The sequence below is a fragment of the Canis aureus genome, chromosome 1 (assembly GCF_053574225.1).
Source record: "Canis aureus isolate CA01 chromosome 1, VMU_Caureus_v.1.0, whole genome shotgun sequence".
Lineage (NCBI taxonomy): Eukaryota > Metazoa > Chordata > Mammalia > Carnivora > Canidae > Canis > Canis aureus.
In genome coordinates this window covers 40,804,429-40,858,722 of record NC_135611.1, presented here as the reverse complement: position 1 = coordinate 40,858,722, position 54,294 = coordinate 40,804,429, and the positions used below count along the sequence as shown (strand labels likewise).

General features: G+C 37.8%; 1 protein-coding gene and 1 pseudogene across 1 annotated transcript; one reads left to right on the top strand and one right to left on the bottom strand.

Annotated features, from left to right (window-relative positions):
• The first annotated feature begins 1,224 nt into the window (after positions 1 to 1,224).
• Positions 1,225 to 48,394, top strand: PPIL4 (peptidylprolyl isomerase like 4). Its single transcript, XM_077896476.1, has 13 exons — positions 1,225 to 1,383; positions 7,999 to 8,066; positions 8,153 to 8,217; positions 8,484 to 8,601; positions 9,771 to 9,913; positions 10,863 to 10,959; positions 11,702 to 11,818; positions 20,589 to 20,713; positions 23,243 to 23,309; positions 27,608 to 27,719; positions 31,469 to 31,565; positions 36,642 to 36,789; positions 44,741 to 48,394. Exons 1-13 carry the CDS (start codon positions 1,314 to 1,316, stop codon positions 44,990 to 44,992), a joined length of 1,479 nt encoding a protein of 492 aa, XP_077752602.1. The 5' UTR covers positions 1,225 to 1,313; the 3' UTR covers positions 44,993 to 48,394.
• LOC144294292 (large ribosomal subunit protein eL29-like) lies at positions 15,035 to 15,491 on the bottom strand (annotated as a pseudogene).
• Positions 48,395 to 54,294: the final 5,900 nt, after the last annotated feature.

Sequence of the window (54,294 nt, the reverse complement as noted above, 5' to 3'; positions counted from 1 at the left end):
ATATAAACATAAATTCATATTTATCGTAAACAAATTCATAAATAGCATGTTAGACAGTGAAAAAGCGCCATAGGGAAAAAGCCTTATGGAGAAAAACAAGTGTATGTCTGTGGGCTTAATTATGGCAGGCTTCACTCAGAGGTGACAAGTGAGCAGGAGGCCTGAAGGAGGTGAAGGAGAACCATGCAAGTGGAGGCGGGTTCTAACCAGCGTGGGCAGCAAGCCTAAAGACCCAGAGGCAGTAAGGCCAACAGTGTCCAGAGAGTCTTGCAAAAGTCTAGTGTGGCTTCAGAATAAGAGAGGAGACAGGCACGGCAGCAGAGTATCACGGAAGGCCTTGAGGGCCGTTAGGAAAACGTTGGCTTTGACTTAAATGTTCAACCAGAAGCTCTGAGTATGTATAAAATGGTATAAAAGTGGCCGATCTGTTTGGTCAGGAGGCTTTGGGGCATAAACTTGGCATGGAAACCCTCAACGGAGGCCAAAAGTCATTTTCTAAGTCTCCAAAGTAAAATATTATTGATAAAACCAGTAGTGATCTGGTCTGGGGCTGAGGCGACTGTTTCTCAGCTTGTCGCCCTAAGGACCAGTCACGGTTAACACAGCTTCCGTCCTAGGCACGATGAGCCAAGGAAGAACTCCTCGGTAACCACCTTTCGGGGTAACAAGCTGTACATTGGAGGATTCAGGACAACGAGGAGACACTGATTAGGAACCCCCCAGGAGGGCAGCCCGGGTGGCGCAGCGGTTTAGCGCCGCCTTCAGCCCAGGGCGTGATCCTGGAGACCCGGGATCGAGTCTCACGCCGGCCTCCCGGCATGGAGCCTGCTTCTCCCTCTGCCTGTGTCTCTGCCTCTTTCTGTGTCTCACATAAATAAATAAAAATCTTTAAAAAAAAAAAAAAAAGGAAACCCCCCAACAAGAAAGATTGTGGGAGAAGCTGGCGCGGTAGTCACTCTCGATGCGTCCGGAGGAACAGAGAAGAAAGGGGCCCCTCGAAGGCCCGCCCCGTTGTTGCGATGGACACAAAGGAGGCACAAAAACCTTTACCAAAGTCCTCTTATGAGGGACAGGCTTCAGCGCCGGGCGCCCTGGAAGAAACAGGATTTCCAAAACGGCGGCGGGAACCCCCGGCTGCATCACCGCTCTGTGGGCGGGCCGGGCACTGACCAGGCGGGCCGCGCCGAGGGGAGGGGGGCGTCGCCGGAGCGATGACGTACAGAGGCGTCGCGCCGAGAGTGACGCGTGGCGTAGACCACGACGGGCTGCGCCTGTCACACCCCGCGGCTTGTTGCGGAGGAGGAGCGGGCGCCATGGCGGTTCTGCTGGAAACCACTTTGGGCGACGTCGTCATCGATCTGTACACCGAGGAGCGGCCGCGCGGTGAGCCCCTGGCCCGGCTCGCACCTCGCCGGGGCCACTATCTCCTTTCCCCAATTGTCCCTTCGCTGCCCGGTCCCCCTGAGTGGGTTCGAGCTTCTGGGCTCCTGGTGCCCACGCCTGGGCTGTTTTCTTAGCGGGCCGTGGTTCGAAAAGTTTTGTGAGGAGCAGCCTCCGTCCGGTGTCCGAGGCTGGCCATTCAGGTGGCGGGCGCTTGTGGCATCGTGTGTGTGTGTGTTGCAGGCTGCACGTATCATGCCCATAGCTTTTGTGACTTTACTGCGCTTTACTCGGGAGAGGAGCACAACGTGTATTCCTTGGTGTGTAATCGCTGAGTCCCGACGGAAGCCGAAAGGATGTGTTTGGAGCAGTGAGCGTGAGCATCCCGCCTGGGTGGAGGAAGGGCTGTGCGGAGATAGGCTCGGCGCCCTGGCGAACACTCACGGGTCGCTGCGGTGCCGCGCGGTGGCAAGCCCTGGGACAGGCGTCGTGCCCTTGAGGGTCTGATTTTCCCCTGGGAGACACAGACGAGGGAGTCCCTTTAAGTGTTGTCTTACAACCCATTGTAAGTGTTGTAGTCGAAGAATGTGTAAGTTGCCATGGAAACCAGAGCAGGGAGTACTTCTTCCCGGCTGGGGGCGGGGAGAAGCGAAGAAAGCAAAGAAAGTAGAACACTTGAACTAGCTCTTTCAGAGATGAGCGGGAGTGAGGGTGTTCTTTTTTGTTTTTTTGTTTTTAAGTTTTGCTTGGAATTTTTCTGGAAACAGCAAATGGTTTGGTATGGCCTGAAGGAATGATATGTGACGTGGACTGGCAGACTAGGAGTCTGATGGCATAGGTTATATCTGTTTGGCCAGATGTGAATAGTCCTGTGTGCCCTACTGAGGAGTAGGGTCTTTGAAGGTTTGAAAAGCAGGATTGAGGCGTAGCAAACTTGTTTTAGGAAGATAACAGGCAACAGCGCGGAGAATGTAGCAAGGCAGGGAGAAACTAGAGGCCAAAGAGATTAGTTACAATCAGGATCTTGTGCCCTTGGAATGCAGTTTATCAAAGAGGAGGAAACAAGGTACAGTACAAACTGTAAGTCCTTCCTGCATGTTACACTCTATCCCACCCTCTGTTGTACCCCCCACGCCCACTTCGCTACATTACAGGCTCAGTCATGCATCCATGTCTTTCTTAGGCTGTTGCTTCTACTCCCACATTATCTCTACTGTTGTGCTTTTGGCAAACATCCTGTTTATTATTCAAACCTTGGACCAAGAATGATTTCTTCTGTGAAGCTCTCCTTTGTCCCTAAGCCGAATTAGATCTGTTTCTTCTGCTCCGAGATCTTTTTAAAACAGCATGTAACATATTTTGTTGTGTCATTTACCTGTTATCCTGGAATTGTTTGCAAATCTTGTCTCCTCTCAAGGATGCAAACTAGGAAGAGAGCTGCAACTGCGGCTTCATTATCTTTCTATCCTAAGCACCTAGTGCAATGCTTGCCACTTTGCACACACTAAAGGCCCATTACGGTGACTTGTGTGTGTGTGTGTGTGTGTGTGTATTTATTTATTCATGAGAGACAGAGAGAGAGGCAGAGACACAGGCAGAGGGAGAAGCAGGCTCCATGCAGGGAGCCTGACGTGGGACTCTTGGGACTCAATCCTGGGTCTCCAGGATCACACCCTGGGCTGAAGGCGGTGCCAAACCGCTGAGCCACCCAGGCGTCCCCTTATCGATTTTTAGTAAACATATATCCAAACTTATTTTTCTTCCTTTTTTCCTCCCTTCTTTCCCTTTCCTCCTTTCCTTCCTTCTTTCCCTTCCATTTCTTTCCTTTTTTTACTTTTTGTTATAGAAAACTTACATATAGAAATAGAGTCACAAAAATGAGCCCTCATTTGCAAGTGACCAATTAATGAACAGTTGTCAACACATAACCAATATTGTTTAATTTATACTGGATTTTTTGTATCCGTTACATGGGATTTATTTAATTTGCAGTTACTTCCATTTATATATATATTTTTAAAGATTTTATTTATTTATTCATGAGAGACATAGAGAAAGAGAGAGGCAGAGAAACAGGCAGAGGGAGAAGCAGGCTCCCTGAAGGGAGCCCGACATGGGACTCAATCCCGGGTCTCCAGGATCAGGCCCTGGGCTGCAGGCGGCGCTAAACCACTGAGCCACCCGGGCTGCCCTCCATTTATATTTCTAAAATGTGATTAAAAAATAACCCCCAATCATTAATCACATCTGAAAAAATTAACAACTTTTTTTGTACCATTCATATTTTTGTTTTGTCTTATCAGTGTCTAAAACATATTTGATAATTTGGGATGCCTGGGTTGCTCAGTGGTTGAGTGTCTGCCTTTGGCTCAGGGTGTGATCCTCGAGTTCTGGGATCGAGTCTCCCATTGGGTTCCCTCTGCCTATGTCTCTCTGCCTCTCTTTCTATGTGTCTCATGAATAAATAAATAAAATCTTAAAAATATATATTTGATAATTTAAGGATCCAAACAAGGTTTATTTATTATATCGGCCAATATATCTCTTAAACATCTTTTAATCTATAGGTTTTCTTTCTTCCCTTTTTTAAAAAAATTTTTTTATTTGAGTTAGTTTTCACATGTACATTAGTTTCAGGTTCAACATAGTGATTCAACTTCTCTATACATTATGCTATGTTCACCACCCCCCTTGCCTATTTTTAAAGACTTTACTTTTTTAGAGCAATTAAAATATATAGCAAAACTGAGGGGAAGGAATAGAGAGATTGCTGTATGCACAGCCTCCCCCATTTTCAATATCTCCCACCAGAGTGTATATTTGTTGTATATTTGTACGCTTGCACTATGTAGCATTGTACACTTGTTATTACAGTGGTACATTTGATGAACCTACATTGACACATCATAATCCATTGTTTACATCCAGGCATGCTCTTGGTGTTACACATTCTGTGGGTTTGGACAAATGTATAATACACATATCCAGCATTACAGTATCCTACAGAAAAATCATGCCCTAAAAATCCTCTGTGCTCTGCCTATTTATTTGCACCCCTCTCCCCAACTCCTGGCAACCAGTGGTCTTTTACTGTGTCCATAGATTTGTTTTTTCCAGAATGTTGTATGGATGGAATCATACAGCATATGATCCTTACGGCTTGGTTCTCTCAATGTGTTAAATGTATTTAAGATTCCTCCATGTCTTCATGGATTGATAGCTCATTTCTTCTTTGTAGCAAATAATAATACTCCATTGTCTGGATGTACCATATGTTATTTATTTATTCACCTACTGAAAGGACATCTTGGTTGTTTCCATATTTTGGCAATTGTGAATTAACCTGCTATAAACGTGTGTGCAGGTTTTCGTGTGAACATACATTTTCATCTCCTTTGAGTAAATACCAAGAGGTGTGATTGCTAGATTTATGGTAAGAATGTATTCAGTTTTGTAAGAAACTGCCAAAGTCCATATGTTATATTGGTTGCTATCTTTTTTTTTTTTTTTTTTTTTTTAATTTATTTGTGATAGTCACACAGAGAGAGAGAGAGGCAGAGACACAGGCAGAGGGAGGAGCAGGCTCCATGCACCCGGAGCCCGACGTGGGACTCGATCCCGGGTCTCCAGGATCGCGCCCTGGGCCAAAGGCTGGCGCCAAACCGCTGTGCCACCCAGGGATCCCCTATTGGTTGCTATCTTTTAATGTATAGTTCCCCCACTTTTTTCCCTTAACAACCTTTTTTTTTTTTTTTTTTTTAAGATTTTACTTGTTTGAGAGTGAGAGGGGGGAGAGTATGAGCAGGGGAGGAGCAGAGAGAGAGGGACAAGTGACTCTGCATGGAGGCGTCTTGGGGCTCCATCCCAGCACCCCGTGATCATGACCTGAGCAGAAATCAAGTCAGAGGCTTAACTGAGCCACCCAGGCACTCCTACCTTAACAACCTTTTTTTTTTTTTTTTTTTTTTTAAATTCATGAGAGACCGAGAAAGAAGCAGAGACAGGTAGAGGGAGAAGCAGACCGATGTGGGACTCGATCCCAGAACCCCGGGATCATACCCTGAGCCTATTCAAACCTTGGACCAATGGTCAATTGCTTGGTCCTTGGTCAGTTGCTGAGCCACCCAGGCGTCCCTACCTTAACAACTTTTTGAGAAGGAATCTGAGTCATTTGTTTTATAGAATTTCCCTTGTTTTGGATTTGACTGACTTTATCCGTGTATCTTTAAATATATTTTTCTCTCTTCTGTTTCTCATAAATTGCCACTTAGAATTAGAGGCTTGATCAGCTATAGGTTTAATGTTTTTGGCAAGAATATTTTCATTTCTTTTCTTTTTAAAGATTATTTATTTATTCATGAGAGACACAAAGGCAGAAGCACAGGTAGGGAGAAGCAGGCTTCATGCAGGGAGCCCGATGTGGCACTCGATCCCGGGACACCATGATCACGTCCTGGGTGGAAGTCAGGCGCTCCCACTGAGCCATCCAGGCATCCCAAGAATATTTTCATATAAGGTAGCCTGCACTTCAGCGGCATCACGTTCAGGAAACACTTGATGTCTGGTTGGCTCTTTCTGCGAAGTTAAAATTGGTCCGTGGGTTCAGGCTTGTCTATCTGATGTATGTTGCAGCGTCCCCATTAGCTTTCACCTAAAGATTTTGGCAGCCAGGGCGCCCAGGTGGCTCATTGGTTGAGCGTCTGCCTTTGGCCTGGGTCATGATCCTGTGGTCCTGGGATCGGGTTCCGTGTCGGGCTCCTTGCATGGAGCCTGCTTCTCCCTCTGCCTGTGACTCTGCCTCTGTGTGTGTGTGTGTGTCTCATGAGTAAATAATAAAATCCTAAAAAAAAAAAAAAAAAGATTTTGGCAGCCATTGATGATCACTGCCTAGATCCATTAGTTTTGTTTTCTAGTTAAAGGACTGCTCTTTTGTACTTAACAGTAATCCCGGAAATATATTTTTCTAGAAAAACTGTCAGAATCCTGATATTCAAGACCTTTCAATATCTTGGCCCCATCTTACCCCTCTGGTCTGTTTACCCACTATTACTCTTATTACTAGAGTGTTACAGAACTTAGACTGGGCTTTTGGACCCTTCAAAAAAGATTTATATTTGCACTTCCAGACTTATTCATACTGTCTTCCCAGCTTGAAATGCTCACTTTCAACTCTTTGCCTGTCTAGTTCTTTTAATGTCAACCATTGGCCTCTGTGAGGTGTTCTATTTTCCCTGGCCAGAAGCAGTCCTCTTTTGAACTCTAGTGGTTTTTTTTAAAACCACTTAAAAAAGAAAATATTTTATTTATTTATTTGAGAGAGAGAGACAGCATAAGAGTGGGAGAGGACGAGCAGGGGGGAAGGGCTGAGGGAGAAGCAGACTTCCCACTGAGCAGGGAGCCTGATACGGGGCTTGATCCCAGGACCCTGAGATCATGACCTGAGCTGAAGGCAGACACTTAACCAACTGAGCCACCCAGGGGCCCCTAAAACCAGTTTTTACCATTTTACTATATAAATGGCATGATGGTATTAACAGATGTATCCAGTATTGATACATCTATATAGTAACTATTTTTATTCAGGTATAAGGACCCTGGAGAGCCTCCTATGTCTTTCTTTGTGTTTTCTAGCTTGATGTCTAACTAGACTATGAACTTGAAGGGAGGGACTATGGTTTTATGGCATTTGTGGTTGCAATGCCATGCACCTAGAAGATACTCCATAAATGTTTATTGAATAAATGAGTTCATTTATATGAGAAAGCTGGTACATGATAAGTATATGGACTTAAAACATTTTTAAAAAGATTTTATTCATTTATTCATGAGAGACAGAGAGAGAGAGGAGCAGAGACACAGGCAGAGGGAGAAGCAGGCTCCATGCAGGGAGCCTGATTGGGACTCGATCCCAGGACTCCAGGATCATGCCCTGGGCCAAAGGCAGGCACTAAATAAACCACTGAGCCACCCAGGGATCCCCAGGACTTTTTTTTTTTTTTAAGATTTTATTTATTTATTCATGAGAGACACACACACACAGAGAGAGAGAGAGAGAGGAGAAAGGGGCAAAGACAGAAGCAGGCTCTATGCAGGGAGCCTGATGTGGGACTCGAGCCTGGGACTCCAGGATCATGCCCCGAGCTGAAGGCAAACACTCAACTGCTGAGCCACCCAGGCATCCTACCATATGGAGTTTTTGAAGAGCTATTTAGTCATCATTTAAAAAATTGGTCTCAGATATTTAATTTTCTCTAATATATGTAATTGTACCCATTTGCAGTTACTCTGATAGATTCTTTTCCATCATAGTATTTATTCTCTTTGGTTTTCTTTTTCCCTTGCAAAACTAATCCATTAATAAATGTTTGCCTACTCCAAATAAGCCTGTTTCCTGCATTAGCTCAGATGCCCTGAAAGTCCTAAGAAAAAGAAAATAAAAAGATAATTTAAAATAATTGCCTTTTTCTAGGCATACTGCCTTCTTTGTGACTTTGGATGTTTGACCATTGGGGAGTGTTTGTATGGTAATTTGAAATTAAATTATGCCAACAGAGCCTTTACTTGCTTAAAAATGTATTTCTGAACTACTGATAAATTTAGTATTTATTTTTCTTTCAGCCTGCTTGAATTTCCTAAAGTTGTGCAAGATAAAATATTATAATTATTGTCTTATTCACAATGTACAGGTGAGTTGGTGGTTATTAGTCATGTCCTTTATTATGGGAACCATTTAGCAACTGTGTGAATTAACAAAGTATCCTATTTATTATAGAGGGATTTTATCATACAAACTGGTGATCCCACAGGGACTGGGCGTGGAGGAGAGTCTGTTTTTGGGTGAGTTCTTTTATTTCTAAATGAGAAAAAATAGAATTGCCTCTTAACAGTGTTATCTAACATATCTTAATCTGCATTTTGAAATACAGTTCAAATACAGATTTTTTCCAAGTTCCCTAAATGTCTATAGCAAATTTTAAAAAAACAAATATTTTGAATCATAGTGGCATTTCTATAAAGAAATGGTAATCCTATTTGTTACTAGTACTTCTGTATTTCATGTTGAAAGTACTTCAGTTTTATAATTTTATTATGTGTACTTTTAGTCAACTGTATGGTGATCAAGCAAGCTTTTTTGAGGCTGAAAAAGTGCCAAGAATTAAGCACAAGAAGAAAGGCACTGTGTCCATGGTGAACAATGGAAGTGATCAACATGGATCTCAGGTTAGAAAATGAGTAAAAAGTTGAGTTTTATTTTAAAATGAAGGACTGGAAAGAGCCACAAGTTATCATTTTAAGCTATCCAATAAGAGGAGAATTTCAACGATATCTGTTAGAATAAAAATATTATACTGTGTTCTATATAAAAAAAATTATTTTGGGAGGTACCTGGCTGACTTAATCAGTAGAGCATTCAGCTCAGTAGGGTTGTGAGTTTGAGCCTTGTGTTTGGTATAGAGATTTCTTAAAAATAAATCTTTATAAGAAACTACTTTGTTTTTAAAAATAAAATTATTTATTTATTTTTATTGGGGGGGGCGGACAGAGGGAGAGAGAGAATCTTAAGCAGACTTTATACCCCCAGTGCAGAGCCTGACGTGAGGCTCAGTCTCACAAGTGTGAGATTTTGACCTGAGCCAAAATCAAATGTCAGATGCTTAACCACCTGAGCCACCCAGGCACCCCTGCTTTGTTTTTTTATTTTTTTAAATTTTTTTTAGTAATATTTTTTTAAGATTTATTTATTTATTCAGAGAGAGAGAGAGAGAGAAAGGCAGAGACACAGGCAGAGGGAGAAGCAGGCTCCATGCAGGAAGCCCGACGTGGGACTCGATCCCGGATCTCCAGGATCACACCCCAGGCTGCAGGAGGCGCCAAACCGCTGTGCCACCGGGGCTGCCCTGCTTTGTTTTTTTAAATTTGAGACATGTCCATTGTGAGGAATTCAGAAAATACAGAAAAGTACATGAAAGAAAAATAACATTATCCACAATCATACTATCCATGGATCATTGCTGTTCACGTTATGGTCTATTTCCTTCTGGTATTTATTACTTCAAAACATATCATGTTGAGAACCTTTCATTGATTGTCTTGTTTAATCTTTACAACAACCTAGTTTGGGGCAGATGCTTTTTTTCCCCACACAATTCGTATATGAAGAAACTGAACTTTGGTTTGTCCAAGTATTTAAACAACCAGGGAAGCCCTTGTGTATATAATGATATTTTATGTATAAGCTTGTACTTTTTAATTCGTACTAGTAACAAGTGGGTAAGAAATCATGCAGTTAAATGTAGAGTATTGGTTTTGTGTGTTTTTTGTCAGTCTGTAACTGATTCCAGTTTGAATTACAGATACATGTTTATATTTTTCTGTGTCTTTCTATACAGTTTCTTATTACTACAGGAGATAATCTAGATTACCTTGATGGTGTTCATACAGTGTTTGGTGAGGTGACAGAAGGCATGGACATAATTAAGAAAATTAATGAGACTTTTGTTGACAAGGACTTTGTACCATATCAAGATATCAGGTGTGGTTGCTATCTCAGTATACTAGAATGTTTTAATCCTGTGGTATTTGTGGAGATGGCAAGCATAGGACTGGTTTTTGGATAATTCCAAAATGTGAATTAATACAAAACTATATGAATCCATAAAGTAAAAAAGACTTTTTATATTTTTATACTTGTGCTAATTATTTATAATTGCTTATGTTGGAAAGAATTATTAATCTTTAATTTAGTTTTTAAAAATGTATATTATTGAGAAATTTGGTAAAAGTACTAAGATTTAGACAAACTAATATTAGATTTATTAAAGTAATACAGAGGGCAGCCCCGGTGGTGCAGTGGTTTAGCGCCGCCTGCAGCCTGGGTATGATCCTGGAGACCCTGGATCAAGTCCCATGTCAGGCTCTCTGCATGGAGCCTGCTTCTCCCTCTGCCTGTGTCTCTGCCTCTCTCTCTCTCTCTCTGTGTGTCTCTATGAATAAATAAATTTTTAAAAATCTTTAAAAAAATAAAATAAAGTAATACAGAGTAGTAAATTTTTTTTTAAAGATTTTATTTATTTATTCATGAGAGACACACACAGAGGCAGAGACATACACAGAGGGAGAAACAGGTTCCTCAAGGGGAGCCTGATATGGGACTTGATCCCAGGATCCCTGGGATCATAATTTGAGCCCAAGGCAGATGGTCAACCATTGAGCCATGCAAGTGCCCCCAGAGTAATGAATCTGATATCAAACAATGAAAAACAGTAATATTAACTGTGAAAGAACACTAGTAATATATACTGGTGTATTAAAATTTAAGTACCTATGATTTTTGGGCATTAGAGATAATTGAGACATTTGTTATCTTTTTTTTTTTTTTTTTTTTTTTTTTTTTTTTTTTTCATTTGTTATCTTTATAAAAAGTAAAACACAGATTCTGAAATAATGTAAGTATAACCTTTGACTTGAATTTATTTTGTAAGGATAAATCATACAGTGATTTTAGATGATCCGTTTGATGACCCTCCTGATTTATTAATTCCTGATCGATCACCAGAACCTACGAGGGAACAGCTAGATGTAAGTAGAGTCCTCTTGTGATTGTACATGCATATTAATGCTTTGCATAGATTTTGCTTTTTAGTCTATTAAAACTTATTTCTTCAGAATGACTATCTTTCTTGATCAATTCTTCTCGGACAAGTAGATAACTCATTTCTCTTCCATAAAGATAACTCATTTTTCTAGCTGTCTTTTCATTTCCCTAATTTCCGTTCTTCAACTTCTGTTCCACTAGAGGAGCCTTAGCTCTGGAAGCTTATATAAATACCTTGTGAAAATGTTTTTCTTGTCTCCTAATTCTAGGAGTATAGCTTTAAAGCTCAGTTAAACTAACATCTTGTAAGGGAGCTTTTCAACTGGGAACACTTTGGAACCATGCTAGCACCCAGAAATTTTTGTAGAATAATGCAGACTTTTCCCTCAGATTTTTTAAGGTATAAGTTTCTGTTTATGAAGCTTTCTCAAAGCTAAATTGGTCTTTATAGTTGGGATTTGGTGCTTAATTGTTAAGATCATTTCTTTTCTGCATTCAGCAGTAAGTTGGATACCAGATAGCTTCTTTATAATGTATATTTTGTTTTAACAATAAATTAGAAGCTTTGTCTAGCTCATATTATTAAATTAATTTATATCAATTTTCAGAGGCTTCAGTTTCTATTCTAACACATTTGATGGAGCTAAGGATAAATCATCATGTCTCCCATGTTTCTTAGATTTTTCAGTTCTTTTACTATATGTTTAAGTAACTTCTGCCTTACAGAGTGGTCGAATAGGAGCAGATGAAGAAATTGATGATTTTAAAGGAAGATCAGCTGAAGAAGTAGAAGAAATAAAGGCAGAAAAAGAGGCCAAAACTCAAGCCATTTTATTAGAAATGGTAAGATGATTATCTTTGTTAAGATAATGTTCTGCAATTTATTTAATATATAACTCATTGTGAGTTTATTTTTGGATTTTTTTTTCTTTAAGTAAGGGAGAGGGCAGGGCTAGGGAAGGAGAGGGAGAGAGAGTTTCAAGTAGGTTACACACTCAGCACAGCCCTATGTAATCTCACAACCCTGTGATCATGACCTGAGCCAAAATTAAGAGTTGGATCCTCATCCGACTGAGCCACCCAGACACCCCTATTTAGGCTCTTTGTTAGTCAAAATATTAAAAATTTAGCAAAGAGTTTTTTTCTAGATTAAATTTTATATGACATAATACATGAAGGTAAACAAATTTGGTTCCATAATCAATATAGTGCCAAGTGCCTTTTTAAAAATGAACAGTGGATATACAATTTACAAATACTCATTGAATTTTAGTTGTTTATATTCATTAATGAAAGACAGAGAGAGAGAAAGAGAGAGAGAGATTGGCAGAAACACACGTAGAGGGAGAAGCAGGCTCCATGGAGGAAGCCTGACAATGGGACCCGATCCTGGGTCTCCAGGATCAGGCCCTGGGCTAAAGGCAGTGCTAAACTGCTGAGCCACCCGGGCTGTCCTCATTTCATTTTTGAAGAGTGTTTATTTGACCAAATTTTATGTATATTAAAGAATAATTCATTTTATAACTCAAGCACTGAGGTTATTACAGGATACAAGGAACCTGGGTTGAAATTGAACACTCTAAAATATACTCCTTTGTATCACTAACAGTATGAAGTCATTTGAAGTTCTTCAGTATTGATTAATTGATCTACTAGACATTTTTTCCATTTGTTATATTTTTGTGGAATAGGCATACCTATTACACAGTAGATCAATAAATATTTGAAAGGATAATTCTGTTTTTATTATTACCATTGTTTTATATAGTAGAGCTTTCAGAAAGATTCTGCGTCTGTTTCAAAATTCATATTCACATCACCAGGCTGAAGGAACAAATGTTAAAGACTATAATTCAAGAAAATTTTATTGAATTGAAAAAATTTGAAGATATACATTTTAACGAGCACACTGTGTCTGAGACTATTGGCCTAGAATAGCCAACAGGATGGCAAATTTTAAGAAAATTACTGATCTTAAAAGAAAATCTTTTGAGCAACTGGGTAATAAGAGTAAGTGACTTAAAAGGGAAATAATATTAGATTATCATCAGAGTTTTTAACACCAAAAGTATAGGCAGTTTATGCCAGAAAGATGTTGGGTTAACATAACTAAGCCTTTTATTTTCTGATAATTTCAAATTTATGAGAAAGTTATAAAAAATAGCATAGAGAACTTCTCTATACCGTTTACTCAGATTCACCACTTTTTTTTTTTTTTTTTAAGAGAGGGAAGGAGGAAGGGGAGAGGCAGAGGGAGGAGACAGTATCTTTTTTTTTAAAATTTTTTTTTCAATTTTTATTTATTTATGATAGTCACAGAGAGAGAGGGGAGGGGGGGCAGAGACATAGGCAGAGGGAGAAGCAGGCTCCATGCACCGGGAGCCCGATGTGGGATTCGATCCTGGGTCTCCAGGATCGCACCCTGGGCCAAAGGCAGGCGCCAAACCGCTGCAACACCCAGGGATCCCGAGACAGAATCTTAAAGCAGGTTCCATGTCCAGTGTGGAGCCTGACATGGAGCTCAGTCTCATGACCCTGAGATCATGACTTGAGCTGAAATTAAGAGTCCTAATGCTTAACTAACAGAACCAGCTAGGTGCACCAAGCAAGATTCATCAGTTTTTAACATTTTTGCCAATTCTGCTTGATGATTCATTCTCTCTTTCTTTCCCTCTCTCTCTGAATATATATGCACAAACACATATTATTTTTTCTGGACCATTTGAAAATAAGTCATAAGCATCATTCCTTTTACCTCTTACATCAGTGTGCATTTCTGAAGAGCAACAGTATCATCATACATATTTATAATACAGTTACCAAAATGAGGAAATTTAAAATTGATTGAAATTATAACCCATATTTCAATTTTGTCAGTTATTTCAGTAATCTCTTTTATAGCTTTTCCCATTCAGGCTAGAATCCAGCTCATGATCAGTCATCTGTTGAATTTAGTTATCATGTTTCTTCTACCTCTGGAAGAATTCCTTAACTTATCTTTATTTTTCATGTTATTAACATTTTTTGAGGAATATAGGTCATCTGTTTTTTAGAATATTCTTCAACTTAGATTTATCTACTGTTGCCTTGTGATTACATTCAGATTATGCACACAACCAGAATACTACATAAATGACCTTCTCAGATGTTATATTTGTAGGTGTACAATATCCATCTGCCCTTTGCTGGAAAGTATTCATTTTGATTACTTGATCAAGGTAATCCACTACCTGGTGTCTCCATTGCATACTTTGTTTTCCTCTTGTAACTAGTAACAATCCATAGCATTTGAGACCTTTCAAATATCTTGTTCCTTATCAAACCACCCCTGTGGATTTCTTTTTTTTTTTTTTAAGCCATTAAAATGTATTTAACAAACAGAAAAAAAAAATAAAAGTAACAAGCTGTATCACACACTTAGGTTAATTTTTATTTTTATTTTTTAATTTTTATTACACACTTAGGTTTAAAAGTGTTCTCTCGGGTTTTTTGTATTGTTTTTTTGTTGTTGTTGTTGTTGTTTCTGTTTTTGTTTTGTTTTAAGGAAACCAGTCTTTGAAGTTATTTTGTTGAGTATAGTTATTTCTCACGTTTCTTTTTCTTTCTCTCTGGTTCATCACTGTCCATGTTTGGAGTATCCATCAGAATGCTTATTCCTGGAATCTGTGGTTCTACCAGGGACATTTGGATTTTCTGATGCTGGCGATTGGATGAGTCTAGCATGATTTTCAGTTTAACTTTATCAAATATATGGAACACTGTGTCCTCTGTTTTAAGGGAAGGTTCCTCATCATCCTAAATAAGCTTTGGCTTTGGTTTGTCCTTTTCTTCAAAAAAGACTGTACCTTCTAAACCATACTTTGGAATTAACATCACAATAGCATTCTTTCTTACAAACAGAATATAGGCTTCTTCACTTACTATTCCTTTGCTTTTGAAAAACAACTGGGTATGAAAGGACACTGATGCACGTTGGGCATACTGAGCCATTTTGTGCCAGAAATTGAGATTTTTACATAAATCTGCAAGCTTGTGTTTGTCAACTCTGGATAAGTACAGTCAGCCCCAATAGCCATAGCCAACAACCAATGGATGATGTCTGCATATCTTGGCCTTGGACTTTGGCCGGCAGAGCCTGAGACCTTTGGCAATGAGGGTATGAGCACGAGTTTCCCGAGTTTGGGGTGAGTGATGTAGGCAAGTTGATTGAGCTTGCGGCTGCCGCCCTTTGGGATCTTGGGCTTAACCTCCTTGGGTTGACAGGGGCCTTGATAGCCTTGGCACGCGCAGTCATGGCCTTGGCATTGTTGGCCTGCATCTTCTTCAGGCCCTTCTTGTGCTTCTTGGCAAAGCGCATGTTCCTCAGAAACTTGGGGTCTACCCCCTTAAGAGATTCGTATCTTTGTGACCGGGGTTTCTTGATGCCATTTCTGTACCATTTTTGCGACTGGTTGTGCGTGGTGTGGTTCTTGGACTTGGCCATGTCTGCACTAAAGCCTTCTGCTCCCCAGGCGCCTTGGACCAGAAGAGAAAAAGAGCCCCCTGTGGATTTCTTAGCTCTTCATGATTCTTGCCTAAACCAGTCTTAACTCTGATGGGTGCAAAATGGTAATTTTCTAACTCCGTTACTCCTTCCATATTGTCAGCCTGCTTTCTATTGTAAGGAATGGCCTTCCTATCTTTTTATTATATGTTCATTTTTAGTATGGACTCATGATTTCCTTTTTTTGTTTTAATTTTAGTAAATAGGCTTTATTTTTTAGAGCTGTTTTAGGTTTATAAAAAAAAATGGAACACCAAGTACGGAGAATTCCTGTGTACCTCCATCCTCCTCCCCAACAGTTTCTCTTCTTAATATCTTGCATTAGTGAGGTACAATTTGTGAGTCACATTGATATTATTATTAAGTAAAATCTATAATTTACATTAGGTTTTTACTCTTTGTGTTGTACATTGTGGTTTTTGAGAAATGTATGATAACAAATACCTACTATTATAATATAGAGAATAGTTTCACTGCCCTAAAAATCCTCTGTGCTTTGCATATTCATACCTCCTTGTCCCCAACCTCTGGCAACCACTGATCTTTTTTACTATCTGCATAGTTGTGCATTTTCCAGAATGTCATATTGTTGGATTTATACAGTATATATCCTTTTAAGATTGGCTTCTTCCACTTAGCCATATGCATTTAATTTCTTCCATGTCTTTTTGTAGCTTGATAGCTCATTTCTTTTGATCATAAAATTATATTCCATTGTTTGGACATACCACAGTTTGTTTATCCATTCACCTATTAAAACATGTCTTGATTGCTTCCAAGTTTTGGCAAGTATAGTCATACTTGCTAAAAACATTTGTGTGCAGATTCTTCTATAGGTAGAAGTTTTTAACTCATTTGGGTAAATACCTAAAGGTGCAATTACTGGAATTTATGGTAAGATTATATCTATCTTTTTTTTTTTAAGATTTTACTTATTTATTAATGAGAGACATAGAGGGAGAGAGAGAGAAAGAGAGGGAGAGAGAGTGTGGCAGAGACACAGGCAGAGGGAGAAGCAGGCTCCATGAAGGGAGCCTGACGTGGGACTCGATCCCTGGTCTCCAGGGTCAGGCCCTGGGCTGAGGGCGGCGCTAAACCACTGAGCCACCTGGGCTACCCTATATTTATCTTTGTAAGAAACTGCCAAGCTGTCTTCCAAACTGGCTGTCCATTTTGCCATTCCCACCAGTAATGATTGAGAGTTCCTATTGCTCAACATTCTTGTCAGCATTTGGTATTGTCAAGGTTTTGGATTTTAGCCATTCTAATAGGTGATCCTGTGTTGTTTTGATTCTCCATATTAATAGGTTTCATCTTTTGTTTCATTTACTTAAGTAGTCCCTACACCCGACACGGGGCTTTTACTTGTACTCACTACCCTGAGATCAAGAGTCACATGTTCCTCCAACTGAGCCAGCTGGGCACCACCTCCCCTTGTTTTTGAACTCACAACCCTGAGATCAAGAGTCACATGCTCTACCAGCTTAGCCAGTCAGGTGCCCCTCTATCTTCTATTTTTATTTTAAAATCTTTATTACTATTTCTTTTAAGTAGGCTTCATGTCCAGCATGGAGCCCAATGTGGGGCTTGAACTCATGACCCTGAGATCAAGACCTGAGCTGAGATCAAGAGTCCAGCATTTAAGCAATAGAGCCACCCAGGCACCCCATCTTCTATTTTAAAAAACAAAACTGGGACGCCTGGGTGGCTCAGTGGTTCAGCATCTGCCTTCGGCCCAGGGCGTGATCCTGGCAGCCGAGATCAAGTCCTGTATTGGGCTCTCTGCGAGGAGCCTGCTTCTCCCTCTTGTGTCTCTGTCTCTTTCTGTGTTTCTCATGAATAAATAAAAAAATCTTTAAAAAAATCTTTAAAACAGAAGAATATCTTAACTCAGAGGTTTAGAAAGGCTTTAAAAAAAAATAAAAAACTGAAAACCAAACCAAAAGAAATCAGTTCCTTTTCCTTTGTGTCTAATAGAGTAAGTCAACTAGTATTTTGCAGTGTTAGTTTTGAACTTGATAGTTGTTATGAATATTTAAATTTCCTTATAGTATTTCATTGTTATTTTAAAATTTTAAAAAGATTTTATTTTTAGTAATCTCTTCACCCAGTGTGGGGCTCAAACTTAGACTTCTACTCTAAGATCAAGAGTCACATGCCCCACTGAGTGAGGTTCCCCAGTGTATTGTCCTCCCACCCCCACTGCCGCCCCATAGAGTTTTAAAGTTACCTTTGACTAAGTAGTGTGGCAAATTCTTTTTTTTTTTTTTTTTTTTAAGATTTTTATTTATTTATTCATGAGAGACAGAGAGAGGCAGAGACATAGGCAGAGGGAGAAACAGGCTCCATGCAGGGAGCCTGATGTGGGGCTTGATTCCGAAACTCCAGGATCACGCCTTGGGCCAAAGGCAGATCCTCAACTGTTGAGCCACCCAGGCATCCCAGTAATCCTTTTTTTTTTTTTTTTCTTTTTAAGAGTTTATTTATTCATAAGAGACACACTCCCACAGAAAGAGAGAGAGAGGCGGAGACACAGGCAGAGGGAGAAGCAGGCTCCATGCAGGGAGCCTGACATGGGACTCAATCCTGGGTCCCCGGGATCACACCCTGGGCTACAGGTGGCTCTAAACTGCTGCGCCACTGGGTCTGTCACGAATTCTTTTTTTATCTCAACCTTTTTTTTTTCTATTTGTGTTTCCTTCAGATGTGGTATTGTAGGTGCTTTTCAGGATTTTTACTGATTTGTTCTTCCCCCTTACATACTGTGATATTGCTTATTGGACATAGATTATTGTCTTAAAAAAATTTTTTTAAAGTAAACTTTATGCCTAATGTGGGACTTGAACTCATGACTCTGAGATCAAGGATTGTATGCTCTACTGACTGAGCCAGCCAGGCACCCCAGATTATTGTCTTTTAATAGGCTTCAGAAACACTGAACAGATATAACTGGCTCTGTTGCTTATTACTATTTCTGATTTTCAAAAAAAAGTTTTAAGTATGTTTATCCAAGAGGAAACATTTAACGTAATAATGTTATCAGAAATTATCTCTCAGAATTTTTGGATATATGTATAAAGGATTATTTTCTTATCTAAAGGTACACGGGAAATACAGTTTTCCCATAGAGAAACCAATTCCATCATCATGGTTTTCTCCCATAGTCATCCTCACTTGTTCTTCAGTAGAAAGTGGGATGTCCTTCTCAGTGCAGTAGTTGTCCATGAAGTTTACTTCAGTTTGGTCAGTAGATAATAGTGAGGGTGAGGGTTAAAAGCTAGAAACATTGTCCAGGAATTGTTGCTGTTTCATATTGAACAACAATGTGGAAAGAATAGGACATTTCTTTTTTTTTTTTTTTTTTATTAAAGATTTTATTTATTTATTCATGATAGAGAGAGAGAGCCAGAGGCACAGGCAGAGGGAGAAGCAGGCTCCATGCAAGAAGCCCGATATGGGGGCAGCCCTGGTGGCGCAGCGGTTTAGCGCCGCCTGCAGCTCAGGGTGTGATCCTGGAGACCCTGGATCGAGTCCCATGTCAGGCTCCCTGCATGGAGCCTGCTTCTCCCTCTGCCTGTCTCTGCCTCTCTCTCTCTCTCTCTCTCTCTGTGTGTGTGTGTGTCTCTCATGAATAAATAAAGAAAATCTTTAAAAAAAAAAAAAAGAAGCCCGATGTGGGACTTGATCCCGGGACTCCAGGATCAGGCGCCAGGCCAAAGGCAGGCACTAAACCGCCGAGCCACCCAGGGATCCCCAGAATAGGACATTTCTAATGCAGAAGGCTAGAGTCAGTGTGATAATGTTTTTCAAAAGTTCAGTGTGATAATGTTTTTCAAAAGTTAAGAAACAGGCAAAACTAAGCTATATTACTTGGGGAATCATATTTAATGTGGGAAAACTGAAGAGATAGGGGCATGACCAAAAAAGGAAAACAAAAAAGCAGGATATTTGATATTCTGTTGAGAAAGGTAGAGTCATGGGATTAGGGGACATTTTAGTTCTTAACCTAGTTGTTGGTGTCATGGGTACTTTTTATTTTCATGCTTCATAACTTAGGTATACTTTATATAAATTATTTTTTAGTATATCAAATACTTGAAAAAAGAGAAAGAGGAGATAAAATTGGGACTTTGAAGCCAAATAGATCTGTGTTTCAAATCCCAACTCTGTTGCTTACTATTGTGTGGCCTTAAGTTAGTGTTCTTGAATTTTACTTTATCCATTTTTTAATTTTAATTTTAATTTTTTATTTATTTATTTTTTAAAAGATTTTATTTTTTTATTCATGAGAGACACACACAGAGAGAGAGGCAGAGACACAGGCAGAGGGAGAAGCAGGCTCCATGCAGGACTCGATCTCGGGTCTCCAGGATCACGCCCTGGGCTGAAGGTGGCACTAAACCACTGAACCTGGGCTACCCCTATTCATTTTTTAAAAAATTTATTCATTTGTTATTGTTTCTTTTTAAAAAATATTTTATTTAAATTAAGTTTGTCAACATTCAGTACACCACCCAAGGCTCATCTCATCATATGCCCTCCTTATTTCCCGTCACTCAGTTACCCTATCCCCCTCACCCACCTCCCCTTTTGCAACCCTTTGTTTGTTTCCCAGAGTTAGGAGTCTCATGGTTTGTCTTCCTCTTAATTTTTTTCCCCACTCAGTTTCCTTACTTTCTCTTATAGTCCCTTTCACTATTTCTTATATTCTACATATGAGTGAAAGCATATGATAATTGTCTTTCTCTGATTGACTTATTTCACTATCATAATATACTTTATTCATTTTTAGAATGGAAACCACACAGTTGTTTTAAGAATTGGTTAGTAGTATATATAAAGTGGCAAGCATGGCATTCACACAAAGACTCAGACAAGTATTAGCTATTAATATTACTACCAGGAACATTGTAATTTCAAATTTTGAAATCTTAGGTTTCTTTTCCTAAGCTTGTAGTTTCTAATGTAAATTCAGTTGTTTAGGGAAATCAGTACTTTGGGCTTAGATAGGGTATTTAGAGTAGAGCCAACAAAGGAATTGATTTAAATTTTTGTTTACTTATAATTTAGGTTGGAGACCTACCTGATGCAGATATTAAACCTCCAGAAAATGTGCTATTTGTGTGTAAATTGAATCCAGTGACTACTGATGAAGATCTGGAGATAATATTCTCAAGATTTGGGCCAATAAGAAGGTAATCTTTAGAATTAATGAAAGATTTTAGAAAAACTGGATATTGGTAGTTTTCTAATAACATTTTTTGATGGATCTGTGAACTCTAGAATTTTGTAGTGGTTAATTTACAGGTGAGTCTTTTGTACAGTAGGGAAGAAAAATATGTATTTATATGTGTGTGTATGTAGATACAAATACACATATATATACACAAACATAATTGAATGATTCTCCCACTTCCAACACACACATTTTTGCTCTAAAGCAGGAAGTGAGCAGAACAGTTTAAGTCTAGTTCTTAGAGTATTCTCAATAATCTTTAATATTTAAAATATTTATCTCATTTAAGTTCTTCCTAGAGTTACCAGCAATCTCTGTCAAAATTAATTTGAATCTAAATCTTCCCAAATTTTTCTTTTGCTACTAATGCTCATTTCCCCTGTATTGTTAATGTAAAAGTCTATGAAGCTAGTATTTCTGTGAGAAAGGGGAATATTCTTTCTTTTTTTTTTTTTTTGAAAGGGGAATATTCTTGAGGAAGGTCAATTACATAGTTGATGCTTGAATGACACAGGTTTGAACTGCACTTACTTACACACAGATTTCTTTTGATACAGTATAATGCTATCAATGTATATTCTTTATTCGTTTTTTTTTAAAAAGATTTTATTTATTTATTCAGGAGAGACACAGAGAGAGGCAGAGATACAGACAGAGGGAGAAGCAGGCTCCATGCAGGGAGCCGGATGTGGGACCCCATCCCGGGACTCCATGATCACGCCCTGGGCCGAAGGGAGGTGCACAACCACTGAGCCACCCAGGCATCCCAAGGATTTTATTTACATATTAGAGCAAGCACAAACAGAAGAGCAGAAAGGAGAGGGAGAAGTAGGCTCCTTACTGAGCAGGGGATATGATGCTGGGCTTGATCCTAAGACCCTGAGATCATGACCTGAGCTGAAGTGAGACACTGAACTAACTGAGCCATCCAGGCACCCCATATTTTTGTTTGTTTGTTTTGTTTTATTTAAGTAATCTCTATACCTGACATGGGGCTTTAACTCAACAACTTCAAGATCAAGAATTGTGTGCTTTTCCAACTATCTAGCTAGGTACCCCTTTTCTTTATTGTCTTCTTAGCATTTTGTTTTCTCTAGCACATATTATTGTAGGAACACAGTATATAATACATATACAAAATATGTGTTAATTGACTGTATTATTAAGTTAAATTTGGGGGGAGTCAAAAGTTATATGCTTATTTTTTACTGCATTGGGGTCAGGATGCCTAATCCATATGTTGTTCAATGGTCAGCTGTAATTGATTAAAAAGTATTGTTTTATGTTTAGAATTTCCTTTTAGCTTCTTTTTTTTTTTTCTAATCCTGTGAAATCATTCTTTATTCTTCCTGTTGACAGAAAAATCTTTCTATAAATGGCTACTCAGTTTTATTCTTCTACCCCTTTTAGTATATCATATTTATAAAAAACTCTCCTGTATTGCTGCTTTTTATTTTTGAATTTTAGACATTACTAATGACTTCCTGCTCAGGAAATTGAGGATTTACCTCTATTCTTACCTTCCCATCTTTATTGTCCCCTCCTTCTACTTTGTGTTGTAGTTTTGGTTAGATATTATTCCTTCCATATTTACATTTTAATATATGTAAATGTTTTTTTTTTTTAAAGCAGTCCTTTTTTTTTTTTTAATTTATTTATTTATGATAGTCGCAGAGAGAGAGAGAGAGAGGCAGAGACACAGGCAGAGGGAGAAGCAGGCTCCATGCACCGGGAGCCCGATGTGGGATTCGATCCCGGGTCTCCAGGATCGTGCCCTGGGCCAAAGGCAGGCACCAAACCGCTGCGCCACCCAGGGATCCCTGTAAATGTTATAACAGCTGACCCATATGCCATAATATGATTACTTTTCCTTTCTCTCACATTATTTTCCTGTTCATCTCATGTTTTTAAAATGAGACTTATATGTGAGGAAATGGACAAGCCACATGGTTTCAACTCCTATGTTATTGGCCCTTTTACGTGATTGTCAAGATAGATTAGTTCTATATAACAGCTGTACCAAGGGGGTTAAATTTAAGCTTGGTTTATATTAACATTCTAAAACTACAAAGCATAAATTTATTAAATGTGTATATATGTATGAATGTACATACATTATTCTACAGTAACATTTGATTTTCTGTAATTTATCTACATTTGGACCAGAAGTGAATTATGACTTAAAGAATATTTTAGCAGTAGTTTTCTTTTGGCACAGAAAGGTAAATATTTTTATCTTCTATTTTCTTCACTGCATTAGAAATTTAGGACTGTAGGCCAAGATTGGGCATTTAGGGTAGAAATTGGATAATTTCATTACTACACTGGGAACTATTTCTTTTTTAATTGTTATTGAAGAAATGTAGAGGAATATAGTTCCACGAGTTTAACTTTGATTTTTAACAACTGGTTTGTTTTATTCTTCACTTTTAAAGAGGAAGAATGCATACTTTTTCTTTAAAGTCACTTTTTCCAAACTTTCTTTCAGTTGTGAAGTTATTCGAGATTGGAAGACAGGAGAATCCCTCTGTTATGCTTTTATCGAATTTGAAAAGGTAGGTCATAATATACATTTTTCAAATTTATATTTATTTTGTTCTTATATAGTGTTAAAATGTGAAAAATTATAGAACTCTCTAGTCTCTAAAATGAGAAAATTAGTTTACCCTTTCTCTAGGCACCCAAGAAAAATAATTTTATTACATTCAAATAGAAGCTAATTTCAACATTTGTTAGTGTTAATATATGTACCTTAACTTTAGGTTCAGATGCAGTCTGAGTTAATGTATTTTTTAAAGTTTTATTTATTTATTTATTTTTTCATTTGTTTTTATTGAAGTTCAATTTGCTAACATAGAACACCCAGTGTCCTTCCCATGAAGTGCCTTCCTCAGTGCCTGTCACCCAGTTACCCCAAGCCCCCACCCACCTCCCCTTCCACAACCCTTTGTTTGTTTCCCAGAGTTAGGAGTCTCTCATGGTTTGTCTCCCTTTCTAATTTTTCCCACTCAGTTCCCCTCCTTTCCCTTATGATCCCTTTTACTATTTCTTATATTCCCCATATGAGTGAAACTGTATGATGATTGTCCTTCTCCAGTTGACTTATTTCACTCAGCATAATACCATCCAATTCCATCCACATCAAAGCAATTGTGGGTATTCGTCCTTTCTGATGCCTGAGTAATATTCCATTGTGTATATATACACCACATCTTCTTTATCCATTCATCAATGTTGAAGGACATTGTGGTTCCTTACACAGTTTGGCTATTGTGGACATTGCTGCTATAAACATTGGGGTGCAGGTGTCCTGTCGTTTCACTACATCTGTATCTTTGGGGTAAATACGCAGTAGTGCAGTTGCTGGGTCGAAGGGTAGCTCTATTTTTAACTTTCTGAAGAACCTCCACACTATTTTCCAGAGCAGCTGTACCATTTTTAAAGTTTTGGTAGAGTCCTTCACATTTTATAAATAATTTTTCAGCATTGTTTATATAGATTTATACTTGAATAATAGAGAAATGGACTGGGTGTAAAGTTGTAGATACTAACCTGAGCTTTTGTCACTGACTAGCTGTTGTATATTTGGCAGTTTGTTTAGAACTCTTATTTCTAGGTATTACTCTCCTCATAAATACAAGTTGAAAATTGGATTAGGGATGCCTGGATGGCTCAGCAGTTGAGCATCTGTCTTCGGCTCAGGGTGTGATCCCATTGTCCGGGATTGAGTTCTGCGTTGGGTTCCTTGTGGGGAGCCTGCTTCTCCCTGTGCCTTTGTCTCTGCCTCTCTCTCTCTCCCTCTCTCTTTTTCTCTGTCTCTCATGAATAAATAAATTAAAAAAAAATCTTTAAACAAAAGAAAATTGGATTAGATGGTATCTTCTAGATCTGTAATAATAATAATAGCTTATGTCGTTCAAATAACTTTCTTTAAGCCAGGCATTATACGACTTGACTTGTATTTAATCCTTATAACTCTATGAGATAGGTAATTTCCTCCTTTTCCAAATAAGTAAACTGAGACATATAGTGGTCGTGTGACTTGATTAAAATTATGCCCCTAGTGAATGTCATAGCTGGGATTTGAATTTAGAAAAGTCTGACTCTGTTCTTGTTGCTTTTAGTTCCTATGCAAGGCTGTGCCATTTCTTTATGTAGCTTTGGATTGATGGTGTCCAATAGTAGCTCTTTCCAAGTGGTAGTTATTCCAGAGCATTTATCAAGTACTTTCTGTATTTCAGGTACTGCGATTCGCAGAAAAAAACTTACCAGAATTCCAAAGGCCTTCCCTATCATTGCTACTTCTAACATCCTAGACTTGTTTTGTCTAATTTTAAACTTGATATAAATGTAAACACAGAATGTATTTTTTGTGTTCAGCATCATTTGCTTAAGTGTGTAAGGTTTGCACATATTACTACATGTAGCTTTTGTTAACTTTTTTCATTAATTTCCATTAACATGGTATTTCATTGTGTCGTGTGTATATAGATTTTCATTGTCAGAGTATTTTATTACGTGTATATAAAACAATTTAGATTTCCATTCACCTGTTGATGGACGCTTGGGTCTTTTGTAATTTTGAGTTACTATGAATGGTTCTGTTGTAAACCATTTCTTTCTTATGTTTTGGTGTACGTATATATGCATTTCTGTTGGGCATATACCCTCAAGTGAATTGCTGGGTCATAGGGTAGTTGTGGCTATAGTAGATACTTTCAGTCAGTTTTTCAGAGTGGTTATACAGCACCCCCCCACCCCCAAAAGTGGTTATACTAATTTTCACTTCCACTAGCACTTCACTTCCACTAGAGTCCTTGTCATTCCATATCTTTACCAGTTCTTGGTACAGTCTTTTAAATTTTTGTCCATTCTGGTGGATGTGTAGTGGTATCTTATTGGTGGTTTTATTTTGCATTTCCCCTTTTTGTATGCTTATTGCATTTGGATGTCCTTTTTTAATTTTTTAAATGAAGTAACTGTTATAGACTTGCCCACTTATTGATTGGGTGTTTGGTTGCCTTTTGCTTGATCTGTGAGAAGTTTTTACATTTTCTGGATACAAGCTTATTTTTTGATTTTGTATGTTGCAAGTATCTTCTCTGTAGATTGCCTTTTTCCCATTTTTAATGGCATCTTTTGATAAGCAGAAATTTCTAATTTTTAGTTCAGTTTGTCAATATTTTTCCTATGGCTTGTTTTGAAAAACTTTGCCTACCCCCAAAGTCATAGAAATATTCTCCAAAGCTACCTTTAGACAGTTTGCTGTGAAATGATCTTTCCCATTTATTTTATTTATTTATTAAAGATTTTGTTTATTTATTATTTACTCATGAGAGATAGAGGCAGAGACGTAGGCAGAGGGAGAAGCAGGCTTCTCGCAGGGAGCCCGATGTAGGACTTGATCCTGGCTCCCAGGATCATGCCCTGAGCTGAAGGCAGATGCTCAACCACTGAACCACCCAGGCATCCCTATCTTTCCCGTTTAGACCTGTAATTTGATTTTTGTGTATTATGTTTATCATGTTAAATTTCATTTTTCTTACATTAGATAGCAAGGGACTCAGTGTAGTTTATTAAAAAAAAAAAAAAAGTCCTATCCACATGGCTTGGCAGTGTCATCTTTGTCATAAATCAGATGCCTGCATAAGTATAAAGTATCTGAGAACTTTCTCTTTAGGGAAATGGCGCAATGATGCAATTATGCCTACCCAAGTATAATCATTACAGATTCATCAAACATGCATTGATGTTGGGGCATCTGGTTGGCTCAGTCAGTAGCGCATGTAACCCTTGGGTCATGAGTTTGAGCCCCATGTTGGGTGTAGAGCTTACTTAAAAAAATATATACTGATTGCCTACCATGTGCCAGATGATGTTTAAATGATGTAGATACAAAGATGATTAAGGCTTTGTTTGTATCTTTATGGAGTGTATAATCCATTTAATTCTTGACATATATGGTAAATAAATGCGATCATAACTAATCTGTTTCTCTGAATTGTCTCTAGTAAGTTGTGAGCAGACCAAAGGATATGTTTCTAAGAATATAGTAGATAATTGATCAGTGCTGGGTAGAAGAAATGCATCGCTACTAGTTTTCAGATGTTGGAAATGGACATACGGGGTTTATAAAGTTGCTGACGGGAAGAATCCTTATGTAACACAAACCTTGGTATCTTAGGCCCACAGTTGGTATCCACGCTTTGGGGAGCAACTATGTTTCTGATTTCAGGCTTTTTCCTAGAACTCAGAGAGGTAATAGTATGTATATATGTGGTTCACACACACATCTGTGGACTGTGATACTCCTCTGGGTCAGCACTCCATAATCAATCACAAACTATTTTTGTACTGAAACAAATGCATATTCATACTAAGTGGAATAAATCAAGGCCACAGTCTTCTGGTAGGTCAAGTTTTATTGTCAAGTGGATTTTAACACCTAATTTGTAAAAACAACTTTAAACTTTGAGGATATTTTTGGGTTTCTAAGGAAAGGATTTGTGGAAGGACACGTACAGCACAATTTGTAAGTGTGTGTATCGTCCACTATGGTCATATTGCCTCGGCTTGAGTCCTCACTCTTACCTTTGCCAGCTGATCTTTGGTAACTTCTGTACCTCTCTAAACTTACGTTTTCTCTTCAAGAAAATGGAGATAATATATAGTACTTGACATGGTTGTTATCAGAATTAATTGAGCTCATAGATGCAGAGCATGTAACAGCATCTGGTGTATAATAGGCACTCAAATATTAGTAACAGGAGACATGCTGTATTTTCAGTATTTGTCCTAATTGCAGAAAACTTTTCCATAAAGACTTATGCTGAGTTTTTGTGATTACTGTCAGGAAGAAGATTGTGAGAAAGCATTCTTCAAAATGGACAATGTACTTATAGATGACAGAAGAATACATGTGGATTTTAGCCAGTCTGTTGCAAAGGTTAAATGGAAAGGAAAAGGTATGTTGGTTCATCTTCCTCTGTGTCTGTTCACTGTGTGTGTGTGTGTGTATGCTTGTGCCTGCCTGTACCTCCTTTGCTGTAGAGATATTCATTAGGAGAAATGTTCATTGATCTGACTTCTGCCATTTATGGTTTCATGTAGCTACTAGCAAGAATCTAAGATACAGGGGAGTGTGAGTGTGTATTTAAGCTGATGGTGAATATATTTACTATCTTTGTATTATAAGTTACTTAAAATTACCCATTGCAAACATGGCATATTTGGAAAGTAATGATTTTGATGGTTGTGGTGGCTTGGTTCTTCTAGATGTAAAACATTAAGTAAGTTTTTTTTGAAGTTTGTTTTAGTTGTCCTATGGCACAAAATTGAAAAGGTGGTGTAAAAAACTTTTCATTCCTGCCCCTCATCTATCCAATTTCCCTTTCCAGAAGTAACCACTGTTACCTGTTCCCTATAAATTTTCCACATACATTCTTTGAATATACATATATATATATACATTTACTTACTTACTTACTTACTTACTTATTTATTTATTTATTTATTTATTTATTTATTTATTTAATGTTGGAATTTCCTTTTATTTTATGTTTTTTTCCATGTAGGTTTTATGTATATTTATAGGTTTTCTCCTTTAAAACTGCTTTTCTACCTTGCTTTTCATTTTAATAATCTAAGAGAGCAGTTCATATCCGTATATAAAGCGACATTTTCAAGTAGCTGCAGTGTTCTATTAAATGTATGTATCATAATTTATTGAACCAATCTTCTTAATGGACAGTGAAGTTTCTAATCTTTTATTCTTTTTTATACTATCCGTATGCATATGACATTTTCCACATACATGTATATGTGTGCCAGTTGAATTTCTGTAGTGGCTTGTCATGGGGGTTGAATATCTGTATTCTAATGTGAGTTTTTGATTTTTGCTGTAATATTTTTAAAAGGTTCGCTTTCACCATGTAATACTTAATTTTACCAGGAATTCTAGGATTACTTTCTTTTTCTTTTTTTTTCCTTCTTTTAATTTTTTTTTACTTTCTTTTCCTATATAACAGTTTTCTTTATTTCCCATGACTTTCATGAGTTGTGTTTTTTTTTTTTTTTTTTTTTTTTAATAGAGAAACAGCAGTACTTGAGGGTGATGTGCTGAATCATTTGGTAGATCCTGGTAACTTGTGGAAATTCAGAAAAAGGAGATACTATTAATGGCCAGAATAGGCAAGGAAGGCCCGCTGGAAGCTGTGACTCCTGTGGTAGGAGACAGTGACTTGGGTTGGGATTCCCTATTACTGTTGGTTTCTCCCATGAAACTTTCCTACAGTGGGAATACATGGCTAGATTTTGACACTGTTACCTATTTTGAGTGACTTGTGGAAACTAAATTTTAGTGGCATTAAGATGATATGTTTTTCATGTGGTAATTGTGGCTGTGTAAACAAAAGAATCAAAGAAGTATATACAGTAATGATGGATGAGCTGCTGGCATAATGAACTATAGTTCTGGTCCTGTGGTACTGCCAGATAGCTCTTCTATGAGGCTTTTCCCCCAAAAAAAGCTAATTTAATTTTATCATTTTGTATATGTATGAAACCAGTATAAATACAGTTCCTCATTACAGAGAAGGAACTTGAGGTATAATCTTGTGAAGTGATTTATTTAGGTCACATAAACTGATGATGTAAACAGGACTTAAGTCTAGTTTGCTTTTTTTCCCCTCTCAATTCTTCTTAACCCAGTTACCCACTGAAGAAGTGGTATTGCCTTCTTAAGTAGTTTCAATGTAGTTTATTTACAGTTTATTTTAAGTAAACTTCTTATTTTTTTCTAAAATGTCATATAGGAGGGGATCCCTGAGTGGCTCAGCGGTTTCGCGCCTGCCTTTGGCCCAGGGCGCGATCCTGGAGACTGGGATCGAGTCCCGCGTTGGGCTCCCGGCATGGAGCCTGCTTCTACCTCTGCCTGTGTCTCTGCCTCTCTCTCTCTCTCTCTCTCTCTCTCTCTGTGTGTGTGTCTATCATAAATAAATAAAAATAAATATTAAAAAATAAAAAAACAAAATGTCATATAGGAGACAGATACTTCAATTTCACATTAGCCGTCATCTTTGTTAATTTTGAAATAGTTGTATATATTATTTATATTTAATAAATTGAATAAATTTAATAAATTGAATATATACTATATACCATTCACAGTGCTAAGTACTTTCTCTTGTAGCTCTGTGAAATGTAGATATTATATTTGGCTTATAATGAAGAGAATATAATTGAGGTTTTTTTTAAGATTCTATTTATTCATGCATGAGAGAGAGAGAGAGAGAAAGAGAGAGAGAAGCAGAGACATAGGCAGAAGGAGAAGCAGGCTCCCTGTGAGGAGCCCAAAGTGGGACTTGATCCCAGGATCCCAGGATCACAACCTGAGCCAAAGGCAGACACTTAACCACTGAGCCACTCAGGTGTCCCGATAATTGAGTTTCAAAGAGGTGAAGTGGGTTACCTAAGACCTCCCATTAGAGTCAGAATTTGAACACAGAACTTCTAACTTTAATCTATTACTCTTTCTGTTATACCACAACTGCCTCATTCATCATGAAACTCCTAAAGACAAGCACAGAATCTCCTTTCAGTGATGAAGTGGTATCTTTTTATTATAGTTATTAGTGTTTTAACACATACAGTTATCTATTTCACATTTACATTATCTACTGGCCATTTTTGTTTCAGGAGCCTCTGGAATTATTACCAAGTAGATTCATCTTGGTTTTGATGTTTAGTCACTTCTTTTATTCCTATTCTCTCCTTTGTTTAAAGAACCTGATGATAGTCAAGGTTTATATAGGATTCATAATCAAAGTACCTCTGTGTGTACCTGTAGTTTGCTTTATTTGTACATTTAATCTTGGATTCTCCTGTCTGGAAGGATTTCATCATAGTAGCTGAGGGGATAGGAGAGGCAGGTCAGTCAGCAGGTCTGGGACATGGGTAAGGAACTGAATCTTCATCTGGTAGGAGACTAGGCCTGAGAGTAGAGGGGCTGCATAGGATGCTTTTTCCTAGCCCTGTCACTGAAGGCCAGTCAGGTCCTATTTTTCTGAAGGGGTTTTTGATTTCATTTTTGACAATTGGCAGGGAGTATAGGTGCCTTAGGCAAGAATTTCCAAAACAAAGATATTTCGTCATTGATATTGTTACCAACCCTTCCCTCTCACATCCTTTAGTGAACTTCTGTATACATTCCTGCTGTCCCCCTATCTGCTTGGTGCTCTGTTGAAATTTTGGTATTAAGTGCCTCATATGACAGATCAGAGAACTTTAAAGCCTCACTTCTTCCAAACTTCTAAGCCTTTCAGATCTCAGACTCCAGTCTCAAGCCCTCAATTTCCTTTGGACCTAATTTTCTCATGGGCTTAATGGCTCTACTTAAACACTGCATTATTTCCCAGTGAATATATTCACTATGTAATTTAGGATTTGAAAGTTTGATGTTGTAATACTCGCATATATCGTTAGGTGGCAGCATATGGCTACTTAGCAAAATGGGTATCTGATTTCATTTAAAATAGTAATGGAGAATGAATTACTATTTCTTTGTTATCTTCTTAGCCTTTTTCTGTCCACCAATATATATGTCGCTTATAAAACAATTGATATATTATGCTGCTTATAAATTAATTTTTGTTCTTTAATAAAGTAGGTGAGTTTTCTTACTAAGTCTTTTTTTCTTTTTTTTTTTAATAAATAGGTGGGAAATACACCAAGAGTGATTTCAAGGAGTATGAAAAGGAACAGGATAAATCATCTAATTTAGTCCTGAAAGATAAAGTAAAGCCCAAGCAGGAGTATCCTTTACAAGAACCAGTTAGTCAATATGTATAGATCATCCACCTAGTGTAGAGTACTGTGTGATATGTTATAAAAAGTCACAGTGTGTGGAAGACAAGATTCCTGAATCCAGTGGTTTGTGAAGAAGTCATTTAGTTTATTGTTAATCCCTTTTCACCATCTTACATATACTTCTCTTTTTCGGTATATTCTCTATTGTTTGGAGAAGGCTTTGGTTGAAAGAAATCTTAGCCTAATTCTTTCCTCCCTTACTTTTAGGTTAAGGTTAACACTTAATTCTGAAATCTTCAGGTAAGATTTGTATTTTGTATTTAATTGTAATATTTTAAATTCCTTGTTTTCAGAAATTTTTTTAATATAGCTAAGCTAAATTCTGGGTGTTAATTTTCCTCATAATGTTTAACTTCTTTGGAGATGGTAAATATGTAGATTAACATCCTGTTTTCTTACTTGACTAGGTTGCTCCTTTCAGCTTAGTACATTGTCTAGCAACAAATATTTATCAGGCTCCTATTTGTATGTAAAAATTGGCTTTTATAGGATTAAAACGAAATCCATTGACTTGACCATTTAATTTAGATTCTTCCAAGTTTTAGGTTGAGACAAGTAAAAATCAATGAAACATACTATTTACATTATGTCATTTTAATTTGTTCATTGATATTCTCATTATACATCTATCACTCTACACATTGCAAAAGTTATCTCTTTGTGATTCTTTCTGTAAATGGTTTCTTTGTTTCCTAATTTCTGTTGGTGTTTTAGGGATTCTCTTTTTCCCACACTGTCTTAGACATTTCTTTTCCAAGTATTCATCAAGGAAAGATGAGTATCAGGTTGACTTGTTATATACTCATTTTAAAAAATGTGTTGACAAAAAAAAAAAATGTGTTGACAGTCTACAATACATAAAGCATTGTAAAGTACAAGAGATGGATAAAGTCTGAAATATATTGACATGTTCAATATAAGGAGAGGGAGACACACCAAACAGTAAGCTAAGATTTGGTCTGAAAAGATGAACATTAGGAGGAATATGATTGAAATATTAAAATCATAAAAGGTGTGGATGGAAGTTGACATTTAACAAATCTTTGAAATTAAGTTTAGGCTAACCACTAGTAACTGCAGGTGGAAGAAGAGAAGTATGTAGGCCAAATGAAAGTAAGTACAGGCATAGAGTATAAAGTATGAGGAGATGTCTTTCATCTTTTCTCACAGAGGTAAGTAGTTCAGGAGGAAAAGAAAGAATATGCAGTATTAAAATGTTTTAAATTCAAGATGGTAGATTACTGAAATTTAAGAAAGGAAACCAGACATGTTTGAGAATAAATCTGTAGCTTAGTACTGTTCAATAGAACTTTCTACAGTGATGGAAAATATCTCCACCATCCGGTTTAGCTACTAACCACATGTGGTTTTTGAGCATGTGAAATGGACTGAGGAACTGAATTTTAAAGTTTAATTTTAGTTAAAATTTTTTTAAAGATTTTATTTATTTATGAGAGACACACACATACAGGGGGCCGGGGGCACAGACATAGGCAGAGGGAGAAGCAGGCTCCATGCAGGGAGCCCAACGTGGGACTTGATCCTGGGTCTCCAGGGTCACACCCTGGGCTGAAGACAGCACTAAACCGCTGAGCCACCGGGGCTGCCCAATTTTAATTAATTTAAACAACCACATATGGCTAGTATTGAACAGTGCCTGCTTTCAGTCTTTTGAAATCGATGGAGAAGACAGATATGTCCTGATACAAACCATTGTTAATCATTCTCAAACATAATATTGAACAAGAAAAGGGAAATTCTTGAATCTGACCCAGTAAGATAGTTTTTATGTTCTTGGTAATTGATAGATTTCATGTTAGCAAGGCATTTATAATCTCAGGTACAATAATACAGTGATAGAACATGTGTTTATAATATGTAAGATATATATATATATATATATATATATATACATGTTTTCCACATTGTATATTATATATTATGTGACTGTTACTATGACGAGGAAAAGAGATTGAGAAGGCAATCTTTTTTTTTTTTTTAATTTTATTTATTTATTCATGAGAGACACAGAGAGAGAGAGAGAGAGAGAGAGAGAGAGAGAGAGAGGCAGAGACACAGACAGAGGAGAAGCAGGCTCCATGCAGGGAGCCTGATGTGGGACTTGATCCTGGGACTCCAGGATCATGCCCTGGGCCAAAGGCAGGTGCCAAACCGCTGAGCCACCCAGGGATCCCTGAGAAGGCAATCTAATAATCAGATAAGTTTGAGGGTGTTTTTTTTTTTTTTTTTTTTTTTTAATCAAGTTAAGTTTTAAGTTAAAAAGGCATGGTGGAGATATGCTTTTATGGATCTCGAGAGAAAGAGAAGTTGTCATAAATTAGCTACTAAGCTTAAAAATAGAACAAAAGGAAAGGCAGGTTTAATTTGGCCAAGGTAGACCTCACGGAAGAATTGGGGAAAGAAAGATCACAAACGTGTGTTTAATTCAAAGGACTTTGGGAACATTTGACATCTACTATTGTTGACTATAGTAGTGAGTAGAAGATAGTGGGTAAGCAAGGGAAAAGAGATGAGACAAATTGTCTTGGTGGTATGAGAAATAATTAACAATTACTTATTTGGCATCTGTTGCACACCCAGCTTAGCAGTGAAACATAGCCCCTGCCCTCATAGATCTTGTGTTTTATTGATGGAGGGGGGATGACCAGAATAATTACTGTGACTCGAATATAAGTAGGTATAGTGTTGCAAAGAAGTACATTTGTGGGATATGGGGCTTATTGAGGTCAGGAGTCAGGGAAGACCCTCAGGTGACAATAAAAGAAGTGACATTAAAGCTGTACCTTGGGGCAGCCCGGGTGGCTCAGCAGTTTAGCACTGCCTTCGGCCCAGGGTGTGGTCCTGGAGACCCAGGATGGAGTCCCACGTTGGGCTCCCTGCATGGAGCCTGCTTCTCCCTCTGCCTGTATCTCTGCCTCTCTCTCTCTGTCTCTCTCATGATAAATAAATAAAATCTAAAAAATAAAAAATAGAGCTGCACCTTGAATATGAGGGGAGAGGAGGGAGGGCTAAGATGGGATGCTCTTTCCTCTAACTTGATCCATTGTTTAAGAAATACAATTCATCTTATATCCAGCACAGTCCAAGTACAGCTATTCACATGCATACATAATTTAAAAAAATGCCATGGTATTTTTATTAGATGCTGTATATTCTGTTTTCTATTTATTACACAGTGCTGGCTATGACCCACTTAATGGATTTTGGACAGAGGGAGCTGCATGTGTAAAGCAAAACAGTAAGGTAAAGTCCTGGGCAAGGGCTATAGAATTCATACCTGAAAAAGGAGAGGCTCCAGAAGCTACTCTGGAAACAGTGTGACATAGTATAAAGGAGAAAAGTTAGAGATAATGAAGTAGGAGTAGGATATGGTACAGACTGACTGGCCACCCTTTTTTTTTCTTTTAAGATGTTATTAAGAAAGAAAGAGAGCATGGGGGAGGGGCAGAGGGAGAGGGGAAGCAGGCTCCCCGCTGAGCAGGGAGCCCAGTGCGAAGAGGGTGGGGGGCAATCCCAGGACTCCAGATCATGACCTGAGCCAACGGCAGGTGCTTAACCAACTGATCCACTCACACGTGTCCCTGACTGGCCATCTTTAACCATCTTATAAAAAGCCAAGAGCACGTAGCATTTTCATATTCAGTCTTATATGGAAGTGACATGTCCCTGAGAAAGGCATAGAGCTATGATGTGGTGAAAACAAACCCGACTCTCTAGTCCTGAGGGAAGTGTGTTTGAGATTCCTCTAGTTGCACACGCCACTGAAACAGCTTTGCATGTTGGGCTTCCCCATGAGCTTTTTTTTTTTTAACCACTATTCTGGCCCTTGTCAGCCTTCCTCAAATACTGTTCTAGGATTTGAGATTATTTTCAACAGGGGGTATGATTATTTTGTATTTTCTCTTCTAAGGGATGATAAGTATATCAGAGAAATTATTTATCTCTTTTTTAAAACACATTATCATAATATTTACAACACATTTATGTGAAATTAAAACAAGATTCACTCATATCTATGAATGTTGAGTCACTGAAACTACTATGTCAACTACACTTCAACTAAAAAAGATTCACTCACAGTTTACCATCTAGACAAATGATACCTTTTTTTGTTGCTTCTTTCGTATCTTGATCTTTTATGTTTTGTGAAGTTAAAATTACCACATGGTGTAGATAATTTTTATTTCTAGCTTTTTTCACTTTTAATTTTTCATAGCATTCATTTATCATTGCTAATAACTTTCTTTGTAATAATATATCCTGTTGAAGTTCTACAATATATTTAAGAATGTCTTCTTTATTACTAGGCTTTTTGTTACTCTAAGTTTCTATTATAAAAAATAATTGTTATACATACCTTTGTTTAACAAATTAGTACTTCAAAAGAGGAGTAACACGAATATACCTTTTATCTCCTATAGCTCTTCTGGCATTATCCTAAATTTTTCCAGTGAAACATGTGTCTTATTTTCTAAGTTAAAATTTTTTTCATTACTGAAAAACATGTTTCCTTATTTTTTATGGCTACTTAGATTTTCATTTGTGGATGTAGTTTTTTTTGTCATCCATATTTTTTGCCCACTCACTTGCCAATTGTTAATTGTTTATTTAGGGCCTGGGTTCTATTTTTCTTGAAAGAAAATGTGAGTTAGTTTTGTTTTAGAAATACACTGTGAGATGCTTTTTGCTTTAAAAAGTTAGGTTTATCGGGCAGCCCGGGTGGCTCAGCAGTTTGGCGCCTGCCTTCAGCCCAGGGTGTGATCCTGGAGACCCGGGATCGAGTCCCACGTCGGGCTCCCTGCGTGGAGCCTGCTTCTCCCCCTGCCTGTGTCTGTGCCTCTCTCTCTCTCTGTGTCTCTCTCATGAATCAATAAAGAAAATCTTAAAAAAAAGAAAAAAGTTAGGTTTATCCTCGTAGTCTCCTTTGTTTACCAGATTCTTGATGTTTTGATGTATTATCAGTGTCAGTTCTCACATCTTTCCTTAACTAGCTGCTACAGTGCAAAATATGATCTTATACTGGATGAGCAAGCAGAAGATTCAAAATCCAGTCACTCACACACAAGTAAAAAACACAAGAAGAAAACTCGTCACTGCTCTGAAGAAAAAGAAGATGAGGACTATATGCCAATCAGAAATACTAATCAGGTACTTGTAATGTCCAGCCTTTGCTGTAGAGATAAATATTTTATCCCTCTGTAAATTACTTTTTAGTGACATAAGATAGAGGGTAAGGGTATAGTTCTGGACAAGGTGAGTATATTCCTAATTCTAGAACGTAGAATGATTTCACTGGGTAATGGACTTTAATTTTCAAGAATATGTAACACAAATGATAAAAGATTGTTTTCAAAGTAACTAAATATATCATTCAGTTCCCTATTGTGAAACAAGAGTGATTTCTGAACCTGTAGACACTTACTTATTCCCATCAGAAGCAAGTGTGGTTATGCCAAAAAAAAGGCTCATATGTCATTTTAATTATCACCACGTTATGGGTAATACTTGTAGCTCTTGAGGTTTTAAGACCTGTGAAATATTTATGCCCTTACATATTGTGTATCTGAAATATATCATCCCAAATACATTCTTGAACAATACATATTCCTTTCTTTTTTTATTTGAGAGATAATGTGTGTACCATCATGAACAGGGGGAGCTGCAGAGAGCTAAGTGAACTCCCCACTGGGCACAGAGCCTGATAGTCCCAGGACCCTGGGATCATGGTCTGAGCCAAAGTTGAAGTCAGATGCTTAACCAACTGAGCCACCTAAGTGCTCCAACAATAATACATTTTCTCAGACAGTGATACTAATAATTCCTTAAAGAAAATTGATTCTAGAGAGAAGTCATTTCCAGCCTGCATTTTGGCTTTCAGTTAAGTGAAGTGCAAATTACATGACAGCCCCTTACTTTTGTGTTACCACTAGAGGACTTGAGCTGGGCCTGGTGTTTAAGGAGATTTTAGTAGGCAGAGATGAGAGAAAATTCAAGGTGGTGAGAATGGCACGTCAAGCAATGACCCAGAGAAGGAGAGATGTAGTATGGTTGGCAAAGTGCAGGATTGGCTTCAGAGAAGCTAGGTGTAAATTTCTGTGCCACTAGCCATTGATGTGGCCTCAACAGGTCACTTAGCTTTCTGAGTCACAGTCTCCTCCTCTGTGAAATTGAGATTATACTTATCTCACAGGTATGTTAAGATTAAATGAAGAAATATGTGTGTGTACTGGCTGTTATTTTACTGTTACAGTTATATTAATGTGTTTTAAATTGGAATAGTTTCTGTGGTAAGGCCATTCACTGAATTCATATTTCAATTAATTTGTTTCTTTTCAGTGTTTAGGGATTGCTTTAAATATATCTATATCTATCTATATATTATAGTTTAGATTTTTTTACTTATTTAATAGAGGAGTAGGAGCAGGGGGAGGGGCAGAAGGAGAGGGAGAAGCGGCTCCCTGCTGAGCAGAGGGCCCAATGCAGGACTCAGTCCAGGACCTGGGGATGATTACGTGAGCCCTAAGGTAGACTCTTAACTGACTAAGCCACCCCGGTGCCCTTTAAATAATTTTTTGTGTGTTTTGTAGTTTTAAAAATTTCTTGTGTGGTTCCAAAGTAAAATCTACAAAGTGGTATGTACAGAGAACCTAGATTCTATTCCTGCCCCATCCTCCTTCTCTTCTGCCCCCAAGGCAACCACTCAGTGTGTTTCATGGGTTGTTTTCACTTTTAAAAAATTCCAACAGGTATATATTTTATATATATTCTTAGTTTCCTACATTCTAGATAGCAAATACTCTTACTCTTGTGGACCTTTTTTCCATAGTCTTTTTGCCATTTAAAGAGTGCCATCATTTATGCCCCACCCTCAGCTTTTAAGTCACACCTTTCCTCTGTTACTCAATTCTCTAACTAATATGCACATGAATCAGTGACAGCTGACATGAGCTTTGTGCTTACAATTGTGAAGTGGATACAGTTTTCCCCATTTCACAACAGAGAAAGTGAAAACTGAAGCGTTTAAACAATTTGCTTGGTTTTACATAGCTGTTACATAGAGCCACAATGTAAATCCAGACTTGTACCGCTAGCCACTCTGCTGCTGCTCTTATCTGGAGTATATTCCTGGCAGTTTTCTCTCTTAAATGCTATAATTATTCTAATATAATTTATTCCCTACTGTAATATTCCAGTGTGATCTAACTGGTACATTTCCTTCTTAATTCCTGTGCTATATTTATTTAGCCTAAGACTACCCCAGTCTTTTGAAATGGTGGCTATATCACATTTCTCTGAATACTTAGCATGTTTTCCACTAAAATTCCTTGATCTTCACCCTCCCATGTCACCTCCCCCGCTATGTGTTGCTTTTAGCTATGACTTCTCATCCTGCACTTATATGTGGAATCTTCAGTGAATTTAGGCCTGAGATACATGTTGGTGTATTTGAAATAATCACAGGTCTAAGAAATCCAAAATCTGGCTGCATTTTAAGTCTGTGATTCCCCCTTCCTTTTTGTGCATCTTTTTTTTTTTTTTTTTAAGATTTTATTTACTCATGAGAGGGACAGAGAGAAAGGCAGAGACAAAGGCAGAGGGAGAAGCAGGCTCCCAAAAGGGATCCTAACACGGGACTTAATCCCAGGACCCCAGGATCACAACCCTAGCAGAAGGCAGACACTCAACCACTGAACCACCCAGCTGTCCCTGGTGCATCTTTTTTATCCTGCTGTTTGATTACTTAAAACTTTACACTAGCAAATAGTTTTCTTTTTTGAAATGAAGTAAAAGGCACCAAGTAGTTTTTTTGGGGGAATGTTGTTAGTATTTTAAAAATAATTTTAGCCGTGGCTGGGTGGCTCAGTCAGTTTAAGTGTCTGCCATTGGCCCAGGTCGTGATCTTGGGGTCCTGGGATCAAGCTCCACATTGGGCTCTCTGATTATCAGGGAGTCTGCTTCTCCCTCTGTGTGCTCGTGCTCGCGCGCTCTCTCTCTCAAATAAATTTTTAAGAAGTAAAATAATTTTAAATTAATTGACAGTTATAAAATTATTAAGATCTAAATCTCCTAATTTTATTTCTTCCCTCAAAGCATATTAAAGCAAATGTTTTTTGATTATATACTTTGATTTAGTAATATAAGTATACTAATTTTTTTATTTTCTTTCCAATAAAATAGCATCTGTATTTAAGATATTAATGGGCCCATTTTTTTTGTATTCTTATTTTTATCCTTTTGATTTCATTCTCAAAAATATAATCATTAAAGGGAATTTTCAGTACTAAGTTATTTTCAGGTATAGCTCAGATTTTCCTATTTGTTGGTATTTTGCTTCGTGAGCCTAGTTTCCTAAGGTTTTAACTTATTTCTTTAAGTTCTTTGTTTTTTTATTGAGTGATAGCCTTACTGTTCAGTTTGAAAACTTCTGTTTAATTTTTCCATCTCATGTCTTGATTCCAAAGATGGTTACTATATTGCTGAGGTTTGGGTTTTACTGGGGTTCCAGGAAGTGAGTTTTCAGCTGTGGGTTGGTTACCTGGCTGAGAAGTATTCATATTGGTTGTCAGTCCTCCTCTGTGGCTTTCATAGGTGTTTGTTATTCTTATAATTGGGGCTCTGTTTTTGCCATCATTTTAATTAGTTAGTGTTACTTTGTTGATTTAAACTAAATCTTTTAATTTTAGAGGCCTGAACAAGGATAGCTTTTAGTTTAGATTGTTTTGGACTGCTTTACATGAAATCATTGGATAGATTAAGGTGATTCCTTTATTTAAATTGGCCATTTTATGGTGTTTTCTTTCTTTTTTAGCCACATGCTAGTTTAATCATTTTGTCCTATGTCTTAAGTGTATAGAATTGCAGAATTGCTTAGTCTGTACTGGAAAGGGCATAAGAGCTCATCTGATTAATTCCCCTCACCTTAGATGTAGAGATCCTGACCCCAAAGACCTGTGGCCCTTCACAGTTTAATGAAAGAGCTAGAATTTTAACATTATTTTAATTCATTCAGGTATGAGGTTTTTTTTTCATTCTGTACTCTCCCCTTTTCAACTTTATTTTACTTTTTTTTTTTTTTAATATTTTATTTGAGAGAGTGAGTGAGCACAAGCAGAAGGGAAGAGCAGAGGGAGAGGGAGAAGCACACTCCCCATTGAGTGGGGAGCCCCATGTGGTGCCCATCTCAGGACCCTAGAATTATGACCTGAGCCAAAGGCAGATGCTTAACAGATTGAGCCACCCAGGCGCAATCCCCATTTCTATTTTATTTTATTTTATTTTATTTATTTTATTATTTATTGTATTTATTTATTTTATTTTTAAAAGATTATTTATTTATTTATTTATTTATTCATGAGACACAGAGAGAGAGAGGCAGAGACATAGGCAGAGGAAGAAGCAGGCTCCATGCAGGGAGCCTGATGTGGGACTTGATCCTGAGACTGCAGGATCATGCCCTAGGCCAAAGACAGGCGCTCAACTGCTGAGCCATCCAGGCATCCCTTATTTTATTTTATTTTTAAATATTTTATTTATTCATGAGAGACAGAGAGAGAGAGACAGAGACAGAGACATAGGCTGAGGGAGAAGCAGGCTCCATGCAGGGAGCCCAGTGGTGGGACTCGATCTTGGGACTCCAGGATCACGCCCTGAGCCGAAGGCAGATGCTTAACCATGAGCCACCCAGGCATCCCATCATTTCAATTTTACATCTGTTTACTGATTAATTAAATAATGATCTCTAACCTGTATAGATCTCTTGAGTCTCAGTTTCCTTATTTCTAGAATGAGGGTAATGTACTCCAAAAGCACTTAGCATTGTTCTAGCAAATACTCCAAGAAGATTTGTTCTGATATGGCTTCATCGAGCCACCTGACCTTTTCCCATGCACATGATGCTGATTCTTCCTTGCTTTTCACTTGTCACTTCCACTCCGTGCATTAACCTTCTTGTAGCCAATCCACAGCCAAACTCACCTGTTCTTTGATGTTCATCTCAAGTCCTAACTTCTCTGTTGAAACCTTCCCTGGTAAATCTGATCTCAAGTTTATTTACACATCTCCTAAATGGCAAAGACCATTTGAACCGAGAGCTGCCTGACTTTAAAGCTTGTGTAGCTTTGAAAAATACTCCAAGGGACGCCTGGGTAGCTCAGCTGTTGAGCATCTGCCTTCAGCCAGGGCATGATCCTGGGGTTCTGGGATCAGGTCCCACATCAGGCTCCCTGAATGGAGCCTGCTTCTCCCTCTGCCTATGTCTCTGCCTCTCTCTTTCTGTGTCTCTCATGAATAAATAAAATCTTAAAAAAAAAAAAAAAATACTCCAAGTAGGAGAGGTTTTAAGGTTTCAGTGCATTTCAGATTTTTAGCTTCCTCAAGTTTTTCAAAGAATTAAGTACTGTATAATCGTTTATCTCTTATTTTAAACACTGAAAGCACTTAAGTGCCTATTTTTATAATTACTGAAGATTTTATAGTTATATACCAGTTAGTAGTCTCCACTTTCAGAGTTCATGATCTCAGCCAATACAGGAATTAAGTATACAGACAGAATAGTACATAGATTTTTTTACATTTTGTATATGTTACAGGAAGCACAAAAAGTTATTTTATCTAGGGCTGTCATATTTTGCTAGAAAATAGTTGGTAAAGGGTTAAACCAAATACTCATTTTTCTACCTCTGTAACTCTTATGGAATTACAGGAACTATTAGGATTGTGCAGGAAATCATGAATCAGCTTATAAAGCTGTATTCCATAAACACTGATTATAACAATCATGTTTTTTTTTTACTATTTTTTTTCTTTATTTATTTATGATAGTCACAGAGAGAGAGAGAGAGAGAGAGGCAGAGACACAGGCAGAGGGAGAAGCAGGCTCCATGCACCGGGAGCCCGATGTGGGATTCGATCCCGGGTCTCCAGGATCGCGCCCTGGGCCAAAGGCAGGCGCCAAACCACTGCGCCACCCAGGGATCCCTAACAATCATGTTAGATCTATTTTCACATGCTACAATCTCCATGCCAGGTATAATGTACAATATCTAGACAATATATGGAATAATTATGAATCCTTTGCTTAAAACCCAGTCCTTAACCGTGGGTATTCATCACTCTAGATTTTAAACCTTGACATTTATATCTCTTATAATAATGTCTGTGGTGATAGAGTTGGAACCCTTGGGAGTTCAATCCTTAGGATTTTGCCTTTCCTTTGAGAGAACTCTCTTAAGGAAGTTAAATTTTATGAACTGTCTTTTGAAAGATCATTGCTCTGGTCTCTTTAGATTTCAGCCTCTTGTTCAGATACTCATTTTATTTTACTTTTTTTTTAATTTTTATTTATTTATGATAGTCACATAGAGAGAGCGAGAGAGGCAGAGACACAGGCAGAGGGAGAAGCAGGCTCCAATCACCGGGAGCCCGACATGGGATTCGATCCTGGGTCTCCAGGATGGCACCCTGGGCCAAAGGCAGGTGCTAAACCGCTGCGCCACCCAGGGATCCCCTATTTTACTTATTTTTTTAAGTAGGCTCCATGCCCAGCGTGGAGCCCAGTGCAGGGCTTGAATTCACGACCTTGAGATCAGGACCTGAGCTGAGGTCAAGAGTCAGACACTTAACCAACTGAGCCACCCACGCTCTCCTGAGATACTTGTTTTAATTAGGAATAGAACATAAACAGAAATAGAATTGTTGTAACTAGCCCTCTTCATGTGGGAAAATTTCTACTGTTACTTAATTAGTAAGAATAGAATTTAGAGGCACCTGGATGGCTTACCTGCTTAAGATTCTCTCTCCTCCTCTGCCCCTCTCTATTTGTCTCCCTCTCCCCCTCCCCTTCCTCTCTTAAAAAAAAAAAAAAAAACAACTTAAGGGCAGTGAAATTTCCCATTGTTTCTTTTTCTTTTTCTTTTTTTTAAAGATTTTATTTATTTATTTGAGTGAGAGAGAGTGTGAGCTGAAGGAGAGGCTGAGCAGGAAGCTCGATGTGGGGCTAGATCCCAGGATCCTGGGGGCATGACTTGAGCTGAAGGCAGTTGCTTAACTGACTGAGCCCCCCAAGAGTCCCTTTCTCATGGTTAACTCATTTTAAAAATATGTAAATAAATCATTTTATTTATTATTTTTTAAAAGATTTATTTACTGGGATGCTTGGGTGGCTCAGCCACTGAGTGCCTGCCTTCAGCCCAGGGTGTGATCCTGGAGTCCCGGGATTGAGTCCCACAACGGGCTCCCTGCATGGAGCCTGCTTCTCTCTCTGCCTCTGTCTCTGTGTGTCTCTTATGAATAAATAAAATCTTAAAAAGAAAAAGATTTATTTACTTATCAGAGAGAGGACAAGTGCATGCAAACATGCAGGGGGAGGGGCAGAGGGAGAGAATCTCAAGCAGACTCCCCTTTGAGTGCAGAGCCTGACATGGGTCTCCATCCCATGATCCATGAGATCATGACCTGAATCAAAACCAACAGTCAGATGCTTAACTAACTGAGCCACTCATGCACCCCAAGAAATGATTTTAATAAAAAAAACAACCTAATATAAACAAGGAAAATTTGAGGATTTGGAGAGGAGCTTATAAAATAAACACTTGAAAAATACTCAGACCAAAGTATGCAGTATCTGTTTTCTTTTTAGACTGATTTGTCTAAAACCTTTTCTGGCTTTGTTATTTAAATGTCTTCTTTATTAGGGTTTTTATGGGAATTTTGTAATCCCATTGCAGATAATTGGAGAATGGAGCAGGGGGAGATAAAAAGGTGACCAACCATAATCAGAATTCTTGGTATGATTTTCTCTAAAGGCTTGTTCTAATTTCAGTTGGGCGATTTCAGTTCTTTGTGTTTGAATCTGATCTTTCAGTTCAGCTGAAGTGGTAGAAACAAAGCAATGAGACTGATAAGAAAAATGATTTAAGTCTGTTTTTGAATATTTTTGCTTTCTGATTTACCAGATTCTTGGCATTAGTGGTAGTGTTCAAATTTGAGCTTTTATAGCTGCTTGCTAATAGTAGACTTTCTAAGTGTTACTAACTGACAGTACCTACAAAATGATTATTTTATGGAGTCACTTGTAAATCTCTATCCATTCCTTTGACAGGATATCTACAGAGAAATGGGGTTTGGTCACTATGAGGAAGAAGAGAGCTGCTGGGAGAAACAAAAGAGTGAAAAGAGAGACCGACCTCAAAACCGAAGTCGTAGCCGATCTCGAGAAAGGGACGGCCACTACAGTAACAGTCATAAATCCAAATACCAAACTGACCCCTACGAAAGAGAACGGAGTAAAAAGAGAGACCGAAGCAGGAGTCCCAAGAAGTCCAAAGATAAAGAAAAATCTAAGTACAGATGAAAGATGAAGAATCAGACATGAGTGGCTAATGTAATTATTATTGTCTAACTTACAGCACCAGATATTCAGATTTTGTGTCAAAGCAGTTAAAGACTCTGTTATTTTTTTTTCCCCACTAGGGTCATGGCCCTTTTTGATTGATACTGATGGTATAGGGCACAGAAAGACAATAAAAACCTGAACATTTTCTTTGTGTACTTTTTTTACACTAAATTTTATTGTTATACATAAACAGTAGTGTTCATTTTTAAAGTCTTTCACATTTTCCACTCTTTTTTAAATTAAGTATTTCATACCTACAGAAATTCACAGACATGTATATATATGGCATAAAGAATAGTAAATATTTGTGTATCCATGAGCCAGCTGTAGAAATAGAGTATCCCCTGCATTTTAGAGACTCTCTATGTGCTCTTTCCTCAAGTGATGATTATGCTGAATTTTGTATTTGTCATTCTTTTGCTTGTTATAGTTTTACAACATATGTATGTATTCCTAAATAAAATGTTAAATTTTGTATGTTTTTGAATTTTATATAAATGACATAATGTATGTTTACTTCTGTGACTTTCTTTTTTTTGACTTAGTATTTTTAGAGTCATTCATTTTTATTGCTTTGTAGTATTGTATGAATAGACCACAATATATCCATTCTTCTGTTCATGGACATTGGAATTGTTGGTTTGTTTTTGGTTTTGTTATTACAAACAGTGCTGCTATGAACATTCTGTATCTAGGAGTGATCTTGCTTGCTCACATGGTATGGATATCTTCATCTTTACAAGGTAATGCCAAATTATATTCTGCAGTGGCTGAACCAGTTTATACCCCGACCAGCGCTATGTGAGTTACTTTTGTTTCACATCATCTCTACCACTTCTTAGTTTTAGACTTTTAATTTTTGCCGATTTAGTGGATGCTTAGTGTGGTACCTTCTTGTGGTTTCCAGCAAGAAGACTACTATTATTTTTATATTTATACTTCTGTATGTAGCTTGTCCTTTTTCTCTGGCTGCTTTTAAGGTTTTCTCTTTATCACTGCTGTTAGGCAATTTGATTATGATGTACTTGGTGTAGTTTGTTTTCATGTTTCTTTTGCTGGGGCTGTTTACCTGTGGGTTTATGGTTTTCACCAAGTTTGGAAAAGCTGCGGGTATTACTTTTTTCTGTCCCACCCCTCCTCTTACCCTCTCCTAAGACTCTAGTGACTTGTATATTGGGCCATTTGAAATTGTCACACATTGCACCAATGCTCCATTTGGGTGAAATCTTTTTCTCTATTCTGTGTTGAATAGTTTTCATTGCTGTGTCCTCAAGTTCATTAATCTTTTCTCCTGAAGTATCTAATTTCTGTTAATCCCATCCAGTGTATTTTTTTACCTCAGATGTAATTTTTTTAATTTTAGAAGTTCCATTTGAGTCTTTTTTATATCTCCCGTGCCTTTCCTTTTAACAGGCTCATGTTTTCCTCCATTTCTTTTTTTTTAAACACCTTGGAGTCATTAATCATAGCTGTTCTATTGTACTTGACCATTCTGTCATCTGTGTCATTTCTGGTCTGTTTCTATTGATTGATGTTTTTTTCCCCCCACCTCTTGCTGAGTTGTAATTTACTTTGCAGGCCTGGTAATTTTTGGATTTTACATTGTCGTGTACTAGAGTTTTTGTATTCCTTTAAATATGTTGAGCTTTTTTCTAGAACATAATTAAGTTACTCGGATACAGTCTGATTCTTTCATAGCTTACTTTTAAGTTGAATGAGGTCAGACCAGAAGAGCTTGTAGGGCTAATTTGGCTCACCACTGAGGTTAATACCCTTCTGAATAATCTCCCCTATGCTTAATCTCATCTGAGTTTTCTCCTCTTTGGCTGTTGGGAACAAGAATTATTTTGAGCCCTATCTGAACTCCTAGGCTGTGCTGCTTGTTCTTTTCTGGTGTTTTTTCCCCACTTTTGGGTGGTTTCCTCATGTGTATACACTGATGAGTATTCAGCTGAAGACTCAGACAAACCCTCTGTAGATCCAGAGCTCTCCCTCTCTAGTTCCCTCCTCTTTACAGTACTCTGCCCTACAAACTTTATCTGGGCTCCCCCAATGCTCCCCCCACCCCACCCCCAGACTCCCAGGCTCTTCAGATTCACATCCCTGTCAGAGTGCTACAGTGTGGAAACCACACAATAAGCTCAGGCAATTGTCGCTTCCTTGTTTGTTTCCCTTCTCTCAAGAGTCACTGTTCTGCACTGGCTGTTGTCCAGCGTCTGAAACACTTTGTAGTATATATTTTGTACAGGTTTTTAGTTGTTTAAGATGGAGAAGGTAAATTCTGCTCCCTCACTTCTTTGTGGCCAGAGTGGAAATCTCACTATTTAAATTTGCATTTCCTAAATGCTAACAAGGTTGAGTATCTTCGTATATATTATAGTCATTCCTGATTGTTCTCAGTGAGAAGTTGTACATGTCTTTTGCCCATTTTATGTGAAGTTACTTTTTTCTTAAAGAATTCTTTAAAGAGTTTTTCTTTTGGATTGAGGGCACTAATCCATTTTTACTGTTAGATGTTGTAAACATTTTCTATCAGTTTGTGGCTTATTTTTTCACCTTTTTTACTGATGCCCTTGGAAGAGCACAAGTTATAAATTTCCCCTCAGTTTTATAATGTGAAAAATGTCCTACATATATAGAAACATGAAAACAACATCCATATACCCTACATACAAATTTAACAGTCCGTAACACTTTGTTGTTGAACAATTTGTAAGTAAATTGAAAGCATCATGACCTTTCACTTTTCTGTATTTCACCATGCATTTCTTTAAAAGCAAGTGTCCTATATAACCACAATATTATTATTATACTTAAGAAAATTAGCAGTAAGGGCACCTGGCTGGCTCAGTCGGTAGAGCATGTGACTCGATCTCAGGACCATGAGTTGCAGCCCCACGTTGGGTGTAGAGATTACTTAGAAAAGTAACAATAATCTCATATAGTCTATTTGAATTTCCCTGATTGTCCCAAGAATATCATTTTTAGGTGTTGATTTGTTTTTAAACCCACAAACTCAAGGCTCATGAATTGCATGCTCTTACCATTTTATTAATCCAGAAGAATTTCTTCCATCCATCCCACCTCTTTTTTTTTTTTTTAATGGCATTGACATTTTGAAGAATTCAAGCCAGAATATGTCATAGAATGTTTCAGATTCTGGAAATTATTTGATGGTAACTTCATGGTATCTCCTAGTTCTTCTCTATTTCCCATAAACTGGAAGTTAGTTCTAAATGTTTGATTAGAATTAGGTTATATATTTTAGGCAGAAATTGAATGTCCGATATATTACCCTTCGTGTGTTTGTGCTTTTTGTATTTTAAGAAATCCTTAATAAAGATATTCTATATTCTAAAAGTTGTAAGTGGAGCTTTGTTTTTTACATTTAAATCTTTAATCTACATTGTATGTGTGTATGTATATGGTGTTATAATGAAAAAGCCACTTAAAAAATATATATGGATACAACCAATTGTCCAAACCCGTTAGTGAATGGTTCATCTATTCCCTGTTGATCTACCCTTCTACCTCTGTCATATGTTTCCATATATGTGTGGATTTTGCTTCATAAGTTCTCTATTCCATTGGTTTACTGTTTATCCCACTACCAGTACCAAATGTCTACATTTCTATGACTATAGAAAGTATTTAAGCAAGTACCCCGCAGCCGTTTTATTAGTAATGCCTGTACCCTTTGTTTTGTGCAATTTTGGAATCAACTTCCCTGGTTTCCCAAAAAATTGTTTGGGGATTTTAATTGCATTTGCATTCAAACAATAGAAATTTTCATGGAAAAAACATTATAATATTGTACTCAAAAATAGCATAGCCCTCCGGTTCTTGAACCTTTTAGAATTTTCCTTACAAAGTTTTTATACTTCTTTTGTTAGATTTACTCCTAGTTTCTGTACCTTTCATGAATAAGGTTCTATTTTGTTCTATTATAAATAGTATCTTTTAAACATGATTTTGTTTCCTGACTTACGAGGTTAACCTTTCTTTCACTTTATTTTGAGATAATTTAAGATTTACAGAGGGGCACCTGGGTAGCTCAGTCCGTTAAGCATCTGCCTTCAGCTTGGGTCATGACTTCAGGGTTCTGGGGTCAACCCCTGTGTCAGGCTCCCTATTCAGTGGGGAGTCAGCTTCTCCTTTGCCTCTGCCCCTCCCCCTGCTTGTGCTCTCTCTTTCTCAAATAAAATCTTAAAAAAAAAAAAAGATTTATGGAAACATTACAAAAATGAAAATATGGAACGCTAATTTTTACATCATTCTTGTTCAGCGTCTGTGCTAATATCTAGGTCCAATTCCAGTATATGTGCTCCTGAAGTGAAGACAAGTTATGTTTTTGATTACTCCTTTTATATCCAGCCATTTTACTAAAGTCTTATATTTAGAATTTGGCTAGGGTTTTTGGGTTCTTTTACATGGACAATAATGTTATCTGCGAATACATTGTTTTTTTCTTTCCCCATTCCTATTTTAAAATTATTTTAAAACATACATACATATATACTTATTTGTAGTGGTGGTGTTTTTGTGCTTGCTGGCTACAAGTTCTAGTCCAGTGATGAAGCTGGCCTATAATTTTCCTTTTTTGTGTTGCTCTTTGAATTCTTACTGAATTCTATTTTTAAAAAAATTTATTTAAATTCAATATGCCAACATATAGTATAACACCCTGTGCTCATCTCATCATGTGTCCTCCTTCACCCAGTTACCATCCTCCCTCCCTCCTTCCCTTCTGTAACCCTGTTTTTGTTTCCCAGAGTTAGGAGTCTCTCATGTTTGTTTTCCTCTCTAATTTTTCCCCACTCAGTTTTTTCCCTTCCCTTAGGGTCCCTTCACTATTTCTTATATTCCAAATATGAGTGAGACCATATGATAATTGTCTTTCTCCAATTGACTTAATTCATTCAGCGTAATACCCTCCAGTTCCATCCATGTTGATGTAAATGGTAGGTATTCATCCTTTCTGATGGCTAATATTCCATTATATCTATATATACACCACATCTTCTTTATCCCTCTGTCGTAGGACATCATGTCTCCTTCCATGATTTGGCTATTGTGGATATTGTTGCTATGAACATTAGGGTGCTGGTGTCCCATCGTTTCACTACATCTGTATCTTTGGGGTAAATACCCAGTAGTGCAACTGCTGGGACATGGGGTAGCTCTATTTTTAACTTCTTGAGGGAAACTCCATACTGTTTTCCAGAGTGGCTGCACCAGCTTGCATTCCCACCAACAGTGCAGGAGGGTTCCCCTTTCTTTACATCCTCAGCAACATTTGTTGTTTCCTGACTTCTTAATTTTAACCATTCTCACCAGTGTAAAGTGATATCTCATTCTGGTTTTGATTTGTATTTCCCTGATGGCAAGTGATGAGCATTTTTTCATGTGCTTGTTGGCTCCTCTTTGGTTTTGATGTCCAGGTTATAGAATAATTTAGCGAGTGTTTTCTCTCCCTTTTTTTTCTATTGAAAGAGAAGAAAAAGATTTAAATTATCCATTCCTTGAAAATTGAGTAGAGCTTGCCTATGACATTGTCTGAATTTTGTACGTCCTTTGTGGAAAAAAATTTTTTTGAAGATTTAGTTTTCTTTATTTTGAGAGAGAGAGTGGCAGGAGGGGCAGGAGCAGAGGGAGTAGGAGAAGCAGACTCCCCTCTGAGCATGAAGCCTGATGCAGGGCTCAATCCCAAGACTCTGAGATCACCACCTGAGCCAAAATCAAGTCGGCTGCTCAACCGAGTGAGCTCAACCCAGGCACCCCTCTCCACTCTTTTTTCTAATTTAAAACAGTTAAAAAAATTCCATAACTCCCCCAACTTTTTTGATTAGAGGAATTTCCTTTGAATTTTACCATCTGCATTTCAAGTGTAATGTTAATATCTTCACCTTTCTCCCTAATTGAAGATCTTGGGAATCTTTTTTTTTTTTTTAAACTATTGTGGGAATCTTAAAGCTTTAATCACCCCTCTTCCAACTTTTTGCTACAATCCTCAAGTATTTTAGTCTTAGCATGTGATTATTAACCTTGCAAATGAGACCCTATTACTGTTTTTATACAGATAATTGTTTACATTTTCCCGTGTTAAATCAATTTCTTTACTCACCAGTCTTCTTGCTTCTCAGGCCCTCCAGCTAGCATAATTTTCCTGCTTTCTGAAGCATATCCTTTAATATCCCTTGAGTGACAGTCTGTTGGTGGCTAAACCTGTTGTTTTTTCCTTAACAAAAATGCTAACTCCCCCATGTTCTTTAAAGTTGATTTTTTTAGGGGCAGCCCGGGTGGCTCAGCGGTTTAGCGCCGCCTTCAGTCCAGAACCTGATCCTGGGGACCCAGGATCGAGTCCCACATCGGGCTCCTGCATGGAGCCTGCTTCTCCCTCTTCCTGTATCTCTGCCTCTCTTTCTCTGTGTCTTTCATGAGTAAATAAATAATATTTTAAAAACTTTAAAAAAATAAAGTTGATTTTTTTTATACTCAGTTCTAAGGTGACAGTAATTTTTTTTTCTCAGCACTCTGTTATTCTATCTTTGACTTACTATTGCTGTGGAGAAACCTATTGTCATTCCAAATGTCATTTTTTTTTAAGATTTCATTTATTTATTTGACAGAGCATTAGCAGGGGTAGCAGCAGAGGGAGGGGGAGAAACAGATTCCCCACTGAGTAGGGAGCCCAACATGGGGTTCGATCCCAGGACCCTGGGATCATGACCTGAGCCAAAGGCAGATGCTTAACTGACTGAGCCACCCATGCACCCCACAAATGTTACATTTTTGGAGGTAATGTGTCTTTTCTTTCTGGCTGCTTTATTAATTAAACTTCTCATTTTGAAGATGATTATCGATTCACATGCAATTGTAAGAAATAAACAGAGGGGTCTTCTGGCACCCTTTATCCAGTTTCTCTGAATGGTAACATTTTGTAAAATAATAGTATAATGTCACAAGCAGAATAGTGACATTAATACAGTAATGACAGAGAATATGCCCATCACCACAAGGATCCCTCATGTTGCCCTTTGATAGGCACACCCACTTCCTTAACTCTCCTATCCTGCCCTCAACCTCCAGCAGCCACTGTCCTGTTCTCCATTTCTATAATTTGGCCATTTCAAGAATTTTATATAAATGAAATTACATAATATGTAGCCTTTTGGAGTTGGCTTTTCCCCCACCACCTCAGTGTCATTCTTTGCAAATTCTTCCAGGTTGTTGACTGTATCAATATTTCATCCATTTCTGTGGTTGATTGTATTCCGTGACATGGATGTACCAACCGTTTAACCATTCATCCCCTGAAGGACATCTAGGTTGTTCACAGTTTCAGGCTATGGTAAATAAAGCTGCTGTTGACTTTTGTTTGAACATAAGACTTTATTTCTCTTGGGTAAATGCCTAGGAGTGTGATTGCTGGCTCATATGATAATTGCATATTTAGATTTTTAAGAAACTACTGAACTGTTTTCCAGAGTGGTCATAAATTTTACATTCCCCCCAGCAGAACATGAGTGATCCAGATTCTCCACATCCTTGTCAGTATTTGCTGTTTTCATCGTGTTTTGTTTTAGCCATTCTGAGAAATATATAGTAGTATCTGATTGTGGTTTTAACTCTGTCACCCTAATTGCTAATGATGTTGGACATCTTTTCACGTACCCATTTTTCCATCTTTGTGTGCTGGTGAAACATCTCTTCCACATCCTTTGTCTGTTTCTGATTAGATTTATTTTCAGTTTTGAGAATTCTTTTTTTTTTCTTGAAGACTTTTATTTATTTGAAAAAGAGAGAGAGAGATAGCAAGCACAAGCTGGTGGAGGGGTGGAGGGAGAGGAAGAAGCAGACTCCTCACTAAGCAGGGAGCCTGACAGGGGGCTCAATCCCAGGACCTTGGGATCATGACCTGAGCCGAAGGCAGACGTAACTAATTGAGCCACCCAGGGGCCACTGAGAATTCTTCATATATTCTAGATGTTAGTTCTTAGTTGGATATGTTGTTTGCAAATATTTTCGCCCAGTGTGCAGCTTATCTTTTCATCCTCTTACAGGGTCTTTGCAGAGCAAAAGATTTGAATTTTATTTAAGTTTACCGTATCAGTTTTTTCTTTTATGCACTGTGCTTTTGATGTCAAGGGTAAGAACTCTTTGTCTAGATCCTGAAGTTTTCTTCCTACTTTTTTCCTAAAAGTTTCAGAGTTTTACATTGTTAATTTATTTTTTAAGATTTTCTTTAATTATTTGAGAGACAGAGGGAGACAGCACAAGCAGGGGGAGGGGCAAAGGCAGAGGGAGAAGCAGGCTCCCCAATTGCGCAGGGAGCCTGATGCAGGGGCTCAGTTCCATGACTCTAGGATCATGACCTTAGCTGAAGGCAGACACCCAACCAACTAACCACCCAGGTGCCTCCAGAGTTTTACCTTTAAGTGTTTGATCCATTTTGAGTTAGTGTTGAGTAAGAGGTAGTATGTAGATAGGTTGAGTTGTTGGCTTTTTTTCCTTTTGGATATCCACTTACTCTAGTACCATTTTTTGAAAAGTCTCTGGCTGCTATTTTAAGGGTTTTTCTCTGGTGTGCTAGAGTTTCACTATGCTATGTCTAGATACAGATTTATTTAGCTTTCTTGGTATATCGTTTGTCTCATGATTATTATGCCTTATTGTATATTATGTCAAATGGCTTCAGATTTTTCATTATTCTGGAAACTTCTCTGCTATTTTCTCTTCAAATATTGCCTCTCCTCTGTTTATTGTGTTCTTTCCTTTTGCAGCTTTAGTCAGTTTTTTTGTTAAGCCTCCTTATTCTGTTCCTTGTATCTTACTTCGTATTTTCCATATGGTACATTCTGAATAATTTCTTCAAGTCTGTATTCCAAAGCACTCATTATGTCTTCATATAAGTCAAATCTATTTAACCCATCCACTGAATTTTTTGTCTTCTTTTTTCCATTCACTGAATTTTAAAATTTCAGCGATTCATTTTTAGAAGTTCTGTTTGATTCTTTTTTCAAGTTTGCATGGATATTTTTCATTTCTTTTTTTCTTTGATCACTTATTTCCACTCTATTTTCATGGTTACTTTATATTGTGTTTTTTCACAATTCCAATATCTTAATTTCTTTTTTTTTTTTTTTTTTAGATTTTATTTATTTGTTCACGAGAGACACACAGAGAGAGAGAGAGAGTGGCAGAGACACAGGCAGAGAGAGAAGCAGGCTCCATGCAGGGAGCCCTACATGGGACTCGAT

Bases quoted from the DNA above. Each gene is read 5' to 3' on its own strand.
- PPIL4 (XM_077896476.1), top strand. From the start codon at position 1,314: ATGGCGGTTCTGCTGGAAACCACTTTGGGCGACGTCGTCATCGATCTG. The intron at 10,960-11,701 runs GTAAGTAGAGTC...TCTGCCTTACAG, and splicing joins CTACGAGGGAACAGCTAGAT to AGTGGTCGAATAGGAGCAGA. The intron at 36,790-44,740 runs GTACTTGTAATG...TTCCTTTGACAG, and splicing joins CAATCAGAAATACTAATCAG to GATATCTACAGAGAAATGGG.